The following is a 72,089-nucleotide window of genomic DNA, read 5'->3' on the forward strand; positions in this document are numbered from 1 at the left end:
AAAAAATTCTACACGTAATATAATACGATTAAATAGAAAGTAAAATAATATTGTACCCAACAAGATAGGATCGGGTGCTCTGGCACCGAATGTAGCACACCTTGCTCGGCTACACTGTAGACAGGTAAAAGGGGTTACATTTATTGGTATTAGAGCAAAGGTTTAGGAGTTCCTAAGCATAGATAGATAGAAAGATATAGTGTGCATAACATGCATGAGCCCTTATTCAGGACTCAACTTTATGGGTAAGAAGGAGGATGACCCAGTTGCTGTTGAGCATTGGCTACAGCGGACTGAGAGAGTGTTGAAGCAACTACACTACACACCAGTGCAACAGCTAAAGTGGGCTCTGTTGTTACTACAAAAAGAAGCCTACCAGTGGTGGGATACGATGTCTAGAGCAGTGCAGCCGACAGCGCTTACTTGGGAATTCTTTCTGATTGAGTTCAGAAAGAAGTATATTAGTCATGTGTACCTAGAGGCTAGAAGGAGAGAGTTTCTGACCTTGAGGCAAAGGCAGTTCACGGTCTCTGTGTATGAGAGAGAGCTTGCAAGGCTAGAAAGATATGCCCGGGAGATAATGCCTTCAGAGGCAGATCGGTGCCATAGATTCGAGGATGGACTAAACGATAATATCAGACTTATAGTGACGGCACATGGGTATACAGACTTCTCCAAAGTTAGTAGCCGCAGCTCTAAATGTAGAAAGAGTACGAACTGATGAGCAAATTTGGAGAGATAGACAATGAAAGAGGAGTTCTGGGCAAGGTCAGTCTAGTGCACTAGTTTCTGAGGGTAAGAGGCCTAAGGGTTCATCAGGCCAGGGCTAGAGACAGAGGTCTCAGTTTACACAGAGAGGAGGACAGTCTAGAGCATCAATGGGGAGTTCTCCAGGCACCGCAGTAGAGGGATTAACCTCCATACCATTATGCACCTACTGTGAGAGGAGGCACCGAGGAGAGTGCCGATTGTTGACTGGGGGATACTTCTGATGCGGAGCTACTGATCATTTCCTATGGGATTGTCCCCACAGGAGTGTTCCCACTACCATACCACCGATTGAGAGATCTGCCCCCGCAACTCAGAGGGGTAGACGGCCTGTGAGGCCAGAGGTGACGGGTACATCACAGAGACTATCTTTTGAGACCATTGAGCGACCCAAGGTTAGAATAGCACCTTGTGTATATGCTACGAGAGCATAGGAGGAGCCAGAGCCGACAGATGTTGTTAGAGGTATATTTCTCATTATAATACTTTAGTATATGTAATAATAGACCCTGTGTACGAGATAAAAATAGATAGGTGTGGGGCAAGGGGGGCGTGAGGCGAAATATCATCTATTAGAATTATATAAAATGCACTAGGTAATGCCCAGGAAAGATGATGGAGTCACAATGGTCTCACTTAAGTACCACCTCCTTAGACAGCATTTCCTAGACATGCACTTCATACAATCCTAATAGAATCAAACCACTGGTAAGTACTGTCTTCCCATAACACTACCACGGTACTAAGGATTTATGCCACGAAGGCATAGATAGACAGGAGTCGCCACCCGGGTAATAACCGGGACATATTCAGTGTTTTTTTCGAGGGTTATGGATGGCAACTTACTCCTTGCAGAGTTTCCACAACCATCATTACCATAGCCCAATATCTAGGTTCGGGATAGTGGGTACGTAAGGAAGGTGTTAGGCACCCCTTAGGCCTGGTCTAACCTCTTTAATTTGAGTGCCAGTCCTCTACTAATGTTTCTAGAAGTCTTGTTTATTATTCCTTTATTAAACTTTATCCTAAAAATGCAATTCTAATCCTACACACGCAAGTAATTCACAAAAGGATTGTTGTTTACACACAATTTTCATGCACAAGTAATTCCTATCTATGGGGTTGCTAATTATTTAAATAATATTTACCAGATGACTAAAATTAATTTATTATTGAGAATTTAATTTACAAATAAATTCAATTTCAAATAACCCTACGTTTCTATTTAACATAATTAATTAATTTTCACCAAGTTACCCTAAGGATAATTAAACTAAGTTAATTATGTACATGTGTAATTTATTCTAATATCACATAAGGCCCAAACAATCACAACCTAATAAAGATTTCTAACATGCAAATTTATTTTACAATTACCAAGTATTAAATTAAATTTATTTACATACCAATGTTAGTTTAATTTACAAACAAGATTAATTTTAATTTACAAAGTATTTATTTAAATTAATTACATGCAAAAGTTAGTTAAATTAAAAACAAAGTTAATTTTAATTTATCAAATAAAAGTTCTATTATTACTACAATTTCATGCTAATGGTTATTCGATAAGTTTAGAGTTACTTACTTGTTAGTAAATGCAGTTGCCATTGGGGCAAGCTACCCTTAAAAAAGGGTCTTCTCTTCTAGTATGGCAATGATATCCCTGGCTTACTCCCGTTTAGCTCCATATAAGCTCCGTGCAAATGCCCTCTTTGGTACTTACCTTAGGGCTACTTACCAATTTTTGTTTATAATAAAAAATAAAGAAAACAAAGAAAAATAATAAAAGTACGAGAGACAGAAACTAAACATGTGCAGAGTTGTGTATCCCCTCAAATTAAACATGATTACATGATCTACATGAACATATAAAATAAATTGAAAACAAAGAGCATAGAATTAAAATATTGTGTGGCATAGATCTTGAAAAGGAAACAATAAAAACTGACCTTCTAGAAATCTTGTATGAAAATCTTCTTGAAGAAAAGAAAAAATAAGGAAGAACTCAAAGAGTCTTGAATATCTCTAAATTTCTTATAGCTCTGAATTTTCTCTTCCTCTTTCCTCCCATCATCCCTTCTTTCCTTCTCTAGTAGGGTATTTATAGGGTTTTGGGAGAGAGGTGTGATAGAGTTTGGAGTCTTAGGATGATAAAGTTTAGATGACTTAAACAACTATAATTGCAGAATTCGAATAAGACTGGGATATGGGTGAGGTGTTTCAACCAATAGGAAGACAAGAAAAAATGGAAGGCAACAATAGGGAATGAGGAAGAGGTGTGGTAGGATTTGGAGTCTTAGGGTGATAAAGTTTAGATGACTTAAACAACTACGATTGCAGAATTCGAATAAGACTGGGATATGGGTGAGGTGTTTCAACCAATAGGAAGACAGGAAAAAATGGAAGGCACCAATAGGGAATGAGGAAGAGGTGTGGTAGGATTTGGAGTCTTAGAGTGATAAAGTTTAGATGACTTAAATAACTACGATTGCAGAATTCGAATAAGACTGGGATATGGGTGAGGTGTTTCAACCAATAGGAAGACAGGAAAAAATGGAAGGCACCAATAGGGAGTGAGGAAGAGAGTAGGGCCAAGGAGGAGAGAGATATTTTGTTATTTTAATTTTTAGAAAATAATTAAATGGGTCTCATTTAAAATTCCTAACTAGGCTTTCTTAGGCCCATGGAGCCCAATTAAACTTAGTTAGATTCATTTAAGAACTACCCATATTAAATTTAAATAAAATAAAATTTTATTTAAATTTAATTAAATTAATTTCTCCAAAACGTTATTATTATTTTTATTTTTTCAAGATCATGCCACGGAATTAATAATTCAGCTCCATGCCTCCAATTACATCTTACAGTCATATAATTTTTCATCATCGGGTTTCCCACGGCCTCAATGCACATACTCATCACAAAATAAGGGTCTACTGATTTGCCCCACTTTGGCGAAAGTTGAAATCAATGCGAAAGCATTGCTCAAGTTTCGTCAAAGTGAAACTCAAATTTCTAATAACTATGAAACATTGGCTATGAGGATCAAGTATATCTTGCTCGGTCGACATACTCTATGTTATGAGACTAGCTACGGTCTCATAACAGTAATAACTGTGTCATGTGAAAAATGAGTGTATCTTGCTCTGTCGATACACTCTGCGTCATGAGACTAGCTACGGTCTCATAACAGTGATAACTGTGTCATGTGAAAATTGAGTGCATCTTGCTCTGTCGATACACTCTGTGTCATGAGACTAGCTACGGTCTCATGACAATGGCAACTGTGTGATTTGAAATGTTGTGGATTCGTATTTAGGACCGCAGTCCTAAACTACCTACGTATCCCCCTCGCTATCCTGAGGAAGAATCAGACCCACTCGTAGTTCGACACTTGAAACTGTGGTGATGCATGTTCTTCTATGCCTTACACACCTACAGGTGACATGTTGATGCGTGTTCTTCTACGCCTTACATAACTATGCCATGTGCCCTAAACAACGTCTAAGGACTTACCAAAAAATATTTGTCATTAAATGTTGTGGGTTTGTATTTAGGACCGCGGTCCTAAACTACCTACGTATCCCCCTCACTATCCTGAGGAAGAATCAGACCCCCTCGTAGTTCGACACTTGAAATTGTGGTGATGCATGTTATTCTACGCCTTACACACCTACAGGTGACATGTTGATGCATGTTCTTCTATGCCTTACACAACTATGTCATGCGTCCTAAACAACGTCTAAGGACTTACCAAAAAATATCTAATTCATTATTTGAAAAAAGAAATTAGGATGATTGGGTCTCAAAATTTTCTCTGATTTTTATGCTTCATGTATGCTACTTTCTATCATGGGCATGCTGATTTTGTTAGAGATTCTAAAAAAACTTAGTCCTCTGGGGGGCCTCTTTTTGCAAAAACTTTCTTATAACCTCAAAATTTTTTAGAAGAACTATTCACCAAAAAAGACTTCCTCAATGTCACAATACAATTTCCCTCTGATTTTTTTTTTCTTCTCTCCCCCATGCTTCATTATTCTACAGCTATTTCAAAACTTTTCTGCCTTGACCCCTTTATCTTCCATGAACTCAATTTTTTGTGCTCTAACTTTTGCCTGAAATGCTCTTTCGAGTTTTCATTTCAGCGAGCTTGCTTTAACTTTTGCCTAAGCGGCCCTTTTGGGTTTTCCACTTAGCGAGCTCTCTTTTTTCTTTTCTTTTTCTTGTTCTTTTTCTCCTTCTTTTTTTTTTTTTGAAATTAGACAATCACCAGGATATTCATATCAAGCACCTATTCTATCATGCTCATAAGGCAATAGGTTAAATCAAAACAATGCATTCAATTACTTAATCTTTTGATGTATCCCTCAAGACACAAACATTCACAATCATAATTAAATAAAACCTATTCCTGGTTAATGTAATAAAAACTTCTTTATTTATTCAGGTACACCATTACTCCCTCTTACATTTAGTTTTACCAAATTTTTAACCTTCCAAAGTTAGAAATAAGCTTATAACCTACTGAATGGCCTTTTCAGGTTTTCCATCCAGATCTTCTCTCATCTCTCCTTTTGCCTAGACCACCTTTTGCAGATTTTCAATCTAGCATTTTTCTTTTCTTTTCTTTTTTTCTTTGACCCTTACTTTTGCCTAGACCGCCTTTTGCAGGTTTTCAGCCTAGCGGGCCTGTCTCACACAAAGTACCATTTAAGCCTATCTAAATTGACTGGTTCTTGAAATTCATTCCCATCCATGTCTGATACTCTTACAGTAGCAAGATCTTTTTGACTATGTATGGACCATTCTAGCTTTGGTTAAACTTTCCTCTTAAATCAAAAAGGACGAGCCGAGCTTGTTTCAAAACCATGTCTCCCTCTTTGATCTTTCTTGGCTTCACCTTTTCATTAAAGGCTCTAGTTATCTTCCTCTAATAAGCCTGCATATGATACAAGGCTCACATCCTCTTTTCATCAATCAAAGCTAGTTCCTCATATCTCTTCTAGGCCCACTCATTTTCTAGGATCTTAGCTTCTAGCATCACTCTTAAGGATTTGACCTCTTGCTTAATGGATAGCACTGCTTTAGTCCCATACACTAAAGAGAATAAGGTTGCCCCCATGGATGTCCTTGCAGTACTACGATAACCTTAAAAAACATAAGGGAGTTTTTCAGGCCTATCCTTATATGTTTTGAACATTTTTTTTCCCAACTAGAATCTTTCCATTCATATGGGGACCACACATTCCTGCATGTATTTCTTTCATTATTTGCTCAACCTATTTTTCTATCACACATAAGAGTTTGTAGAATTGCCCCCCAGCTAAAGTAAGTTGAGTGGCTAATCTATGAATTGTTGCTCTATCTCTTTTGTAGGCTTATTGCAAGTATTCTCTCACTTCCAGAGACCTCCTTATGTCTTCATATCATTTTCCTTCTCCCTCTAGGTCCACATGTGCTACTACTAATCCTTCATAGCATAAAATTTTACTCCTCATTAGGATAACTAGCTAAGTCAACTTTTGATCACTCTTTTTCCTATAGGGACACCAGCGTGGCTTGGGAATCGGCCATCTGATTTTAAGCTCAAGGCATGTGCTTCTTGGTACTTTGTTAACAAGGCTATAAATTTATCTCTTTCTTCTTGGGTTAAATCTTCAGCTAACTTAATGTCTTTAGGACTATTTGGTGTACCCAAATTAATAAAGATCGATTTTGATGCATTAATAGAAATTGATTCTAAATGATTATGAATGCCATGCATATGCCCATTAGAATAAACATCAAACAAGTAAGCAGAAGGACTGGTCATATTATTGATCTTCACCTTAAAATCAGCATCAAGTATATTAGAAATGGAAACATCAGTACCACTACTGTGAGCATTACAAAAGACAAACTCCTTAGGGGTGTAGCTTTAGGTGCTTGGCTTTCATGTACTCTTTAGATCAATAGTGCTGATTTTCTGCTCTAATTCTTTCACATGTTGTAACCCCTAATCATATGTCAAGGTAATTGCCCCCTCTTTCAAGAACTTAAAAGGCTTTGGCTCTTTTTCCTCTTCTGTTGGCTCATAGCCCAAACCATGACTTGTGATCTGCCCCTTCATGTCAAGAAAAGTCACCAGACCATCTATACTTCCTCCTAGGTCTATGCTAAGAAAAAACTTCATCCCTTTCTTCATAGTAGCCACTTTTAGATCCATCTAGTTTTCATAGATCCCAACAACTTAAAAATCAGACATTAGTGGAACTGAACCATCTAGTTATAATACAACTATCTCCTCATCAGAATTAGTCCAGACATCCAAAGGACCCTCATCATAGCTAGAATTATCACAAATATCAACAACCATTATAGACTGAGGTTCATTAGGCTTTTGGATGGGTTGGATAGGTTCATTGGGCTTTTGGATGGGTTGGATAAAGTCAATAATTCTGTTAGGGTTATTTGAGGTGATGGAGATCATATAGAGACCTGATGTAGGTGAAAATTTTGGTTAGGTATGGGGCTAGTGTAGTTTTTTTTTTGTTGATTTTCTGGGTCAATTATCCTTTTGGCATCAATTAGGTCTTAGATATCATACTTAAGTTGAAAGCATCAGTCGGTGTCATGACTGTGGGTTTGGTGGAACTGGCAGTATTGGTTGATATCATAGCTAGGTGGGAGTGGATTTGATAGTGGTCTGGGTGTTAAGAGCTATAGGAGGTCTTGAGCTTTGACACGCTCCAAAACTTTGGAAAAGGGTTGGCTGAATTGGAAAAATCTCCTTTGGGTGTGGGACATAATTTGAACCTCAATAACTTTAATGCCACTTAACTAGCCAACCTCGAGGCCTCTTTCTAAAGTTGACCACAATTTTCTCTTCTAGATAAAATATCTTAGCGTTTAATATTTCATCAAGCATGGCCATAGTTTCTTCCATCTTAAGTAGTGCAGGTGAAATCTTTACTAGTCTGTTCCCTTCCCTAACCCAAGTGACCTGATTGGAAGTCTCTTTGGTGTGTTTTGAGGCTATGTTTTCTCAAAAAAAAAAAAAAGGATTTAAGGATTAACCTAAGCATGCTATGTACATGAATGCAATGCATGAATGGACTTTTTTTTTTTTTTGGCTTTACAAAACCAAAACCGAACCATACCAATAAAACAAAAACTGAACTAAAATCAGACCAAAGACTGAATCAAAACCAAAAAAAAAATCTCCAGAATTGAATCTTCGCCCCCTTATACCTTCAACTCTCACGTGCAGGGTAAGAAAAAATTCTATCCTAGGCTATGGTACACTCGACACACCAACAAGGGGTGGTCCAGGACGATCCTTCCCTCACAAACAAAGGATTTATATCCTTAAAGTTTAACCATAAGTAAGCATCCTCTTGCTTAACATGGGTTTTGAAATGGACTTGGGCCTATACACACATTGGGCCTATGCATAGGCCTAGGTTCATCTCAACTACCACTAAAACTTATGGTTTGAACAGTAAGGTTATAAATCTAGCACAACAAAAATCTATGGGGTACCTAGGGTTAAAATCTATGGCTCATGGGCTTCATCGGGTAGGAAAAGGGTCACCCATGCGAGAGCTTATCCATTAAGCACAACGGCCGGAGCTGTGGCTCTTTTATATACTCGAAGGCACGGGCATGGGGTGCTAGCATTCACCAATTTGTCATAGCTCGAGTAGAACCATGGTCTCCTTGGCTAGTACTAACGAGGCTAAAAGGGTAAGGGTGATCCGTGTGATAGTGTAGTGCAATGCAAAAAGTTTAAAAAAGGAATAATATTAGACTAATAGAAACATGTTGGAGTAACTATCCATTTAGTCCCCAGTGGAGTCGCCAAACTGTGGGGCAAGGGGGGCGTGAGGCGAAATATCATCTATTAGAATTATATAAAATGCACTAGGTAATGCCCAGGAAAGATGATGGAGTCACAATGGTCTCACTTAAGTACCACCTCCTTAGACAGCATTTCCTAGACATGCACTTCATACAATCCTAATAGAATCAAACCACTGGTAAGTACTGTCTTCCCATAACACTACCACGGTACTAAGGATTTATGCCACGAAGGCATAGATAGACAGGAGTCGCCACCCGGGTAATAACCGGGACATATTCAGTATTTCTTCCGAGGGTCATGGATGGCAACTTACTCCTTGCAGAGTTTCCACAACCGTCATTACCATAGCCCAATGTCTAGGTTCGGGATAGTGGGTACGTAAGGGGAAGGTGTTAGGCACCCCTTACGCCTGGTCTAACCTCGTTAATTCGAGTGCCAGTCCTCTACTAATGTTTCTAGAAGTCTTGTTTATTATTCCTTTATTAAACTTTATCCTAAAAATGCAATTCTAATCCTACACACGCAAGTAATTCACAAAAGGATTGTTGTTTACACACAATTTTCATGCACAAGTAATTCCTATCTATGGGGTTGCTAATTATTTAAATAATATTTACCAGATGACTAAAATTAATTTATTATTGAGAATTTAATTTACAAATAAATTCAATTTCAAATAACCCTACGTTTCTATTTAACATAATTAATTAATTTTCACCAAGTTACCCTAAGGATAATTAAACTAAGTTAATTATGTACATGTGTAATTTATTCTAATATCACATAAGGCCCAAACAATCACAACCTAATAAAGATTTCTAACATGCAAATTTATTTTACAATTACCAAGTATTAAATTAAATTTATTTACATACCAATGTTAGTTTAATTTACAAACAAGATTAATTTTAATTTACAAAGTATTTATTTAAATTAATTACATGCAAAAGTTAGTTAAATTAAAAACAAAGTTAATTTTAATTTATCAAATAAAAGTTCTATTATTACTACAATTTCATGCCAATGGTTATTCGATAAGTTTAGAGTTACTTACTTGTTAGTAAATGCAATTGCCAGTGGGGCAAGCTACCCTTAAAAAAGGGTCTTCTCTTCTAGTATGGCAATGATATCCCTGGCTTACTCCCGTTTAGCTCCATATAAGCTCCGTGCAAATGCCCTCTTTGGTACTTACCTTAGGGCTACTTACCAATTTTTGTTTATAATAAAAAATAAAGAAAACAAAGAAAAATGATAAAAGTACGAGAGACAGAAACTAAACATGTGCAGAGTTGTGTATCCCCTCAAATTAAACATGATTACATGATCTACATGAACATATAAAATAAATTGAAAACAAAGAGCATAGAATTAAAATATTGTGTGGCATAGATCTTGAAAAGGAAACAATAAAAACTGACCTTCTAGAAATCTTGTATGAAAATCTTCTTGAAGAAAAGAAAAAATAAGGAAGAACTCAAAGAATCTTGAATATCTCTAAATTTCTTATAGCTCTGAATTTTCTCTTCCTCTTTCCTCCCATCATCCCTTCTTTCCTTCTCTAGTAGGGTATTTATAGGGTTTTGGGAGAGAGGTGTGATAGAGTTTGGAGTCTTAGGATGATAAAGTTTAGATGACTTAAACAACTATAATTGCAGAATTCGAATAAGACTGGGATATGGGTGAGGTGTTTCAACCAATAGGAAGACAAGAAAAAATGGAAGGCAACAATAGGGAATGAGGAAGAGGTGTGGTAGGATTTGGAGTCTTAGGGTGATAAAGTTTAGATGACTTAAACAACTACGATTGCAGAATTCGAATAAGACTGGGATATGGGTGAGGTGTTTCAACCAATAGGAAGACAGGAAAAAATGGAAGGCACCAATAGGGAATGAGGAAGAGGTGTGGTAGGATTTGGAGTCTTAGAGTGATAAAGTTTAGATGACTTAAATAACTACGATTGCAGAATTCGAATAAGACTGGGATATGGGTGAGGTGTTTCAACCAATAGGAAGACAGGAAAAAATGGAAGGCACCAATAGGGAGTGAGGAAGAGAGTGGGGCCAAGGAGGAGAGAGATATTTTGTTATTTTAATTTTTAGAAAATAATTAAATGGGTCTCATTTAAAATTCCTAACTAGGCTTTCTTAAGCCCATGGAGCCCAATTAAACTTAGTTAGATTCATTTAAGAACTACCCATATTAAATTTAAATAAAATAAAATTTTATTTAAATTTAATTAAATTAATTTCTCCAAAACTTTATTATTATTTTTATTTTTTCAAGATCATGCCACGGAATTAATAATTCAGCTCCATGCCTCCAATTACATCTTACAGTCATATAATTTTTCATCATCGGGTTTCCCACGGCCTCAATGCACATACTCATCACAAAATAAGGGTCTACAATAGGTACAGAACTAGTTGAGAATAAGATCGTAAAACCAGAACTAGTAAAACAGACTAAAAAGATAGCAATTCCTCAATTATTTACATTGGGTAAATTTTGAGGACGAAACTTTATTTAGAGAGGGAGAATTGTAACGCCTTCATTTTAGGTAGTCTGAACATTCTACTGTTTCGATGACTAATGTCTGTCCGGACAGTCATAATATCTGGAACTACACTTCAACTAGAGTGAGGAGGCATAAATTAACTGAATAAAGACCAAGAAAAATTAAGAAAAAATAAAAGAAATGAATTGCAAAGGAGTTAAATGAGCCGGGGTCACAGCGATGGGTGACCTTACCAGGAAGCAACTTCAGAGACTATTGCCAATCCCAGACTCGTGGGGAAACCGTGTGAGACAAATAATAGGATTAAATTGAAGGCTTTATGAAGTTTAAAAGGCAATAAAAATGCTAAGAAAAAATTAAGAAAATTTAATCAATTAGTACAGACAAATATAAATTGATAAACTCAATAAGGGGCATTTTGGTCATTTCAACCCTAGAGTTGAATTTTGACCTAAATGTTAGTTAAAATAAGAGAGATTAAAATATATAAAAACAAATTAAAATCATGAAATTATGTATGGGAAAATGAAGAAAAATAAAAGGAAAGAGAAAGAATTGAAAATATAAATACTAATTAAATTATGACATCATAAATAAAGTGTGACCAATGAGAAATTAACAACCAATTACAAAGAGATAAGAAAGAGTTATCTTCTTCCTTCTTGAGCTCCATTTTGGCCGAACCACTTGAAGTCTTCTTCCACCATTTTTTCTTTTGATTTCAAGCTTGATTCCTCCCTTTTTCTCACCCCAAAACCCAAAGTCACATTCACTAAAATTAATCCCCACACCAAGAGGAAGAATTTGGTTATCAAAAGGTGAAGAAATTCCAAAGTTTCAATAAGTCAAGAATTGAACTACAAGAGGTTAGTGCACTAAACAACTTTCTCTTCTTCTTTAACTAGTAAAAGCATGCCAAACTAAGAGTAAATCTTATGAAATTAAAAGAAAATCTTGAGTATATGGGAACTTTAATTTTCGACAGCCGTAGGATGAATGATGAAGTGATGTTTTTAAAAGTTTTGAATTGGTTGGTGATGTGGATTGATGACCTTATATGCATTAGAACTTGAATTGCATTAAGTATGCTTGATATGGGAAACTTTGAGTTAGCATTTGGCCTAACAATTAGGGCTTTTGTGAAATTGCTTGAAATTGACCAAATTGAGATTGATTGTTGATATTTAGAATTGCAATGTATGCCAATTGAAGTAAGGGAGCTAGAGAAAATTGAATTTGGAGTGCAAATTTTCTTGCAGAAAATTTGGACCAATGAGTCTAGTGTATTATTTGAGCTATAACTAAAATTGTGTAGCTCCAATTGGTATGAGGCCAATTGAAGGTAAAACTAGACCCAAATTATCCCATTTTTCATGCAGAAACCATGCTTAAATTCTGTTCAAATCTTGACCTAATTATTGTTCCAATTCGACTTACCAAATCCTGAACCCAGAAAAATGACCAAATGAACATTCATTTGGCCATAACTTCCTCTAGACAGGTCCAAATGACTTGATTTTTGTGGCATTGGAAAGCTTAGACAAAGGACTACAACTTTTATGAAGAACAATGAACCCAGAAATGTCTCTAATCAAATCAAATAGCTAGCACAAGCTAGGTCAACAAAACTGTCCAGAACAAGACTGTCCAGAAATTCTGGACTAAAGCTCACCCGACCAGTTTTGGAAAAATGGCTATAACTTGGCCTATAAAAATCCAAATCCAATGAAACCAATGGCAAAATTTTTATAAGACATAGGTCTACAATATTGGTCTTTTGACCAAAACCCAGAACCCAAAAGAACTAGGTTAAATGGTTAGAAGAAATTAACACATCAAAACCTGGAGTTGACCAAATTACATTTGACCCCAGAATAGTGTTTATAGTATATCTTCCACTAGGAAACTCTAATTGGGATGAGCCATACTGATTTGGAACCCTAATAAACAGGACTCCAACTTTGTTTTAGACATTGTCCTCAAATTATGAACATAAGGACCCTAAAAGTTGAGTCAAAGCTACTGACCTGAACTTAGACCCTGAAGACACAGGGTACATGAGTCTAGACCAGTTATTTGGGCATAATTAATTCTACAAAACTTGAAAATTTGTAATTTAAATTTTTGAGTGACCATAAGACATAGGGTAACAATTTCTATAAAGAACACTAGGCCTAATTTTGGCTATAACATATTCAATTAATTAGGTAAATTATAACTCTAAAATCTGCCTATTTATGGAACTAGAATTAGGAAATGAACCAGTTATAGTTATTTGACCATAACATGAGTTCTAAAACTTCAAATGACATGATTCAAAAGGAAAAACAAAAACAAGACATAGGGAACAACTTTCATGAAGGAAGTGTAGCCAAATAAGGGCCACATCTTGGCCAAATTACTAGGTGAATCGAAGATACTAAACCTGGACCTTGAGAAAGGTTCCTAATATGATTTGGCATATGAGATGAAATAAATTACAATAACTTGCTAAGCATGAAAATGATATGAATCAATGAAACTATGAGTATTAAATAACATTATTTTGCTCAGAGTACACCTAGACTCATTTATATAGCTTAGATCAATTGGTATACCAATTAGGGACTACAGATTGCAGTACTGCTCACATGAATAATCATTGACAGACAACATATGTCTAAGATGATTATTCTACTGGCTTTATGCCTGCTTGTTGGCCATAGTGTCTATTATTATTATTGGCTTATCCCTACCCGTTGGCTTTGTGCCTGACATGACCATTGTATACTGGAGAGACATACGGATGTCTAACTAGTATACTCCCATATATCCAATCTCTATAGTCTGTCATAGGTTACTTGGGCACAGACATGAATAATAAGTCTCAAACTTAAATAAATACATGAGACGACCAAATATAATATACATGCATAGAAAAGATCCTGATTAACTTAATTGCTTCCAAAATTTTATAAATATGTAAAAAACTGAAATTTCATAATATTTTATATTTTATTATACTGTTATCCATAGAATAATTATTTTAATTATTTAGTTATTTTTCCTTTATTTTATGCACTACTAAGCGTTATGCTTAGCATGTTGATTTTTCCATCGCGTAGGTACAAGAGACCCTCAGCAGCAGCAGTAAAGCTTAGTCTGCACTTGATCAGATCTGCTACTGGGTAGATTGTCACTTCAACAATCATTTTTGGTAGGGCTTATGTATATGTTAGATGTTGCATTTTGATCTTTGTATATATGTACATGGTTTATATTATTTTAAGATATGTAATTAAATTTTTGGATTCTATATAAATTGTAAATATTGTACTTAATTTTATATGAATGAAATGTAGTATTTTATTTACTTGAAATGAGTATAAGCATTATGATGACATGACATGATTTATGGAAAATGATATGGATGTGTATTTTTAACAGGTAAAATAAGTAAACCCGCCATGCACTAGTAAAACAAAAGAGACTCTGTCCGAGTCTTCATCAAAATGAAATGGGATAAAAAAAAAAAAATTCTACACGTAAGATAATAGATTAAATAGAAAGTAAAATAATATTGTACTCGACAATACAGGATAGGGTGCTTCGGCACCGAATGTAGCACATCTTGCTCAGCTACACTGTAGACGGGTGAGGGGTGTTACACATTATACTTTGGATCTTATGTATATTAGGGTTCAAATTGTGAACCATTATTATGTTGTAAATGATTATGTATGGATGAAAACACTAAGGTGTAATATATGTTTAAATAGTGAGATGTAGGAACGTATGTATGTTTTTCATATTTTAGGCTTGCTACGAGTTTAGTAGCCTTAAGCTGACCTGATCCCTAGCGCTATTAATGGCTCCTGGTTTGGGTCATTACATTAGTAATGAAAAATCAATTTCAAGGGAGGCGGAGGAGGGACAAGCAGCTTTATTGGGTTCGAAACATGAGTATTATAATACAAAGGCAAATCTACAATGACCTCATTATGATCATCAGCATCATCATTTACGTTTGTGTCATCACTGTCAATCCATAGTTCATCAAATTCCTCTTCATCCTCATCATTATTGAGACAATAATCATTTTTATTAGATTCAGCATCGTACACCAAAGGCTTGGACAAATATCTTCACTTTCACTGACAATCCCAATAACATTATCATCAAGCGTATTACTATCAATTTGAGACAATAGATAGCATAAAATGGTTTCATCACCAGCATTCGTACAAGTAGCTGGATCCATGGAAGCAGCATTAAATGGTCCTACTTCATTAACAACATTTATAGATGCATCCAGTCAAAAATTGTCAACATATGATTCAATCGATGACATACCCTAAATTTTATCAATAAAATTAAACATCATATTTACATTGTCATTGTTCCCCAAATTCATGCAGTTCCATTTCATTGAACCATCTCCTAATATCGGTTGCCTAAATAAGACATTCAATATAAATTTACGTCCAGCTTGAAGTCCAATTTCACGGACTACTTCAATACCTAAAATACCAAAATCCATACATTTACCAATAATAATGTCCGTTGATGAACACTTACAATACTTATAGTTTTCATCATGCATAATAATTTCCATCCTAGTATAAAGTACCATAAAGATAGAATTGACATTAAACAGAAAAACAATTGACATTGCATATATCACAATTAAACAATTATTCACTTATTCACAAATTTATTGTATTATTTGTATATTTATTTTTGTGTAATTTTAAGAGAAATTACCAAAAACTCCCTTATGGTTTCATTAATTTTAAATTAATGGGATTGTGGTTTTATTTTGTGATGAAATAGTACCCTGAAATAAAAAATGAGTCAAACATAGGATTTTTTTTTAAAGTTTCCATTATTTTTTATTCACGTCAGAGCTCTTCAACATTAGCACATTTTGACGAAAGAAAGATATAAAATCTTATTTTTTTAATAGTGTGAAATTACAGACACCACTTAGTCATAAAGTGAAGGTTGTTCTTTGAAGTGAAAAATCAGTGAAACTACATGATGCCTTTTTCATAATTTTGTGAAAATTTTTTTTCCTATGTTTCAAATCAAACAATATACCATAACATCATAATATAATATTATAATAAATTGAATCTAAATAATTTCTAAGAATATATTATTATCAAAATTTTCTATGAATTTTTTTTATTTAAAAATATTTATAATTTTTTCCATTTATCTCACTAAACTATTCAAAAATTCTTATTTTACTTATAATATAACATCACCTCAAACCCTAAACAATATATTATTATATAAGTAATATAGTGTTATAATAATTTTTCATTTTATTCCTAACTAATTTATTTCTCAATTCAAAACCCTAAACACTATACTATTATATAAGTAATATACCATTATAATAAAAAATTTATGGTTAACAAAATTTATTTTTTATATTATTATCAAAATTTCTTATGGTTTTCGGTTTACGTCAAATTTTTTTCATTCATGCCATTAAACTATTAAATTATTTTAAACAAAAATTACAATTAATTAATATAAAAATTTTAATTTCGTCCATAATTTAGTTTTTCAATTTTTTATATTTTCAAAATATTATCTTAATTATATAATATTATATTATAATTTATCTAAATTATTTAATATAATATATTATAACCTCAACATTTTTATGATTTTTTTTTATCTAAAACTTTAACTAATTTTTTCCCATTCATCTCATTAAAATATTCAAAAATTATAATTTTAATTAGAAACAATACAAATTTACGTAAAAATTAATTTCATTCCTAGCTAACTTACTTCCTACTTTAAAATTTAACAATATACAATTATATAAGTATTATAATATTATAATAATTTATAGAAAATATAATTTATTGTTTATTTTATTATAAATATTTCCTATGATTTTCAGTTTATCTAAAACTTTTATTTTTTTATTCAACTTACTAACCTATTAAAAAATTTTCAAACAAAATTTACAATATTAATTAATATGAAAATATTAATTTCCTTCATAACTATTTTTTCCCTATATTTCAAACTATTATCTAAATAATTAAATTTAATAATATGTTATGTCAACATAATTTACTATATTATATTATTTTCAATATTTTCCATTCAATTTTTTATTTATCTAAAAATATAACTTTTTTTTCCATTCATCTCGCTAAACTATTCAAAATTATAATATATTATTTCATAATATTGTCAAAATTTCCTATGATTTTCGGTTAAGCTAAAATTTTCATTTTTTTCCCTGCCCTTTTACTAAACTATAAAAGATTTAAAAATTTAAATACAATATTAATTCATTCAAAATTTTAATTTCCTTCATATGTATTTTATGTTTTGCAAATACAAAATTATAACAAAAATCTACTTGCATCTCTAACCCCATGCAAGCATGCATATTTCTAAATAATTCCACCATCTTTCTACTACTTTATGTTCAACAATATGAAAACTTCAACCACTCCATCAACACAACGAAACACATTACACACTCAACTTTTCAAAATATTTAACACATCACATTTCTAGTTATTTAAACACAGCAGTTTGCATACTTTAAGTTTGAGAGAGTGCACCAAAGTTTCAAAAATCTCCCTTTATTTGACTCTAACAATATGAACTATCTCAACTTGCTACTCCACCGACAGAGACAAACTACCTCTACCTGCTAGTCCACCAAGAGAGTGTGAGAGATGAGAGGGATGAGAGTAGTGAAAATGGTGAGGAAAAAAAATTCTTCTGCTTGCCATGTGAGGGTTGTATGCGTTATAAATGAGTGCGGGTGGGATCTTAGACAGAATAAATTCGAAATTTATTGAAGTGTCAATTCAGACACTAATATAACTATCATCCTATATCCTTGGATGCCAGTTTAAATAGCATCCCACAAATCTGCTCTGTCGAATCCTTCTGCCCTAAAAGTACATAATGTAGACTTGTTAATAAAAATCATAAAGTCCTTTACTTGTAAAAACATGAAATTACACCGTATCTTTTGTAATTTTTTTTATGATAATAATTAAAAAAAATTATTAAAATAAAATATTCAGACTTTGTTTATTTTGTGAAAAATAATATGTATATAAAAAATATGAAAATTATCATTTATAAAAATATTTTTCATAAAAATATTTTTTATTATTTAATTGTAATATTAAATTAATAATATACGTCTCATATCATATATATATATATATTAGCATTTTCACATTTTAATAAAATTATCAAAATTCATAAAATTACTTACACTTTTTTTCTTAAAAAGAAGTCATTTCATTAAAAATGATGAAATTTCCTTTTTGATCATGAAAATATTTTATATTAATTAATTTGCTAAGTATCCAAAACATTAGAGAGTAAAAAAAAAATATTTTTCAAAAAAATATTAAAAAAAAAAAATGGAGCCTTAATCACCAACCAGCAAATCCAGTAGTAAATTATTATTACGAGTAAACTTTTTAATTAGTCTTCTCTTTTTTATTTTCCCAAAACTTTTATATATATATATATATATATATATATATATATATATATATATATATATATATATATATATATCATAGTAGTTTGTGTCACATGAATATCATCATTTTCTACTATGTTCGGCTGATAATGTAAACTGTGATAAACCAAAAAATCCTCTTAAAATAAAAATGAAATAATGGCTCGCTAAAATTGACTCTCTTGTTAATCTCTCATTTATTTGACCAAAAAAATTAAAAAAAATTGGAAACATTTCCTCCTCTCCAAGCAACAAACAATTATTGATTTTTTTATTTAACTTTATAAGCAACAAACAATTATTTATTTATTATTTATCATACCAAACTTAGTTTTGAATATAATTTTTTGAGAAAATAATTTAAAATATAATTGATATAAATAACTCTCATAATTTTTCTTCTTATAATCTCATTACATGTTCATTTTAAAAACTTTTTTTATAAATTTAATTTTATTTATTAAAATTCTATTAAAATTATTAAATTTTATAAATCCTAAAAGGAAATTAATTAATAAATAATTTTATATTTATGTAAGAACATACAAAAGTTCATTTTCAAATGGAATGAATTTGATATCAAACTTACTACTAGAAAAGACAAAAAAAAATTTACAATTTATTCTTATGAAAAAAAGTTATAATTTAATCCTCTATTTTTTACTAGACATAAATTAATATTTGAGGTATTTTTTTAATTAAAAAATAGTCATTCTATATTAAAATTTATTATAAATGAATTGAGAATTGTAGCAAAATAAATCCATCACATTTGATATTTTATAACAATTTAATTATATAATTTGAATATTTAACCTTTATACCCTTCTGTTTATAAATAATAGATATATTTAAAATTTTGATAGTAATTGAAAAAATAATTAAATAATATCTTAAAATATTAATAATTTATTTAATTATCTTTTATTTAAATTGAACAATTACTTTAATATAATTTTCTTTCTCTACTAATATTGAAAAGGGTAAAATAAAAAAAATAATTAATTTTCTTGATCTTTTAAATATAAAAAATAATTTTAAATAAAATAAAAAATTAAATGTGACTATCATTTATGAAAAAGAGAGTATTTAAATTGATTGTTTTAATTATGATTGATTAATATAATTAATTAATATTAAATTTTAATAAAATAACTGTACCATTGATATAAATATGTCTTAAATATTAATTTATTTTTTAAAAAAATAAAAAAATTAAATTATCATTTTTATCATAAAAGATTAAATTATAAAATAAATAAAAAATACCCTTTAATTGTCTCCCAAGGATATCTTTACTTTTGTTTTAATTTTTCTGATCAATGTAAACCAAGACACTTGTCCATCTTAGCAGCCACCAAATACACAAGTTAGCCTCTTGATATTTTTTTCCCTCCCTTCACAAAACCTCAAGCTCATATAAGAGAGATAAACGCCTCTGCAGCTCCTTCATTAGGGTTATCTAATTCAATCTACCATGGAGGGAAAAGCTTTCCTTCGTTCTCTATCCTCTTCCTCTCTTGCTTGCAACAGATTCTTCTTCCCTTGCAGATTTCCTCGCTCTTTCTCTTCCTTCTCCTCTCCTTCATCCTTCTCCGTTCATCGCATTTCCCACCGTCCGATTACTGCTCTTACCAGACGCTCCCTCCTTCGCCGCCACTGGAAGGTGTACCCTATAGCAGCCACCGCTTCCTCTTTTCTTCGCTTTAATAAACACTTCTCCTCTCTCTCCACTTCAGCTGTTGCCACACAGCCAGCTCCGTCCTCTCCAGGTTCCAGTCTCTGTTTGTTGATTTTCTTCGTTTTTAGCTTCGGTTGAAGAATTGCTTTTTGAGAAACGAAACATGAATTTCTAACTATGGATTTGAAACTTGTAACATCATGTTATTAATTTCTTCATTCTTTTGGGGGCTTTGTGATCATATCAATTCTTATTTTAAATTGTTAATTGATATTTGAATTAATAAAAGATTATCGGAAAATGGAAGTATTCAGTTAGGAAGAAGGTAATGCAAATGGCTGCTAATTTGATTCTATGGTCGTTGCAGATGTTGTTAGTGTGCCGGATGAGGTTGCCGAGAAGTTTGGCTTTGAAAAGGTTTCCGAAGAGTTCATTGGGGAGTGTAAATCAAAGGCTGTGCTGTTCAGACATAAGAAGACTGGCGCTGAAGTCATGTCGGTTTCCAACGATGATGAGAATAAAGTTTTCGGCATTGTTTTCCGAACTCCTCCGTAAGTATAGTATCTGTACTTAACTGGGTGTCAGGCGAAGTCTATGGTGAAGTATTACTCTTTCCAGAGGTTGATATGTAGTTGAATTTTGAAGAAGATGGGTGATATAATATTTCATTTTTAACAATAAAAAGGTTATAATGAATTGTCAGATTTGTTTGGCTGTTTGGAGATTAGTAAAATGCTCAAATTGTTTGTTGTGATGAATAGATAAGTTATAATATGATAGGAACTGGACTACTTAGAATATTTGCTATATCAGAGGATTTTCAAGATGAATAAAAGAAATATATGAATGTAGTTTTGTTTTGTGGAACATGTAAAATAAGAACAGAGAATTAGAAAAAAGAAAAATACAGCACCATGGTCAAGGCAGTCCCAATAGAGTTTGCATCGATTCATGTACTCTGTACACTGCATATTTTCCTACTCTAGTCCTGAGAATCCATCTCTTTCCCTTGAAGCTAGCATGTTTCTGCATTCTTGATTCCTTCGATCTGCACCACAAAATGTCCACATTCCACATTTCTCTAGAGCTACTAACCTCCACCATTCCATAGGCCAAGGACTTTGTGAAGTCAGTTACTGGCTGATTTTCTTACCAAACTAATCATGTGGCAGAATTAAAAACTGCTTTTAGGACACTCACGTGTGGAAGGTTCTAATTCTTCTTTGCCAACTTCTTTTCAAGATTTGTGAACTTTAAGTGATTCTTTACAGTTTGACCTTCTATTATTTTCCTTTATAGACTGTTTTTGGTTTATTGTTGAGGAGCTCTCCCTTATAGTCATTTTTTTTGTAATCATGCTAAGTATCCTTGGCATTTATCAATATAAACAACTGTCAAAAACTAGATATGTGGCAAGAATAATTGCTATGTAAGGCTGAAGATTGGGATAAATAGCCATTTATTAGTTTCTGGCAGAAGACTAGGTTTATTCTTATTACTTCCATGAACTACAGTAGGTTGCTTCCTACCCCCATTTGAAGCAATTTTAGGCCCACAAGAAAATGCTTTGATGGATTAACCAACTCATTGGTCATCACTAAGTAATTTTGCTTGAAACTAATGTAATTTGTGAAGATGACCTAGTCATGTCATGCTTTCTCTGTTTAACTTTAGTAGGTGTTTGTTTTAAATTTTGGATATTGGTGGTGTGCCAATTCTTTTGTATAGCCATTTTCACATTGAAATTGCAGTCAACTGTAAAAAACTGTAGTAAGTTGCTTGCAATGCTAGCAAACCATCATTTGTTTAACAGTAAATACCACTTGTAAATTTGAAACTGTAAAATTGGGGAACATATTAGCCTCCTCCATTATTGTCGAATTTTTATGTTCATAACTATTTCTAGAAGTTGTGGAGATTCTGGTTCGTTCAATCTTGGCTTTTGTTCTAGTAGTAGTAGTAGTAGTAGTAGTAGTTGTTGTTGTTAGATGTATATGTGCATGCACATGTAAACATATTTGGAGTTGAAGGAATTAACTAGCTTAATCTCATTATCTTCTCTCTGATCCTAACTGCTAATGCTGTAATGCAGCAAGGATTCAACAGGCATTCCACACATATTGGAACACAGTGTATTATGTGGGTCAAGAAAATATCCTTTGAAGGAACCATTTGTTGAGCTGCTGAAAGGCAGCTTAAATACTTTTCTGAATGCATTCACATATCCAGACAGGACTTGCTATCCAGTTGCTTCCACAAATACAAAGGTAATAGCTGTGAAAAGTTTCATGGTTTTACTCCTTCAAATGTGGTACGCTTTTTTTGGATTCAATTTGGACCTTAATGCAAGGCTGTTGTTTTAAAAACAGGATTTCTACAATTTGGTTGATGTATACCTGGATGCAGTATTCTTCCCTAAATGTGTGGAGGACTACCAGACATTTCAACAGGAGGGTTGGCATTTTGAGCTCAACAATCCTTCAGAAGAAATATGTTATAAAGGTTACCATTTTAGCAAATTGTAGAAAGAGATGATTCTCCTTAATTTCAATTAATCTGTACATGGGTATATATATACAATTGATTCCTATAATTGTGTTCTACTAATTAGGAAGAAATCCTAAATAAGAAATCCTAAATAAGAATACAGAATACAGAATATACAGAGAAACAATATAGTGATTGACTTTCCATAACACTCCCCCTCAAGTTGGAGCATAGATGTTAATCATGCCCAACTTGTTACAAATGTAGTCAATCCTAGCTCCATTCAGAGTTTTTGTGAAAATATTTCCTAACTGCTCTCTAGTTTTGATGTGTCCTGTTGAGATGATCTGTTGTTGAATCTTTTTACGAATAAAGTGACAATCAATCTCAATATGTTTGGTCCGCTCATGAAACACCGGATTAGAAGCAATATGGAGAGCAGCTAGCTTGATTATCACACCACAATTTCGTAGGTAGGGAGGTCTTAAAACCTGTCTCACCTAGTAATTGAAGTATCCACGTTACCTCATATACTGATTGTGCCATGGCTCTGTATTCGGATTCAGCACTAGATCGAGAAACTACACTCTGTTTCTTGCTTCTCTAAGACACCGAATTTCCTCCAACAAAAACGCAATATCCAGTAGTTGACCTCCTGTCAACCTTAGATCTAGCCCAGTCGGCATCTAAAAAACATTCAACATTCAAATGCCTACGATTACCATATAGCAAACCTCTTCCTGGAGCGCCCTTCAGATAACACAAGATTTGTCCCAAGGCTTCCCAATGAGCGACAGTTGGGGAAGACATAAACTGACTTACCACACTAACGGCATAAGCAATGTCAGGACGAGTGACTGTAAGGTAGTTCAATTTTTCTACCAATCTCCTGTATCTCTCTGGATCTTCAAACAACTCACTATCCCCTACTAACAGTTGTAAAGTTGGAGTCATTGGTACACTACAAGGCTTAGCACCTAATTTTTCTGTCTCTGTCAATAGATCGAGGACATATTTTCTTTGAGACAAGAAAATACGCTTCTTACTTCTCATAACTTCGATACCCAAGAAATACTTTAACAATCCCAAGTCTTTGGTTTGAAACTGGGTTTGGAGGAAGGTTTTAAGAGTTGAAATACCTGCAGAGTCACTTCCAGTGATGCAATGTCATCCAAATAGACTACCAGGAGAATTAGACAAGCCTCAGATTGTCTATAAAATACTGAGTGATCACACTTACTCTTTTGCATACTAAATTCCTGTAGTGCTTCACTGAATCTCCCAAACTATGCCCTAGGACTTTGTTTCAAGCCATAAAGAGACTTCCGAATCCTACAAACTTTACCCAACTTCCCCTGAGCAACAAACCCAGGTGGTTGCTCTATATACACCTCCTGAAGATCATCATAAAGGAAAGCATTTTTGATATCCAATTGATGCAGGGCCCAATCATATGTAGCTGCTAAAGAGATAAACAAGTAAATAGAAGTAAGTTTAGCGAAAAAGTGTCAGAGTAATCAACCCCATATGTCTGAGCATATCCTTTTGCTATAAGGCGTGCTTTTAACCTAGCCACAGAACCATCAGGATTTACTTTTACTGTAAATACCCATTTGCAACTAATAGCTTTCTTACCAGTGGGCAAAGGCAACAGTTCCTATGTACCATTAGCATCTAAAGCCTCCATTTTCTCTTTCATAGCAAAGACACGGCCGGGATGAGACAAAGGCCTCACCATGATATTAGGGATAGGAACAGAGTCTAAAGAAGTAACAAAACACCGAGAACAAGAAGACAATTGATTATAAGAAACAAAAGAAGAGATAGGGTAAGTATATGAACGTTTACCTTTACGAAGAGCAATGGGTAAGTCTAGATCAGAATCATGATCAGTATGAAAGTACAGGATCTCCCAACGAAGTAGCTGGTGGAGGATCTGAGTCAGGAATCTCTATTCTCCTGGAATAAACATGAACAACGGGAGGTCGAGTAGGTCTAAAGACAGAAGGAACAGGCTGTGGGAGAGGACTAGGCATTGGTTGGACAGTCTATATTAAGAGATCATCCTTTTCCCCCTGACTCTCATACACAGATGATTGAGGAAAAAATGGAGTGGACTCAAAAAATGTGACATCTGCAGAAACAAGATAACGATTAAGAGTAGGAGAGAAACAACGGTACCCTTTTTGGAGCCGGGAGTACCCAAGGAAGACACATTTGAGAGATTTTGGATCCAATCTGGTAACTTGTGGACGAACATCACGCACAAAACAGGTACAACAAAAAATACGGGGTTCAATAGGGAATAAAGATTTTGTAGAAAACAAAACAGTATAAGGAATATTCTCATTAAGGATAGAAGACGGCATACGATTGATAAAAAAATATGCCGTAGAAACTGCATTCGGCCAAAAGGGTTTAGGAACTTTCATCTAAAAAAGAAGAGCACGAGTTACCCCAAGAAGATGTCGATTTTTTCTTTTGGCCACGCCATTTGGGGATGGGGTATCCACACAGGAAGACTGATGAAGAATGCCATTTTGCGTCATATAAGACTGAAATTGTGCTGAAAAGTATTCTTTGGCATTATCACTTTTTAATATGCGCACAGAAATATTAAATTGAGTTTTAATTTCATTACAAAAGGCACAAAAGATAGAAAACAACTCATAACGATTCTTTATTAAATATAACCAGGTAACACGAGAGTAATCATCAATAAAAGTAACAAAATAACGAAATCTAGTTTTAGAAGTAACAGAACAAGGACCCCAAACATCAGAATGAACTAACTCAAAAGGGGATGAAGCCCGTTTATTGACTCTAGACACAGAAGGCAAACGATGATGTTTTGCAAATTGACACGACTCACATTCTAGTACTGATAAAGACTGAAATTGAGGATACAGCTTCTTCATGGTAGACAAAGTGGGATGACCTAATCTACAATGAGCTTCAAGAGGTGTTAAGGTACTGGAGCAAACAAGCGATCGCGGTACATGATTTTGCAGAATGTAGAGACCACCCGACTCGCGTCCTCTACAAATAATCTGCTTCGTCGTAAGATCCTGAAACAAACACTGGTCAGGAAAAAAGGAATTAGAACAATTTAAGGTACGAGTAAGTTTACTAACAGAAAGTAGATTAAAAGAGAATTTTGGTAGACACAAAACAGAAGACAAAGAAATTGACGAAGTCGGGTTCGCAGTTCTAGAACCCATAACACAAGAAGTAGAACCATCAGCTAAAGTAACAGTAGAGGAAGTGAGATTAGACTGAAAAACAGATAGAAGACTAGAATTACCTATCATGTGATCTGTCGCACCAGAATCAATAACCCATTTGGATGAGGAAGACACAAGGCATGTAATGGATTTACCTGACTCAGCGATCGCAGTGACAGGGGAACTGGTAGGCTTTAGAGATGCCTGATATTAGGAAAATTATGCAAAATTCTCTGCAGATACCAAAATAGTTTCTCAGAGGAAGATACTGTAGAATTCTCTGCTGCCATATTTGTCATCTATGATCGCTGATTTTTCTTCTGAAGTTGCGGACAATTATATTTTGTATGGCTAGACTCATGGTAATAATAACAAATGACTCCTCTTGAGTCCTGATTAGAACTAGCCTCTCCATTACGCTGATTACTTCTGTTGCCTGTAATTCCTCCTCTACTTCCTCTTCTATTACCCTGTTGTCCATTTGGATTACGGCTAATAAGAGAACTACTGGCAGGCTGTGAAGATTGGGTACTCTCTGTACGAAGAATCCGTGTGAACATTCATGTAAAGAGGATATCTCAGAACTGGAGAGAATCTGAAATTTAGCAGTCTCATACTCTGAAGGAAGGCCTGCAAGAAAACTCATAACAGCCAGTTGTTCCCGTTGGGCTTGCTGAACTTTCACATCAGGACTAAAAGGCAACAATACATTAAGTTCTTCATATACCCGTTTAAAATTCATAAAATAAGCCGTGAGAGACTTATCCTCTTTCTCAGCACGGTAGAATGCCTTGCAAACATCATAAATACTGGAGATATTCCATTTACCAGAATACAAAAAATCTAAGTAATCCATCAATTCCTTAACAAATTCACAGTGATTAATTAAACTAATTACCTCACTGTGATTCGAGTTCCGAAGCTGCAAAAACAACCGAGCATCCTCCCTTAGCCAAGTTTGTCGTGTATCATCAGTGGGTGGATCTTTAGTAAGGTGATCATCCTTATCAATGCTACGCAAATAGACCCTAACAGTCTTACTCCACTCCAGGTAATTCGAACCATTAAGTTTGTGTTCCGTGATCTTAGTCATCACCGGAATCACATCAGAAATAACATTCTTATTGTCTGCCATTTGTTGAGACAAAGAAAACTAACCAAAACGCTAATCCAAAGTGCTTATAGCAGCAAAATAATCCAAAATCACAAATCAAGCAAATACCGAAATAGGATTTGAGAGCCAAACCTCAGAAGTCCTTTAATGGGGTATTGGATCAGGCAACAGTACACAGTGGTGGAATGAGGGGGTTGAGGCGACGCCAGCGATGTTGATTGGGGTCGAAACGGCCGATCGGCGGCCAAGGTCTCTCCTAAGCTGGGTGGTGAGAACAAATAGTCACCCTAGATAGATGACCTGGTCTGATATCATGTAGAAAGAGATGATTTTCCTTAATTTCAATTAATCTATACATGGGTATATATATACAATTGATTCCTATAATTGTGTTCTACTAATTAGGAAGAAATTCTAAATAGGAAATCCTAAATAGGAATACTGAATACAGAATATACAGAGAAATAATATAGTGATTGACTTTCCATAACACAAATATACTTGGTGACTAGTTGCTTGAAATGGTCAGGTTCCCCATTTCTGATAACTTGTATATATTTTCTTTCCTTCTTTGAGGAGTTTTTCCTCTTCGTAATTTCAGGTGTTGTTTTTAATGAGATGAAGGGCGTTTATTCTCAGCCTGATAATATATTGGGGCGGACTTCTCAACAGGCAATATTTCTTGTTTCTGATTGTTTACTTTATATATTTCCTGATAACATTAGTGAAATTGTTGAATTATGTTTTATAATATGGGTGCATATTGTCGTAATTTTTTGGTTAATTTCTATCATTTTCATTCGTGATAATTATGGATTGATTCTGATTGAATCAACCTAACTATTCTTCCTCTTGCACTCAAGGTTATTATATTGTTGATGCTAGTCTTTATTGTCTCAAGTGTTTGGACTCCTATAACAATCTGAAATAATTAATATTTTCCTGAACCTATAATGACTTGAAATGAAGGTGTGTTGGATGTAAAGATTCAAATGGCCCTAGTTCGATATTTATTCTGCCAATCATTAGTCATATAGGAAATGCTTTCGAGGTGAACTTGCGAAGTATTTATTCTTATCTACTACTGGTAACTATTACATGTATATATTTACAGGCACTCTTTCCAGACAATACCTATGGTGTTGATAGTGGAGGTGATCCAAAAGTCATCCCTACATTGACATTTGAGCAATTTCAGGTCTGTTGCATGCATCAAGTTGCTATTCTTTTTCTAGTTTTTGGGTTTAAAAGTATGAAAACATAAACTGTGCATACTGCTTTTTATGGTTTTGGATGATTGGAAAGTGAACATTTCTTCTCAATTGTTAAGTCCTAGTGATATTCTGCTTGCTAACTGTTTTTTCATAATTTTCTTTAGTTGATTTTTTTTTAGAATTGATTTTATGAACTGTTGCATTATTCCTTCATCAGGTTTTAGGGAACTTGTAATGTTTCTTTTGTCTTATAGAGGATTATAATGATACAATTTGTGATTTTATTAGATAGTTTAGGACAACATATAGCAATTCTTTTTTTTTTTCTTTAATTTTTTTTATTCTTAGTAACAAGACCCTTTTGGGACATTATATATGAATTCCAAAACTCTGGTGCCGAGCACTACTCTTGGAATTATGTCAGGCTCAAGATTCTCTTTACTTTATAAAGGAAAGAAGCGTTAGCTGAAGGAAGTAAAAAAAAAAGGTGTTAATTTGATAAAAAAAGGAAAAATAAGAGGAAATTGTGATTGGTATTTTTAATTTATTGAAAATTCTGAAATTATTCTTATAATTATAATTTGAAATTGAGTAAATACCTCTTCATTGAATATGGGAATCCAATCTTCTTGTCAATTCTGTCCTGGCATAAGGGGACTTGATCTATTATGTTAGTATGATTTGCAGCCATCGAAACCCAAAAAATGCATCAACCCAATTGGTGGGCAAAAGCTTATAGTTAACCAACAAACTTTGTTTGCTCAAAACAAGTGAAATATATGTAACTGCAATTTATGTGCGATGCCAATAGTTAGCCATCTTGCTAACTTGCCTTATGTTGTAATAATAATAATAATAATAATAATAATAATAATAATAATAATAAAACATCATCGGTTTTTCAGATCTTTATATTATATTAGTTATTAATTGATTAGAGCCCTTCCATGTAAATAGTAAAGACAAACATGTACTTTTTGGCCCGTTCAAATGTTCCCCCTCTCCATATGTACTTGTATATGTAACACAACCAGCCATCCTTTTAACTTTAATCCAAGAATTTGAACAAGAAAAAGACAATAGTTATTAAACTTTGGCATATATCTAATAGAGCTATTTGGAATCAGTTGAAGCAGTTCTAAATTTTATGCTTTTATGAATTTTTATATCCAAGTGCAATTTGATCAATGCGCTAAATGGAACTAATATTCCACAATGTTATATTAAAAATATTGGTCTGCCTTAAATGGAAACTTGATATCAAGAATTAAATTTGATTTAATTTTGAATCTCTATGGTAGAAATCTGCATCGTTCATTCTTTAGTACTATATAAAATTTCTAGGAGAAAGTGATTTACATTATGGCATAAACAAAGGTTGAAGAATGTGAGATTGAAGAATCCAATGATTCAAGTCTTGAGCATTCACATGTTGAAGAGCCTTTTTCAGAGCAAGAAATTGATATAACTACACAACCAAAGCTTGAGGAAGATATATTGCGGAATGAAGAAGATTCTATGGAGACATCAATGAAAATTGAAGATCCTATCGAGTTAACGGCCATTTTAACTGTTGTTCTAATTGATTTTATCTTCCCGGATGTTTCTAAGAATATAAAAGCGAGCGCAAACTTCTTAAAGTCATTCTTATTGCTACCGTTTAAGAAGATCCTACTTTGTGTTTTCTTTATGTGGTTCTTGATCCTTCAACACTTTAGAACTCGAGATCGAGTTTTCTCCAACCAAGAGAAAATAATGCAGAATAGGAAGTTTAAAATTTTATTTAGGAATTTTAATTATTATAGAACTAGGAAATCTGAAGAGTTTATATTGTTTAGGAATTTTATTATTATTAGGTCTATCATTTCTTAATTTATCTTATTTAGTATTCCTAATTAGAGTTAAATTATGATTTCTATTCTTAATTTGATTAGAGTTGTAAGCTCTATAAATAGAACTAATTTTCTATTATTCAATAGTTTTGGATTATGATTATTATTGATATTAATGAAATTATTGAGAATTAGTTTTCTCTTCAATGATTGGTTTTTATTTTGTTCTTTGTTCTTGTTTGTTCTACATCAAATAGATTCAAAATAAACATTTTTTAGGAGAAAAAGATCTATATTATAATATGCTTTCAACATACGAATATTATTTTGTTGATTGCTTGAGTTAAATAGGCTTTTGTGGGCTAATTTTACTTGTGATCACTAGACTTTTCACTAAGTTTCATTATGATCACTGAAGAATTTTTCGTTCCATTAAAGTACTTAATGAAAAAATATAACCTGTTTTCTGGTTTGGATTTGCTGGCATGGCATTTTTACACTATTTTTTACAGGACAAGCTGCTAATGAAAGGTCTACTTGATTGAGGGGCCCACATGACCGAAAGTACCCCCCTTTTCTTCTTTCAAAGCTGTGTTGCATATCAACCTCAGCTTGAAGAAACCCAAAATCTGAAATGAGAAATCCAAAATCTGAAATGAGAATTGAAATTCTCCTTCTAGGTTCGGAGTTCTTCCTTTCTCTCTGAATTCATTTTCCAAAATATCCCAACCTTTGCTTCTTCTCTTGTCCTCTTCAAAACCCTAAACCTATCCTAATCTCTGTAAACCATGTATATATCCACAAATTTTTCTCACCATCGTGCTCCAATTCCGGATTCATCTATCACATTTTCGTTTCTCAGTACGCTCCTTTCTCTCTTACCAAACCCTCAATTCTGTGTCTTCTATCCTCTATCACTAAACTTTCTGCAAAAGCCCAAAACGTCAACTTTTTTTCTGACCCCTAGTTGTTCTTTCCCTTCAATTCTAATTTGAAAGAAAGACCAATAGAGTTGGATGTAAATGATAGTGGTGTAAGAGATTGAATTTTGGGCAACCTATTGAGTAGAAGTGGATGAAATTGATGATGCAAAGGTGTATTTTGAAGTTGATTGAATAAAAAAATTGTTTGTAGAGATTTTGTGGGAAATAGAGCTTTTAAAGGAGGAGGAAACAGAGCTTTGAAAGGAGTTGTTTTAGTCAAGTGAGTCCCGAGTGAGCAGCTATTGCTGCAAAAAACAGTGTGAAACTGCCATGTCATTGTCTCAAAACCAGAAAACCGATTATATCAAGTCACAATGGTTCAATTGTGACTAATTTTTAATTAAGTGATTTAATGGCACGTAAAATTCTTTAGCGATTATAATGGAATTAGTGAAAAGTTAAATGATCATAGATAAAATTAACCAAAGTTTTTATTGTCAATTTGTCTACATTTTTTTGCCTGTTTGTGAATTCTAGTAAGGTAGTGAGCATCCTATATATATATATATATATATATCTTGTGCACAAGGTTCACTTCTTATTAATGGAAAAAAAATTTTGTTTTAAGTTATATCCTCTTGATTATAATTAACATAAAATTTTCACTTGTTCCTTAACCAAAATTACAGGAATTCCACCGTAAATATTACCATCCCAGCAATGCCAGGATATGGTTTTATGGAGATGATGATCCAGTTGAGCGTTTACGCATCTTGAGTGGTACTAAAAAGCATATTCATAGTGATGTATTAATTAAGCAATGTCTGTTTCTCAGTTTCATTTATTTATAAATGTTTTTATACTTTGTCTTGGAGAAATACTTAGATAACATCCTAAATGAAAAAGATTCAAAGCTAAAGTTTCAAAATTGTTTTACCATAGAGGTCATGAGAGTCAAAATGTTAGTTGTCCCTAAGGTTTCGCTAAAATAAATGCCTTATTATTTTCGCTGAAATAAATGCCTTATTATTCTTATTCTTATTTTTATTTATTTATTTATTTTATCACAGCTAGTTCAGCTAAAAAAAAAAAAAAAAGAAACACTCGAACGTTTACCAGGATTTTAAATTGTGCTTTCAGCTGTGGTATCATGGTGTAGTGGCCCAACTGAGTTGAATGCAATTGCTGCTATAAATTTATCAATAAATTAGCAGAATCACTCAAGTAAATAGTTTAATGAGATTTAAACTAAATATGTAGCGTATCAATGCTTCCAACACATGACTAACCTATTACCTGAATATCTATGTGGGTGTAAACCTACAAGAGAGAACTAAATATGAAGCATCGATTTTGCATGTTATACTAATTCTAATAATTTATACCTAAAATTGTAAAAGAAAAAAAATTCAAATGCATCATAATTTTGTAGATCAAGTAAATATTTAGTTAATCTAGCAAATAATGACAATAGGAATAGAATGAGTGATAGACGGTATGAACTATAAAAAAGTTCAAAAATTTAGTTTATAGAATATAGAACCTTTGATATATGGTGGGATGGGAAGATTCTATTGGAAATCTGGTACCAAATGGGATTTTGATGTGAATAACCAACTTGTGGAAGGCTTGAGTGTGTACATGAAGCAAAAAAGTCAGGTGGAATGCGGTTTTTGGAGGTTACTGTTGACACATCCAAAAGACGAGTTTGACAATACTAGAATGGCCATAATGGGTGGTTATATGTACCTGAAAAGCCCTGTATTCATGCATCTTGCCTATACTGCACTGCTTTAATTTCACCAGGGTGTAATTCATTATTGGCTGGGAAAATCCATTACACAAGGTTTGATACATTATATGTTGGCTCTTGTACAAATCCTGTATTTTAATATTTACATTTTAGGTGTCTAACTAAATATGTTGTTATATTGTCTTATTATCTGCTTCGTTTCATCTTTTATTTATTTTAGGCCTAAAAAAAATAAAGAAAGAAAAAAGATGATTGGTGCTTTCTACATTGTGTCTGGTTCTTTTATCTTCATTGATTTGGGTTACATACTTCTGTTAGAGATACAAGTATATCCTGTCTGAATTTTATCCAAAATTTTTATTAGCTTCTCATTGAAAATGCACAATTATAGAACCCATACTTTACTGGAAAGGAGTTAATGTCGCGTGTATTTCACTCCTAGAGCATATATGATTGGCATTGAGAATCCCTTGTGGCAGTAGTCTTTTGATTTAGCAGTCATGTGGTTTAGATTTTAGACAGTAGAGTTCATGCCATATCAGTTCCTTTTCAATACACTATGGACCCTGCAACTCCTACTTGGTGTCCAAGAAGTTACAGTGGAATTTGGATGAAGGCCTAATAAATACAACCATATTACTAACTAAATTATTTGGCCTAAATTGATAAAATTTAATCAACTGGTTTTAATTATGACTAAAGTGTCAAATAGCAAGTTTACGTTTTTGCATATTAGTCTTATTCTTATGTTGCAGCATCTTATATAAACTCTCTGTCTCTCTCTCAGAGTATCTGGATGTGTTTGATGCTAGTTCAGCTCCAAATGAGTCAAAGATTGAACTGCAAAAGCTTTTCCCTGAGCCAGTCAGGATTGTTGAGAAATATCCTGCTGGTGAAGGGGGTGATTTAAAAAAGAAGCATATGGTATGCCTTAATTGGTTGCTTTCTGAAAAACCCTTAGACTTGGAAACTGAGCTTACACTTGGGTTTTTGGATCATCTTATGTTGGGAACTCCTGCTTCTCCCTTGAGGAAAATCTTGCTGGAAAGTGGCCTGGGAGATGCCATTGTTGGTGGTGGGATTGAAGATGAGCTGCTACAGCCCCAATTTAGTATTGGATTGAAGGGTGTTTCTGAAGAAGACATTCACAAGGTAGAAGAATTAATCATGAGTACGCTTAAGAAATTATCTGAGGAAGGATTTGAGACAGATGCTGTTGAGGCATCCATGAATACAATTGAGTTCTCTCTCAGGGAAAACAACACTGGCTCATTTCCTCGAGGCTTATCATTGATGCTTCGATCCATTGTAAGTTATGCGCTTCCCCCCTTCTTTCAAAAATATGCATAACTTTATTTATTTTCTTATAGGCTTAATGCCTTTTTGTTTGGGCAGGGTAAGTGGATATATGATAGGGATCCCTTTGAACCTTTAAAATATGAGAAACCTTTGAAGGCCCTCAAAGCTAGAATAGCAGAGGAAGGTTCTAAAGCTGTTTTTTCTCCTCTAATTGAGAAATTCATCTTGAACAATCCTCATCGAGTAACTGTAGAAATGCGGGTAAGCAGTTTAGACTGAGAGTTTACAACCTATATATGTTTGCTACCTGCATATTAAATTTATCAGATGACAATGGGCATTGTCCTAGTTCAGCCTGATCCAGAAAAAGCTACTCGTGATGAGGCTGCTGAGAGAGAAATCTTGGAGAAATTGAAAGCTAGCATGACAGAAGAAGATCTTGCTGAGCTTGCACGTGCAACACAGGAACTAAGATTGAAGCAGGAAACTCCTGATCCACCAGAAGCTTTGAAAACTGTGCCAAGTCTATCTCTTAAGGATATTCCTAAAGAACCTATACATGTTCCTACAGAGGTTGATATGCTCAATATTCTGTGCTTGACTGTCTCACAAATAACAATTTTGAGTGAAAACTGTACTAAGCATTTGTATGCCATTTCTAGGTTGGGGATATCCATGGAGTGAAAGTCTTGCGGCATGACCTCTTCACTAATGATGTCCTTTATGCTGAAGTTGTATTTAATATGAGATCACTGAAGCAAGAACTTCTTCCTTTAATGCCACTTTTCTGGTGAGTTGTTTTCTTAAAGATTATTAAAGATTTTGATCGACATTTTTGTTATATCTATAACTCTTATTCTTAAATCCTCATTTGTAAGCTTAAGTTTTTTTGGTTGAGTGTTTTTCTTGGCATAGTATTGGAACTTCTTTGACCATTTAATAAGTAGTCCAACGTTCAAATTTGGGTTCATGTTTTGCTTGTACCTGTCCATACTTCAATCCCAGATCCCAGTGGGCTTTTTTTTGGTCCTTCTGCTGTCTCAAATTTGAATATAAGATGTTCAAGTAAAACTGCACTTAGAACAAAGATCTGGAACTAACATATTGATGTAGTAGTAATAAAGGAAAACTAAATTTGGCAACTATTTTGATTTAATTTTTTATTGTAAAATTAAGAAGTTTAGAATTTCTATTATTTAGGAAATTTAATTTGTAATTAGTATTTTTATCATTTAGGAATATTAAAGAGTTTTCTTCTTACTTAGTATTGGCTTAATTTTTACCTATTTTGGGATTCCTAATCCTAGTAGTAGTAGGATTAATATTAGTCTATAAATACCTTTATTAACTTGGGTATTTTTCTAGAGCTTATTTTGATTATTATTGACAATTGAGAAATAATAAGAATTTTGAGAATTATATACCTTTTCCCTAGGAGTTTTCTTGGTTCTAAATCACATATGGTCATTCTTTATCTGGTATGATAAATTTTTGGAATCTACATGAATCTGATTCTACTCTAGATTTTTCAGCATAAGATACTGGACTTGTGAATGCCATCAGTATATTAAAAAAAAAAAAAAGCATATAACCCATTAAGTAACAGGATCTTAAGGAGCCAATTTGTTGATTTCCATTTAATATATGCGAATGTGGATTCACAATGAAACACTGGTGTGTTGTCCTTTAATGCCTCTAACTTACTGGAAATTATACTATAAAGCAATTTTATTCCATTTAGGCATCTGATATGGAATAACAAACCAATAACAAGTTGGCATGTAGATAATTATAGTTACTGATTTTTTTTCGGAAAAACTGTTTGGTAGTTATAATTTTCTAAAACCTACCCATACATGCATGTTCATTTTCTATTAATTTGCCATTTCATATAGGATATCCTTCATGGAATCATAGATGTAATGTATAATATCTCCTAACTCACAACCTTACCAACTGTTTCAATTAGTGATGGCTACTACTCCTGCCCAGCCCGCCCTGCCTCCATCCAACACAAGACAATGCCTCCGTGCGCCCCGCCCCCCTTCTTTCCTTTTCCTCCTCCTCCTCCTGGGGGCCCCTCCTTCCTCCCCCTCCTCTCTTAATTGTATTATTTTGTTTCCCTTTTCTCAGCCAGCCACCAAAACCTTAACAATAGATTTTGCTCTCACTTCACTTTCTTCACAAAGCTTTTTCTAACTCCAAATTCTTAGTAGTTAATGTGATTTTTTTTATCATAAGGCTAAAGGCTTTTGGCCAAATAAGTAAATGTGTGGTGGTGACCAATTATGTCACATTTTATACTCGATAAAATGTTCCTCTTAAGTGCTCTTTCAGATTCAGTGAAGTTATAGGCATTTTGATATTGTCTGTCTTCTAAAGCGTGTGTTGTAACTCTTGCTCTTGTCTTGTATTAATTTCTAAAATCCTCTCTATATTGAAAAATTCTTATGATCTTCTGGAAATAAAGGCTGGGATTTCATATACAATGTGATGTAGAACACATAGAAAGAAAATGATACTCTCAAGTTTTATTTAGTTCTCAATCTTCAAATATGCCAAGCTAATGTTTAAAGCAACCTTCTAAGACTTAAATAGCCATAAAATAAACCTAAAAAAGAAAGTCAAATACCAAAAATATTCTGAATAATTAAAATATCCAAGTAAATTATTTAATCAATTTGTTTCTAAAATATGTAGACCTAAAATCTCTAGTATTGCATGGCCTATATCATAATGTTGGAAGTCTTGCTTACACTGTGGTGTTATTTAAATGAATTCATGATTCAAATGGTGCGAATCATTGAATTATAGGTTGTTAAATACTTGAGCTATGGACTTGTACTGTCACTAAGTTCATCCTCAGCCAATGCGAGATGATATGGTGGATATAAGCTTCGTCATCAAGAATTATAGTCTCTCCCATCTTAATGCTCACAACTTTGGTTCTGTTGCACGTCAAATTGTCTCCTTGAAACTCCATTCTTACTGCCATTCATCATTTTTTTCTTCCTTTACTAGCCATGTTGCATAAATGTCAAAAAGTCCTTGATATTCTTGCAATCCTTTTTTGTGCTACAGATTTTTGGCTGTAATTAAATGTTTTAGTGTGATGGTTAAACAGGGTTTAAAGTATTGGCCTGCAGTCCCATACTAGTTAATAAGCGTTGGGTGTTTTAGCTTGCTAATACAGGATTTACCATATTGGGTTTACCATATCAGGATGGTGAATTTGGATATACAAATTCAGTACAGCCAATCCAGACCAATGTAATCTGATAGATAAACATACGTAGCAGCTGAAACAGCCTTTACCTTTATTCTGGACAAAGGAAAAGAAGAAAGAAAGAAAGATGGAAGAGAGAGGAGTGGGGTGCATAGGACTGGAGTGGAGTTTGGTGGTTGGGAACTCTTTCTTTCATCTTTATCTTTCTCCTCTTTTGGGTTTTTGATTTCTAGTGTCTAGCGTATGCTTCTTTTGTAGCATTAGTGTCTTTTGGGTGGTTTTGCTTTTTCTTTTTTATTTTGTCATTTGAAGCCTATTGATATGATATAAAAACAAATTGCAAAGCATATTTCTTCTAATTTTGCATTTAGACCTTAAGCCATTATTTATAACTTATATAATCTTGAGTTTTTACCAAGCAATCTATTTAAACTATTCTACTCATAATTTCTTCTTGATAATTAGTTCGTTTGAATGTTGCAAATATTGGTATGTTGTATATTTAGTTAATAAATTTGAGTCATTTTGCTCTCTCTCTCTCTCTCTCTCTCTCTCTCTCTCTCTCTCTTTTTAAGGTCTGTTACCATGAACAATATTGTTATTATTTGATCACAAATACACCTCAATATTCTTGACAGTCAGTCACTGCTTGAGATGGGTACAAAAGATTATACCTTTGTACAACTTAATCAGTTGATTGGGAGAAAAACTGGAGGAATATCAGTTTATCCATTCACATCATCTATTCGGGGCCAGGAGGAACCGTGTAGCCATATAATAGTTCGTGGAAAAGCAATGGCAGGGCGAGCTGAAGACTTATTTAACCTGGTACTTTAACAGTTGTATTGGTTATCTGTCATTGTGCATTCCACTTTTGTATGCTTAGGGCATGAATGACTCTAAAATATTGGGGATACTTGAGTTACCATTGATATTGCATTTATAAATTTGTTAATGCAAGGGTGCAATGGTTCAATCATTTTCACTATAGGGCTTTTCAGTGATTTTCTTGTGGACATAAAATAGTTTGTGTCAAGAATATATTCTGAACTGCTCTCTGTTTTTGATGTATGTTATTGGAAATCTGCTTTGACATCTAAAGAATCCAGGGACTGTAGGAAGTTTGCAAAGTAGAAAATATTATAGTGTCTTTAAATTATTGATTTCATTCAAGCTTGTCTGCTCTACACTTTCAGCTTCTTTTCATTAAAAAGTCCTATGATTAAGAGTGTAATGTTAACTTTGGGTGAAGCCACATTTTCTCTTATTATAAATGATATAATAGTAATACAGCTATTCTATGCATTTTACCATGCTCATGCTGTGAATGTGATCTTCCCTGTGCTATTTTCTTATGTTGATGTGAAATTTCTTGTTTCTTATTGATGGACTGTGATACTGAGGGTCGATGTATACTGTGTTGCAGGTTAATTGTGTACTTCAAGAAGTACAGTTTACAGACCAACAGCGTTTTAAGCAGTTTGTATCCCAAAGTAAAGCAAGAATGGAGGTATCTCTAAATTTTGTTGCATCTTTTCTTTCAAGAACCTAATTGATTGTATCTTTTCTTTTAAGAACTTAATCTCAAAGTTCCTGTTTTATCTTCAGAACCGATTGAGAGGCAGTGGTCATGGAATTGCAGCTGCAAGGATGGATGCAAAATTAAATGTTGCAGGGTGGATTTCTGACCAAATGGGTGGCATAAGGTTGGACATTTGGCTTCATCCTTTTATTCTTAATTTCATCTGTCCGCATTTACTATACTCTTCCCGCTTAAAAACTTTTTCTAGGATTTTATTATATAAGTGGTAACTGAGCAACAGATCACACTTCTGTCGCAATGGAGTTCATGCCCATGCATCTTGTCCTGATTGCATCTAGCCCCCTCTCTGCCAAAACAAAAAAAATAAAATATAAAATAAAAAATAAAGGATAAGCTTATTATGTTTTTGCTGTACCAAAGATTTAATAATATACCACACTGATATAGCTTTGACTGTCTGGTATATGTATAGCTACCTGGAGTTTTTACAAGGCCTAGAGGAGAGAGTTGATCAAGATTGGTCTGGAGTTTCTTCATCTCTTGAGGAAATTCGTGCATCCTTGTTATCAAGGAATGGCTGCTTGATAAACTTGACGGCTGATGGGAAAAATCTTACAAACTCAGAAAAATATGTTGGCAAGTTTCTTGACTTACTTCCTAGCAACTCTTTTGCTGAAACTGCCACTTGGAATTCTCGAATTTCACCTGGAAATGAAGCTATTGTGATACCTACGCAGGTATTATTATTATTTTATTTTTGGTCTACATTATCTGTTTTTCTGAAACTAACCTCAAATTTTTACCTTTTACAGGTTAACTATGTTGGCAAAGCTGCTAATATTTATGACACTGGATATCAGCTTAGTGGGAGTGCGTATGTTATTTCAAAGTACATTAGTAATACATGGTTGTGGGATCGAGTGCGTGTAAGTGGTGGAGCATATGGAGGGTTTTGCGACTTTGATACTCACTCAGGTGCTATAATGTGCTATAATGCTTGGCATAGATTTTCGACTTGCTATTTTTATCTAATTAATAAAATTGTTTGTTTTGTAGGTGTATTCTCCTTCTTATCCTATCGGGACCCCAACTTGCTGAAGACACTTGATGTATATGATGGAACTGGTGATTTTCTACGTGAGTTAGAAATAGATGATGACACTCTTACTAAATCAATTATTGGGACCATTGGAGATGTGGATGCGTATCAGCTGCCAGATGCTAAGGGTTACAGTAGGTATGTTGACACGATGTTCTGTTTCATTGTCATTGCTACGCTGGTTTGATATCATCAGTTTTTCTCATAGTAGTATGAAATATAACATTTTATTTTTCATTATTGAAGTTGTTGGAAGAACAGATGCATTTCGAACTTATGGCAATACATAACATTTGTGGCGCTTCTTTTTTCTTTTTGTCCAATGACTTGGCTTGCAAAGAGTGTTTTGTGTGTCAAAACTAGATAGGAAACCAAACTAGTTTCCATTCTTTCTCATCTTTCATTTTCTTCTTGGGTTCATAGTCCACTATGTGCACAGATTTAAGTTGCAGTTGTGTGATGGAAACAAGGTTTTGTGGCCCTCTGCTCTTCAAATGTCTTTTCTAAAATGCATTAGACTCATTGAAATGCCTATAACTAATTAACATAAATAAATCAAATAAAAACATTGAATCCATAATTTATCTTACCCATGAATTAAATTTATAATTATCTGGAAGATTAGTTAAGCTGAACCTCTAATGTATTGTTATGTTTCAATTGTATATATAATTTATTAAAATTAATTATGAAATAGCTTTAAAAAATTTTTAAAAATTGTAGTTAGAAAACTACAGTATAATGTTACTAGATCTATCACAAGCCAAATGTTAGTACAACAAATTTTTGCAAGCATCAATAACTAAACCAAATTTTACTTCCAAATAAAGAGTGAAAAGGCCCCTCAATGTACCATCATTGACTTTATTATTTATATTATTATTATTATTTTTGTTTGCTTTGGTACTGTCATTATAAAACTGTCAAAGGTCTTACGAAGGGGTGTAAATGAGTACAGCTTTGTGCAAGCTCAGCACACTCGCTTAATGAGTCAAGCTCAGGCTTGACTTTTAGGCTCATTCAATAAACGGATTGAGCTTAAACTTACTACTTGGCTCATGAGCCGACTCGTTTATAGGCTCATGAATGAGCTCATAAATATATTATTATTATTATTTTGACTAATCATAAGATAATTAAATTATAATATACTTATAAAATAAAAAAAATAATTAAAATATATAACTATATAATATATGCCGTTGTAATTTAATTAATAGTGTCATTATAATTATTAATGTAATTATTATGATTTATTGGGCCTATCATTAAATGTGTTTGGATAATAATTAATAATTAAACTTGACGAGTCAAACTCAAGTTGTGAGCCTAGCTCATGAGCTTGATAAACGGGCTAAATGTGAGTCAAGCTTAAACCGAGCTCGAGTCAAATAAAATCTAAATGAGTCAAAGCTCAATGAAAGTTGAATAAGTTGAGTCTGAGCTCTTTAAAGCTCGGCTCGTTTACACCCGCTACCCTTGCATACCATTTTGGGCGGGTATAATTAGGTACTAAGTAACATTAAGCTTAAATTTCGTGTAGTAAAAGTGTTGAAGAATTTAGGCTGAAATTGTGAAAATTGTGGCTGCCTTGCTGGAGAAGTGGGGGAATGCAACCTTGTCAGGTAACCAAAGAAACTGGTCTTTTTATATGTGTAACAGCCATTATGGCCATTGCAGCCATTACCAAAAAACACGCACACTTCTAGTAGGAACTAGGTAGTAATTATTTAATGGGTGTTAAAATCATGTAATGGCTGCTATTGGAAAGAATGTGTATAAACAGTGTTGTTAGAACTGGACTAGAAAATGGCAAACCGGTTGACTTTCAGTCTGGGTGACCATTCATTCACTATTTTGGTCATACTGGGAGTTCATTGGTATTTACTGTGGTCAAATAGGTCAAGAAGTTAACAAACTGTGGTTCAACCATTACCAGCTCAAGGGAAAATTCAGAAATGCAGGAGCAAAAATCCCAGCGTTTGGATTTGCTTAAAAGGTTCTGGAAACACCAGCTAGCTGCGTGCTAACTAATGTTGCAATTCTTTTAACTTTTATTATTTATTCAGTGATAAATCGTACAGACTGCATGGCATTGGGTAGGAGGAAGTCAAAGGGAGTAATATGAGTGGGGGTTAACATCCTTAGTTCCTTGTACTGTTTGGAAGTAAGACAAGGGAATTTTTAGTGAAGGTTTACCCACTTACACTCATTAAGCTCTCAAGTCTCAACATCCATATTTCTTGAATTCCAATTGGAGTTTCATGCGAGTGATGAAAATGAGTATAAAAAATTAAAATAAATATGAGACAAACTTATGGACATTAATTTTTATGCTTCCAATAATGCCAGTTGATAATTGTTGTTTTTTTTTGTTAACGTTCCTTGACCTTGTATATCCTTACAAAATTTCCAAACAAGTTTAATGTATGAATGGCCTTTTTTTAAAAAAAATTTTTTTTTATCTCCTAACCCATCTAGAACCCCTGAAAAAAAGTTGAGGTTAATTGTTTCATTGCTTTCCTTTCCTTGCAATTCCTTTAAAAGATTTCCTCCCTTTCCCTCAACTCTTAAAACTACATGCAAAGCATTACAAGCTTTTATTAACTTTTAGTAGATTGTTGTATATTCAACAAATAAGTATTCAATTCAATCACAATTAATCATGTCCTTATTTTGGTTGAACCTGAGACCTTTATTGTTTCTCCTTTTCTGGTTTGGTGAATGGACTTGTTTTGAAAATAAAACATACTGGTACAAGCTGGGAAATGCCGTGTGCCTAGAAGTTTTAGGGAACTGCATTCTCTGTCTGCTCTTGTTCCCCTTGTTTATACAATCATAAGTGCTGATTGTCGTATTTATTGCTTTTTCAGTTTGTTGCGGTATTTGTTGGGTATCACAGAAGAAGAAAGACAAAAGAGAAGGGAAGAGATACTATCAACCAGGTAAAGGATTTTTATTAGCTATTTTGCCCTGGTACAGATGTCTGGCGCAATTCTACAATGGAGGACAGAAAAATTCCATTACATAAAAAGATCAAAAGGCTTTTTTTATTATTATTTTGTTATGGGGGCAATGGTGCAGTTGGGGCAGGGGTTGGCACATAATTAATTTGGATGGTAGTTGTTACAAGAAGCAAATTGAAGTATGCTTATTTTTGGATATTGCTTATACTTTCAACATTGTCATTGCTTATCTAAAAACACACACACACACACAAAACACATTGTCATTGCAAGACTCCACAAGGATAATTTTTATAGCTAACAGATAAATTGGGAATTTAAAGGTTGTCAGAAATTATCTTAAGCTTTTTTTTTCCCCCCCCTCTTTCTAAATGGGAAAGTTCAATTTAGTTTATTTTTAACTTTTTTTCCAAATTAAATGTTTCAATTTAAGTTCAATTTCTTGATTTCTTATTGAAATAAAAAATCAAGAAGCTCAATTTATTGATTTATAAGCTAAACTTTTTGATTTAAGCTTGAAAATCATGAAGCTCAATTTGTTTATTTTCTTTATTTTTTTGGTTAAATTGAGTTTAAATTGAAACTTTTGGACTTAGTTGGACAAAAAAGTTGAAAATGAGTTAGATTAAACTTCTCTAATAAGTACAAGGGTGAAATTGAGCTTTAAGTCTTTATCAAATATTCAGCCTAATGCTTATGAAAAAAATGAGGATTTAGATGGATGACATAAAAAATGTTGTTCACTGCTGCAACAGACAACTTGAGTGATATTTTATATTTGAACGAATCTAAGTGCCTTTGTGGCATATAGATTCACCAGTTACAAGTTTGTAGAAGAAATTATGAAAACCTGGTTTACCCTTCTGATCTATGACATGTGAAATCCTGTTTCAAGCATGGGTGCTTTAAATTGTTTCAAGGTTTTTTACCTTCTCCTTTTCTCTGCAGCTTGAAGGACTTCAAGGAATTTGCTGATGCAATTGATGCAGTTAAGAATAAAGGGGTTGTGGTTGCTGTAGTTTCGCTGGAGGATGTTGAGGCTGCCAACAAGGAGTGCTCCAACTATTTCCAAGTGAAGAAAGCCCTTTAAAGCCCCGAAGGTTACATTTTCCTTGGGCAATTATTTTACTGTACTACCATATACAAATTGAGATGTTCAAATTAATTTACCAATTTTTTCATAGTGCTCAACAAATTAACAGATAATATAGTTAAGCGTACCATAGGGATGCTTAGAGGTTAATCGTATCTCCATTGTAATTTATGAACTCCTTGAATATGAGCTTAGAGCAAGAACCGTTGCATATACTCTTTTCATCTTCACTCTTTAATAAAAGAAACCATTCTGAGAGCATTCTGCTCAAATCACAGCGGTCGCTATTTCCTTGGATATAATGACGTGATGATGTGGTTAATTAACATTTTGGAATCCTATTATGCCTTTCATTTTTTGTTAAGGGTGTAGTTACAGAAAGCTCAAGTTCATATGAGATTTAACTACCATTAGATTAAATATTTGCATCTAGATTTGTGCGTTTATTATTTATGTTTTAATTAATTTTACATAAATATCAACACAAATATTTGATCTAATGGTTATTAAGTTTGTTTTTATATGAGATCGAATTTATATTAGATATATGCTTTTGTTAGTGCATGTATTTATTAAAGCTCTTTAAAGCTTGTTTTGCAATATTCGCTTGATTAGGTGGCGACAGCATGAACTTTAACCGCAAATTGATTCTTATTTTCTCATAAATAAATCACAAGTTAAAACATTCAAAATTGGACATTGTTGGAATGCTGCTGTAAATACATGCTACTGAAAATGGTCAATAGTTTACAATTTTTTGTTGAATATTGAAGTAGCAAACTATGCTTGCTCGCGGGATCCATTAACGGTGTTTGTCGTCATCTTTTATATCAAACTGGGCTTCTTTTTGAGTTGTGAGCAGCCAAATCCACGCACAGTGGCAGCTAGGATATGTTTGTTCTTGATTTTTTACTGAAGAATCAGGAAAGCAAAATGATGTTCGTGAAATGAAGGCAAAACTAGAAAATTGCAAAAAATATAATTTTGAAATTTTGACTTATATTATTAAATGCAAATAGGAATAGCAAACTCTTTATGTTGTTAAGAATATATTTGTGTCTAGAGTATAATTCAATTCGATCTAAATCAAATTAATAAATCAAGTTGAATTGATTTTAAAATTTAATTCATTTTTTTTTTTTTTTATAAAATTTAGTTCAATTCAATTTAAATTTAAAAGCTTAAAATTTAATTTAATTAATTCATTCCAAATTTTAAAGAGAACTTTGAAAAAAAAAAAAGAATATTGCAGAATGATTGTGTTATGCCAATCAGAGACTGGTTTTAATCTACTGCCTGAGCCTTGCTGCCTGGGCTTATCCTTCGCTTTCTTTGGTTTCTTTCTCATGCTAAAGACAAGCCAAAGGGATCGAAAGCAAAGCATAGAGCACCTTAATCACTGCCTCTCCTTCATCTCTCCTAGTTGTCTTGTTGAAATTGTTGTATCAATGCAACAAATTAGAGAGAAAAAAAATCTCCCAAATCCTTTTTTTTCTACTTTTCTCTTCAGCCAAACACTCATAAAAGGAAAAATATCTAAAATTGCTTTCGCTTTGTGGTCAACGATAACATTGCAGAGGCTCATACAGGAGAAGCAGTATGTCGATTCTAGGATGTGAGTGCATGTTGAGTTAAGGATATGGTTGATGGAGGCGCAGTTGAAGCCCATATGGTGAGGTAGAGCTGGATTGTTAAATTTTGGCATTTATTTGATTGCTAATACATATATGTACAATTATGCTCTAAAGGTTGGGGGAGACAACTAGAAGAATAATCAATATCGAATCAATTTAGTTTAAGATTAATTTTGTGATTGTAACGCCCTCACTGTAAGTAGTCCATACGTTCTACTGTTCCAACGACTAACGTTTGTTCGGACAGTTAGAAAACGTTTGTTCGGACAGCTAGAATGTTTGGAACTACACTTAAATTAGAGTGAGGAGATATAAATTGATGAAATAAAGACCAAGAAAAATTAAGAGAAAATAAAAGAAATAAAATGTAATTAGGTTAAAGGAGCCAGAACAACGGCGATGGATGACAGTACCGCGAAGTCATTGCGTAAACCGTTGATGACCCCAGACCCGCGAAGAACCCTAGGAAATAATTTTCGGGACCTAATTAAAGGTTTACTGAGGTTCAAATAACATTAAAAATGTCAAAGAAAATTTAGTTAATTGGTACAGATGAAAATAAAAATTAAAGGAACTATCGGATCAAGGATTTAGTCGGTATTACCGAAAAAGTTTGACTATAACCCGAAGAGGGGCATTTTGGTCATTTGACATCTAGAGTTGACTTTTGATCTAAATGTCCATTAGAATGAGTGATATTAAAATTTTGAAAATCCCATGAAAACATGAAACTATATGTAATGTAATTAAAGGAAATATAAGGGAAATTATTAGAAATATTAAAACTTTAATTATTATAATCAATAAACAAATCTTAGTGGGATATAAATAGGCATAAGGTGACAAAGTTGAAGGAAATGAAATTTGGAAGTGTATATTTTCCATGTAGGTTTGAGACTTTGTAATTCAGTGAATATTTTGAGCCATGACTGAATTTGTGTTACTCCAATTGGTATGACGCCAATTTGAGGTGAAACTAGACCCAAAATGCTGCATTTTTCATGAAGAAATCATGTCCAAATTCTATCCACAAAATGACCTAAATTTTGTCCCAATCCGGATGACCATATAGTGAACCCAGAAAAATGACCAAATGAATAGTACACATTCATTTAGCCATAACTCCCTCTAGACAAGTCCAAATGACCTGAATTTTATACCATTGGAAAGCTTAGACATAGGACTACAACTTTCATGAAGGCCACAGAGCCCAGAAATGTCTCTAACCAAACCAAATTGTTGGCCCGTCCAAAACCATATTACCCAGAAATTGCTAGACATACGCTTACTTGACCAATTTTGGCAAAAATGTCATAACTTGGTCTAAAAAAATCCAAATGCAATGAAATCAGTGGCAAAATTTCCACAATACATCAATCTACAACATTGGTATCTTGACCAAGACCCAGAAATCAAGGAAATTAGGTCAATTGGCTAGATAAAGTTAGTATGCAAATTCTGAAAATTGCCTAAGTGACCATTTGACCCCAGAATAGTCTTCAAGTCATATCTTCCACTAGAAAACCCCAACTTGGAAGAGCCATATTGTTCTGGAAACCTAAGAAATAGGACTCCAACCTTGTTTTAGATACATTCCTCAAATTATGAATGCAAGAACCCTAAAAGTTGAGTCAAAGCCACTGACCTGAACTGGAATCCTGTTGGCATAGGGTACTTGAGTCCAGGCCAGTGATTTGGCTATAAGTAATTCTAAAAAACTTCAAAAATTGCAATCCAAAATTCTGAGTGGCCATATGACATAGGACAACAAACTCTATGAAGAACACTAAGCCTAAAAGTGACTACAATATGTTCAATTAAATTGGTAAATTGTAACTCCAAAATCTGCCTAGCTAAGGATCCAGAATTTGGAAATGAACTAGTTATGGTTATCTGACCATAACTTAAGTTCTAGAAAATCAAATGACATGATTCAAAAAGGGAAAACAAAGACATGACATAGAGGAACAACTTCCATGAAAGAAGTGTGGCCAAACAGTGGCCACAAAGTGATCAAATTGATAGGTAAATTTAAGACATTAAAATTGAACCTAAAGAAATGTTCATAGGACAAATTATTTTATGGTAGAGTTTTAACCCTAATATGTTACGAAACACTAAATTACATGACAACAGGTATGTAAGACCCACTTTTCCACTACAAGTTGACATGAAATTTCTAATAAGTAATTGATAATGCTTAATTACCCAAAGTAAACCTAGGCTTATGTATATAGTTTGGATAGATTGGTATACCAATTAGGGACTACAGATAGTAGTACTGCCTACATGAATGATCATTGATCGAAAAAATATGTCTGATATGATTGTTCTACAGGCTATATGCCTGCCTGTTGGCCATTGTGCCTAATTTCATTTTTGGCTTTAAAAGCCTGCCTGCTGGCCTTGTGCCTGACATGACAGTTGTATGCAGGGTAAACATATAGTTGTCTAACCAGTATACTCCCGTGTATCCAGCCTTTATAGTCTGTTATAGGTTACTTGGGCACTGTTATAAATTAATTAAGACTGAAAATATGAAAAATGAACAGAAAAAATACTGTTAAATCTAATTGTTCCCAAAGTGCAGGAAATTTATAAATGACTTAGATTTTATGAAACAAAGCATAAAGATATTGTTTTTAATTATTTAGTTACTTTTCTTTAAAATTATGCACCACTAAATAATTCGCTTAGCGTGTTAGTTTTTTCATCACGTAGGTACTGGAGACCATATACAGTCGTAGCAGCAACAGTAGCAGTAGTGTTCTAACAGAGTTTTGACAGATCTGCCATAGTCCAGAGTCACCTCAGTATTTTATATTTTGTTGGTAGGGCTAATGTATTAGATTTTGTATTTTGGTATATTGGACATAAACATCGTGTAATTACATTTTGAGATTGTAAATGAAATTGTAAATTATTGTGTATAAACCTTTATATGAATGATTATGAGTAAATTATATGAATGTATAATGACATGGAAAAAATGAATGGAAATATGAGATAGATATGAAATTGTTTTTAATAGGTAAATATTGAAAATCGCCAAATGCTAATAAAATAGAGGAGGCTCTGTTCGGGTCTCCACAGAAATAAATTGTGATAAAAAAAAAATTACCACATGTTTTCTATGAAGTTTAAAATTAACAATGGACAGGATAAGATAAGATAGGGTGCTCCAGCACCGAATGTGGCATGCTTTACTCGGCTATACTGTAGACGGGTAAAGGGCATCACAGTGATTTTATTCAATTTTTTAATTTTTATTTTTTTTGTTTGAAATTGAGCTGACCACTTTCTCATCCCTAGAAATCTCCAACTACTATAAACCCAATCCTAATTTGAAATAAACAAAAATAAAGCATACTAAATGTATGCTGAACTTGTGCTCTCTGAACCCTTACACCCTTGTCTCTTTCTAGGTTCTGGAACACATTTCTCATTCTTAGGACTTTCTAAGCTAGTTGTAAGCATTTCCTAGGCCATTATTTGTGCCTTTAGAAATTTTGGTGGTGTAGAATTGCCACCCTAGCCCTTCCTTTATTGCTTTCGCTTACTTTGTCCACACTAACTTTGTAAGGATCCCAACTTTTACTATCTTGCTATCCTAAAGATCCCTTGACCATCGCCTCTGTTGTGGTTTTACCTATAAGTTTCGTGCTTTTATCCATCCCTTTGTCTCCCTCATCACACTCTTTTGGAGTCATTTGACTGACTTTTCTTCAACCTGTTAGTCTTGCTTTACTATCTCACTTAATAGTTTAGGGTGCCAGGGGATGCATCCTTACTATTATTCCTTTAGTTATACTTTATGTCTGGTATTCTTTCCTTATTAGTGGACTAATGGAACCTAGTCCAACTATCACCTTTGGGAACTGGGAATAGACTATAATTGACCAAAATATCATACCGTTAAGTCTTGACCTCCACCATTGTCTCTTCCCAGTACTACATTACACTCTTAGGTTCCGTTCATAAGGTTATCTCTCCTACTTTTTAGGAGCTAACATCTTTACAACATTAACTAAATGCCTCATGGTGTGTTTACTGACATTTCTATCAATGCCCCTTTAGTTTGGCCTATTTTGGGTTCTCTGGGTCTTTTCTCTTAGTTCACTTTGTTTACCTTGCCTAAAGTAGTGCTCTAGCTACTTCTCCCATTATCTCTACGTTTTTTCCTTAACCTAGTAGTCACACTAGGTGACTTCACCCTTTCCTAGTATTTGTCAAGTCATGCACATCACTCACGTACTCATCATTGGTCCTCTAACCACTTTAGCATGCATTACCTTTGTGCACATACTCTTCACTTTGGTAGACCTAAGTCTACTATCCTGACCCTCATTTCTATGTCCTTCCTACTATCTTTTGGTGCTTATAAACCAGTAATCATTGTCTTTTCATTATTTTCCCTTTCCTCAGTTGAGTGACTACTCCTACCCTGTACAACAAGAGGCTTAAAAGGAACTCAAAGAACAACATTTTTGCATTCTTCACTTTTTGCCCCTTCATGTTTGCATAAGTTATGGGTTATCTACCATCTAATGGAGAGGTTCTATAATGGTTCTCTTTCCTATCCTTACTCTCTCATTCAGGATTTAGGGTGTTACGTACCCTAAAATCTCTGTATTGAGCCTTAAAACTCTGTGTTTATCTGGACATCTATCTCTTTATAGTATTTACCATAGGGTACTAAAGCCTCTTTATAAGTGCTAGGACTATACATTTGTTAGGACATCACCCATTTTGGAACCTCTATCCCAGGGTAGTAAAGCTCTTTATTAGGCTTAACAACTCTATTTTTGTTACACCTCTTACTATTTCTACCCTTACTTTTGAAATTCTCACCCCTATTGAGGTAGGTGAGGCATTCACTTTGTAAACATATTGCTACTCTGTCTCGGGGGTGGGGGGGTGGAGGGTGTGGTGTGGAGGGGGAAAGGAAGGGCATACCATTTCTTAGATTAAAGGCACTGCTGTCGACACCATATTTTGGCCGACCCCCAGAATCAATAAACTTCGAAACCGATCCCCCAGCATTAAGTCTCCCTTTGCCAGCCAATTATATTTCCGACCTCTCCTTGCCATTTAACCACATTTCCGATCCCTCTTCACAGAGAATTGAATCAATGCTAAGTCCTCGTATCAGTTAAAGCCTTACCGGTCTCTCAAGTCACTCACCGACCTCTCAAGCCAATTGTCAAATTTCCTGACCAGTCAAGTACATTCCCGATCTCTCTTGTCAAACAAAATTGAACCGACACTATATCTTTATGTCACCGGTTTTATTGCCGATCTCTCATTTTAAGTTTAGGAATAATCAAGTTAAGATTCCAATCCAGTGTAATGATGATCTCAATCTTAAGTGGGTCGTCAAATTTCCAATTTTAATTGAGTCCCGTTTAGCGTTGGTTCCCTACCGATCTCACGCTAATTGTTTTCCGATCTCTCACGCTTAGGTTAATAATCACTTCCAGTTGCTTCGATATACTCAGACAATCAAGTGTTTAAATAATTTAGAAATTTTTCGATCACAACCATTCACCGAACAAAATAGGCATTTCATTTCATTTCATTTCAGAATTTGTACAAGTCATTCGGCTGGGGGATCACCCCCAGCCTGATCTACATTTTGTCCATCTCCTCTCTCACCCTCAGGCTCCTCCTCGCTATCCTCACCTTCATCCTCGGGAGCCAGGTTGGCCATCCAAGAGAAGTCCTCCTCAGGATAACGCTTTTTGAGCTCGGCCAGGAGATCTCTGTGAGCATTCACATAAGCGCTGGCCACTCCGGTCACCATCTCTTCTTCTTTCGCTTTGAGCTCTTCAGCAAGGTGAGCAAGTTGAGCAGCTTCATCGGCCCGGAGCGCTTGCACTTCTTCAAGAGCATGATCTCGCTCAGCCAGGACATGAGCTTGCTCGGCCAGCTTGTCCTCATAGAACTTCATTTGCCCCTCAATTTGAGATATGTAGCCCTGAGCGGATGAAAGTTGAGATCGGAGGGAAGCTGCTTCATGACCCATCCTCTCGACCTCTTTACCCAGGCGATGCGCCTTCTCCCGTATGATGTGCTGGTTCACCAGGCACTCCACGTTCAGGCTCATGGATCGGGTTAAGATATCATCAAGGTTATCCGGAGATAGCCTATCCCGATCTTCTCGAAGACAGATAGAGGACGCCAAGACCTTGGCGAAACCAGGGTTCTCTCGAACCGTACAATTCTTCTCCAGTGAGTGGACTAAGACTTGGGCACCGCGGGAGAGGGTTCTCACGTTAGGTTGAGAAGGACCCTCTTCTGCGCTCGGAGAAACTGGAGGAGGTGGAGGCGGCTCTTCCCGGCGAGGAGGGGATCGGACCACTTCTACGACCACCGGTCTCGAAGGTTGAGACAAGCCTTCTTGTATTTCCCCGGGCTCATGCCTGGGCGTCTGCATTTCCTCAGCTCGCTTCATCTCTCGTACCTTCCGGGAGATCTCCCTCTTTCTTTTTCGGCTCTCCTTGGAGGCTTCGCCGCTTGCCATACCTGCACAAAGAAGTGGTCAGTGAGATCGCTAAGGTCCTGAGATTTGAGATGTAGAAAATATCGATGCCGAGGTCAGAGAGCCGAAGTTCGCGATCTTTGCCGGTGATCAACTCAATTGTCCAGTGGTGTAGTTCGGCAGTCACTGCATCCAGAAAAGAAAACTTCTCTCTGCCCGCCTGATCCTTTAGCTCCATCACCATCAGGCCTTCTTCTCTATTTAAGGTGATGCGCTTCGGAAGTATGGGGCCTTGGTGCAGCCAGCTACGAGGAAAACCCTCAAAGCCATTCGGAATTTTGCTCCTTAAAATGAAGAATCAGTTCTTCCAATTCTTCAAGGAGAAGGGCAGATCGGTGAAAAGCCAACAGTGTGGTTTCGCTTGGAAGAACCAATACTCGTCGTCCTTTCGACGAGTTAGCCGGTGCAGTTCAGCGAACACTTTAGCTGTAGGTCGGAGCCCCTTAGCTCGACATAGGCCTCGGAAGGCTACGAAGATACGCCACGAGTTCGGGTGAACTTGGGCGATGCACACTTGGTGATATTTCAAAACTTCCTTAAAAAAGTTGTCTAGAGGAAACCGTAGACCGGCCTTTAACTGTTCCTCGTATACCATGATCATGTCATTCTCTTCGAAGAAGTGATCGGCACGAAGATCACCGTGACACCGGATGAGCTCGTACGAATCAGGCTCGATGTTGTACTCCTGGCTGAACGACTGCAGGTCGGTTTCTTGCAAGACCGATGGCAGCTCGTCCATGGGAAGATTCTCTCTCCCTGAAGAATGTGTTCGCCTTGAAGATCCTGCTTGGCCACGGGCGGGAACAGACAATGGAGGAGGTTCAGGTCGCCCGATCGGTCCTACCACCTCTACTTCATCAGACGACCACGAGAACTGAATAGAAGGGGGGCTCGTCGCTCTCTGACCTTCGGCACTGCTCATTTTCAAAGGAAATAAAGAATTTAAACTAAAAGAGAGATCAAAGCCCTTACCGGAGTCTGATCGGTGTCAGAAGAATTTGAGAAAATGAGAGAATTTTGAAGTTGTTCGCAAGAGACTGAAAATGACATAAGAGAGTAACTGGCTAACCCCACCCCTATTTATACTCGTCCGAGCATTTAATGCTCGCGAGGTTCCAGGTAATGCATCGGATAGCGGGACTCGCCAGCTATTCTGACACGTCTCGCGAATATTCCCAAGATTCCATAAAGAGAATCGGCTAACTAGAGATCGGCAGATTAAGATAAATCTTTTGAATTGCGGATCGGTTTAGGGTCATTTAAATTAAAGGTCAGATCGGGTAAATACTTCAGAGATCGGAAAATAATTAATGCAATAATAATAAGATGATAATTGACAAAATAAAATCTTTATTTCCAAAAGATCGGATTATATTATTTGGGCGATCTCTAGAGATCGGATTGCATTAAAATTGGACTACATCATTTCGGTGATCTCTAGAGATCAGATTACATTGAAAATAAAATACATCATTTGGGCGATCTCTAGAGACCGGTGGAACATCCCATCTAAAGGCCTATGTCAAAGCTTAGTCTCGTGGCTGAGTTAAAAGATGTGGAGACCAGCTGTTGACATCGGATAGATGTACAGCTCAGATGGGGTGACTATGACTCCCATGAAGATAAGAGACGTCGTCATCAATGTTACCGCTCGAAACCGAGCCGCTGTCGGAACACCCAAGGGGCAGTCGCTGGTGTTAAGGGAAGGAGCCAGATGAACGCCAAGGCGATCGGCGTGTTAAGGAATATTAGCGATCTTCTCGCCAAATCGGTTGCCATTTGAATTGGTCGAATGATTCGAGATCGGCACGATCGAGGTCCGCGATCCAGATCGGTTAATTAGTCCAGTTCTCTCACCATCATCAGATGAGGTCATTACGATTCTTCGATCACCGGGACCATAAATTTTCAGTCGGGGAATAAAAAGGTCCATCGAGAAAAGATCAAAAACCACAATCATGGCCGGAACAACTGCCGGAACAACTAGAGCAAGAAAGTAAGGAGGAAAAAAAGGAAAATCGAATGGAGAAAGTTTTTTGGTCAGGGGTATATATAGGGAGAGATCAAGCATTTATTTCTAAGCAGAAAACGAAGCGGACGTTTTGGGAATCGAGGGAAATTAATGCTTTGACCAGACCGGACCTGATTAAGGGGAGGACCGAAACGATACAGATCGGAAGAAGGGAGGTCGGTATAAAAGATCGGAGAAGGATTATGTTAAGAAGATCGGAAAGGAAGAGAGAGCAGAAAACAAAGAGAATAAGGCGCCTACCGCTGTCGTCATAATCAGAGCCGAGGTAGTTAAAGCGTTGCAGGAGAAATCTCAACCGCACGCCCAAGAATCGCCCGTATTTCTGACATGCGTACGTCAGGACAGCGCTGTACATCCTAATCTCCACCGTTGATCTTACTTGTAAGGACGAGCTCGGACCCTCGGATCGAAGAAGAAAACGACAAGATCAGCGCCTTTCACTCCCAGCCCTCGGATCGCCCCGGACAGGAGAATTTAGAACTGTCAGATTAGAAGAAGAAAATGACAAATATTCTGAAGGGGATCTCAGTCGTCCGTTCTGATCCTCTTTAATTCCTGAGCCTCAAATCATGTCCTTCGAAATCCTGACCCTCCATCTCCCTCAAAATAGATCCTGACCCTTCATGGGGAGCACCCGGTTCCTATAAATACCTGCATGAAAACTGTTCAAGAGAAGGGGGCAAAAAAAAAAAAAAAAAGGGAGAAATAGTTACTATAGTGGAAGAACTCTGAAATTTAATTCATTTCGTTACTCTGCTGTTTTTAAGTTTTTGATAAGGAAAAACTTTTGAAACCAGTTTTTCGAAGTGTTTTCTTGCAAAAGGGATTCTTGAAATACTGGAACTCTCCATTTTCAGTTCTTTCATTATCCTGTGACGCCCTTATTTTCAGTTCGTTGTCATTTTTTTTTCCATTCTTATTCCCCAAGCTCAACTTGCTTGTATAAACTTGACTGCCGTTTAGCGAAGCATTTTTCATTTCTAGGTGAGCTTCAGCCTTCAAGCTAAACAGCTTGTGCCCTTATTACGTTCTGCGATTAGTTTAGTAGATTCAGCTCCTCACAGGTGAGTGTTTATATCTCTGTTTCACTAAAAGCTCTTTTTATTTTACGCATTTCCTTTACTTTTATGTTCGTAATCTTCGCCAAGTTTCTATGGTGTAATGAAGGTTATTCCCGAAGTTTACTTTCTTTGTCAATTGGTCCATTCTTTTGTTAAGCTTTGCTACTTCTAAATACGAAAGTCCTCATCTCAAGTAGCGTATAAGTAGTTCGGTAAAATGTAGGTAGTCGTGTCTTAAGTGCTTCTTTAAAATAGAAAGCCCGAGTAATACGTCAAGAAAATAATAGAGTTGTATCACTAGGCTAACCGAGAAGGTGATCCAGTATGACGTCATAAAGCAGAATGAAACTAAATTTTAAGTAAATAAACAGGACGGATTATGTACAAAAAGGTATTGGTAAGGTAATTACATAGGAGATCGGTAAAATTTAGTCTGGCATCCTTTGTCTGGTCACAAGATACCAACCAGTTAGAAGAAACCTCATTCCGACCCTTAGCATCTTTGAATGCCGAAACTCTTAGTTTCAGGTTCTTATGATGCGTAGCTGTAATTAAACCTTGAGAGATCAGAAAAGTCCTTATCCGGTCCCCATTTAAATGTTCAATAGAGGTCGGAGGAGAGTTCTTATCCGATCCTCGCCCAGAATTTTAATAAATATTTAATAGAGGTCGGAAGAGAGTTCTTATCCGATCCTCAAACTTAAAATTTTAATATTTAATAGAGATCGGAAGAGAGTTCTTATCCGATCCTCAAACTTAAAATTTTAATATTTAAGGAGATCGGAGGAGAGTTCTTATCCGATCCTCAAGCCAAAATTTTAATATTTACAAGAGATCGGAGGAGAGTTCTTATCCGATTCTCACTTAAAAACTTTAACACATATTTAAAAGAGGTCGGAGGAGAGTTCTTATCCAATTCTCAACCTAAAATTTTTAATAAATATTTATAGGAGATCGAAGGAGAGTTCTTATCCGACTTCCAAGTCAAATTTTAATAAATACGTTAGATGATCCCCCTGAAATAAAATTAATACGCAACAGCAACTCACTAAGGTTGTCTCATTTACTTATGTATCTGGGTAATCCGGATTAGTGAAAAATCAAACATTCCTTTCGGTCAAAAGGATTAACATTCCCCTTCAAGCCCTCCTAACTATGAAGAACGTGAAGTTAAATCTGCTTACCCTCGTTGAGGGACGAGGTGGGGTGCCTAACACCTTCCCCACCCGTTCATGGACCCCGAACCTAGAATCTCTGTTTTTGAAGTGGTTTCATTTTAACTTGCTTTCACAAATGGTTTTCTTTAATTTCCCTCAAAATTAAAGCGGCGACTCCTCACTTTTCCACTTCGGTGAGTGTTCGTCCAGGCGACCTCAAAACACCATGCGACAGCTTGGCGACTCCACTGGGGATTATTAAAACTTAACCCCGGTCTAGAGGTCCAAAAGTATATTTAATTTTGCGATCAAATCATAGTTAGGTGGGCTCACTCCTCAAGATTCTGTATGTTAATTATTGTTATTTCTGCTAACCATTTTATTTGTCTTGCTTGGCTTATTTTCTACAGTGCTCTACATTTAAAAAAAAGAAGGAAAAATAAAATTCCCCCTGAATTGGGAAGAGGTAAAGGTGTCCCTTCACACACTGAACACTCACACGATATCCTCACACACTTCAGCCCTATACCCGGGCTTTCTTACACTTTTAGGAAAGTAGGAGGGAGTCATGTAGCGGTACCCGTGGGTTTTACCCCGTTAGTATCCGTGAAGGCTTCTGCTCAAATTGAAACTCGTTCTATTCACTGTGATACCCGTGGAATTTTCCTGACAGTATCGTGGGGGATAGAATGGGGCTCCACTGTTTACAGTGGGGGCAATTTGGGAACCTGTGGCTTTTAGAAAATTAGACCCTGAGCTAAACTATCACGATAGTTGGAAGCCGTAGCGAGCTACCTTGTAAGATAGAACTGTCCAACTAGATAGCACCCAGCCGGTATTAGGACTTTCCTTTACTTTAAGATAAAAGGGGTATACTTACTCTTACCCTATTCTGTTTATGTTATTTTGTTCTTATTTTTAAGGGTAATCTTGAATCATACTGTCAAGAAAATCCACACATTTTCCTACTTCGATAAATGTGTAGGTATCACTTTGCCAATAGTATAATTCAAGATCACCTGAATTTATCCAGCTAATAAGTTTTCCCTGCAGGCATCACCAAAATAAGATCTATAAAAGGATAAGCATCATTTTTAACATGGCATCCTCGAGTCAGTCGGCAGAAGAAGTTCAGAATGCTAAACTGTGGTCCAGATCAGCTCATAGTCCAGTACCCCCGCAAAACGATGTTTCCAAGGCACATGCTAGCTTACCTCCTTCATTCAATCTGAACAAAATTGAGGTCAGAATGAACTGCCTCGAGGGTCTATCTAATGGTTGGAGGTCGCTTCCCGATCAGGTCAAGGTACGATTTGAGGAAAAGTACGGGAGGATTGCAACCTTAATGCGAGTCAAGGTCCAAATCCCGGCATTAAAGGCCATGCTCTCGGTTTGGAGTCCTAAGTACGGGGTATTCTCCTTCAATGATATTGATACAGTTCCCACTATGGAAGAATATCAGGCATTACTAGAAATTCCTTACTCAACGCAGAATCAGATCTACCTACACCTCGAGCATAGGCAGACCTGGAAACGATTAGCACATATGTTGGGTACTTCCCCAGAAGAAGCAAAGGCAAAAGAAACCGTCAAAGGGAACACGCATGGATGGTATTGGACCTACCTCGAGAAATGGTTAGAACAATACATTCAAGATAAACAGTGGGACCAGGCTTCATTGATGCTCGCTTTGGCAATCTATGGCTTGATTTTGTTCCTTGGGCCTTCCGAAATCATAACATGCGGTGTTGTAGAAATATTCTGGGCAGTAGAGAAACAGAAGGTCAATCCGATACCTGCGATTCTCGCCGAGACTTTCTTAACCCTTACTTACTGTAGACGGCAAGGCAAGGGGTCCATTAAGTGTTGTTCTCAGCTGTTGCACCTCTGGATTATTAGTCATATGTGTCCGGTGGAGACGAAGGGACTAACTTGGTATCTTGATCAGCCTCTCATCGAGAAAATGACCCGATTAGTAATCAGTCCGAAGAATGAACAGCAGTGGCGGGAACGGATTTTGAGCTTCAATAGCCACAACTATTGTTGGAGGAAATTGTGGACACCAGCTCAACCCATTTTGGTCAGCACAGGGGATAATCAATCAGTATCTTTGATCGGAGTGACTGGATACACAAGCTACACTCCGGCATTAGTAATGAGGCAGTTCGGCTCAACACAGTCCAGAATCAACATTGAAGAATACCACCAAGGTCATTTCTACCATGAGCTCAAGGAAGAAGAAGGGTTGAAAATGGCTCGCAAATCTTGGGAAAACATCACTCTGACAGAGAGGTTGCCTAAAGGTCCAAGTGCCACATGCAATTATCTTGAATGGAGGGCTGATAGAGACCGAGAACACTCAACTGCAGAATTCGAAGACAGCGACCCTCGCCGAAACATCCTATTAGAAGAAGCTAATAATCGTCTAGCTGACTCACTACAAAAGGCAAATACCGAGAACTCACAACTGTAAGAACAAATAAAACGATTGGAGGACCAATAGCAGAACCTTAAAAGAAAGGTGAGAAGACTCAGGGAAGAGGCAAGGGTCGAAAAAATGGGCTTCTAAAAGCAAGAGGCACGGTGGGATAATGAAAAAGACTCTCTCCAAGCTGTGGTAAAAGAAGTAGAAGTACTGAATAGTAAGCTTCAGGAAAAAATAAAATACCAAGAGATACTCGTAGAAGAATACAAACAAGAAAATAAAAAGAAGAAGCTCGAATTAAAGGAACAAGCACTACTCATCAACGATATTCTGAAAGAATGTGCTAAGGAAAGGAAAGAGAAAGAAAGACAAGCTGCTCTCTATCAAGAACTGAAAGAGAATGTCGACCAGCTGGAGAGAACGATAGCACAGGGAAAGCAAGAACTATTACCTGAATCCGAGTATGCTCTGAAAGCATTCGACCCTGCTAAACAAGAAGAAAGGTTATATGAGTATCTCAGAAAATGTCATCTCATTATGAAGAACCTTCCAGAGCCTAGGCCGATGTAAAGAATACGGTGTACAAATTATTCAGTTAATGAAATGATTTTTGGATCACCGTTTAGCAAAATTGTGAATGAATAATATGACTCCCGTAGGAACTCCCTCGCTAGGGTTATGTGAAAAATTGGATGTGCTATATGGACAGGTATCATAAATGCACATTTAATTCAGTCATTCACAGTCAGACTATCGAACGATGCCATGATAAAATTGATGCTATCATCCTTTCGCAGATTACATTCTGGCTCTCAAATGCCACTGTATCCTTCGTCCGGACCAGGACTTTTAGTTTTTTTTACGAAATTCGAAATTCATTAAATTTTTTTTTTTACTTCCTCACAGAAAATCAAACATTGCTTCAAACAAGGCAAGTCTGACCAAGCACACGGTTCAGCCCAAGCGAGTGTACTTAACAAGATCCCGAACAAAGAAGATAATGGAAGATCAGAAACAAGTACAGAACCTACAAGGACAGGTTTCAGAATTGAAGGATCAGGTCTCAGAACTTATGAGATTAATGAGGGAAATGTCCCAAAATAAACCCACTACAGAGCCTAGCCTACCACTACCTCCTCCGCCACCTACAACAAATGATCCACACCAAGCTTCAACTTCTTTTACCTTCCAGTCACCTATCCCGGACCCGATAATCACTGTTAATCCGACCACCATAAATAATGACCCATCTTTTCCCTATTATCCAGTTGTTTCTAATCCCGAACCATACCCTTCAGCCCTAGTCCCTCCAGTCCACTCCACCCCTCATCTCCCAACCGGAGGAGCATTTCACGCAGTAGGAGCAGAACATAAGACCAAGGAAAATGAAAAATTGTCTGCTCTAGAGGAAAGAATGAGAGCAATAGAGGGACTGAACATGTACGGCTCGATTGATGTGGCGTCACTTAGGTTGGTCCCGGACGTGGTGGTGCCACCCAAATTCAAGGTCTCGGATTTCGACAAGTACACTGGGAACTCAGATCCCCGCATTCACCTGGCAACCTACATTGCCAAAATGTCTGCCCTAACAGAAGATGACAGGCTTCTCATTCACTTCTTTCAAGAGAGCCTCTCCGAAGCAGCTCTGAGATGGTGCATACAATTGGACAGGAGCAAGCTGCGCTCCTGGAAAGATTTGGCTGATACCTTCTTGAAGCAATACAAATTCAATTGTGATGTGGCACCCACAAGGAGGAACCTCTAGAACCTGGTACAGAGAGACAGGGAAGGCTTCAAGCAGTGTGCCCAGAGATGGAGAGAAAAGGCGGCGGAAGTATACCCTCCGGTGACCGACAATGAACTATGTTCCCTGTTCATTGAAACATTGAAGGCCCCCTATTTCAATTTGATGATTGGGAACACTTCCAACAGCTTCTTGGATATCATCCAAGCCGGTGAGAGAATATAGGCCAACCTAAGGATGGGGTGACTGCAGGAGGTGAATGAGAATCCTGCAAAGAAGACTGCCAGTTTTGGCAAAAAGAAAGAAGGTGAGGTGCATTCCATCACCCGGCAAAACCATTACTCCCCACTTCCCCAGAATAACTATCGGCCATACCCCTCCCCTCTTGGCCAAACAATTGCAAACGTCCCACCTCCGTTCCCAAATTATCCACACCCGCGCCCACAATACCCACCACCTGCAAATTATCAACCCAAACCGCTTCCTCCACCTAACCAACCCAGACCACCCCCAAATAACCCGAGACCACCAAGAAATTTTGATCCACCCCTTCCCCTCCCACTAAGTGAAATATATCGATACCTAGTCGGTATAAACCAGATAGTACCAGTTCCCCTAGACCCAATTCAGCCTCCATATCCCAGGTGGTATGATGCCACTGCCCGTTGTGAGTATCATGGACGGGCACAAGGGCATTCAACTGACAACTGTGGAGCACTTAGGGGGAGAGTGCACACTTTAATCCGGAATGGATGGCTGAAAATTGAGGGAAATGGTTCCCTCCCTAATGTTACCTCAAACCCATTGCCCAACCATAATGCGGGCAATGGTGTAAATATGATAGAATCTGACGGAGAAAGGTCGACACCGGAGGTAGACGAGCTGATTCCTCACTTTGAGGAAATTTTTGCCGTGGCAATGAGGGAAGGCTACCTTTGCCCTCAGGTATCAGGGTCAGTAAAGAATACGGGATGTCCTTACCATGGAGGGGCAGCTGATCATGAGCTGCGGGACTGTGAGGGATTCAAGCAAGAGGTTCAGAACTTGTTATCCCTCAAAATTCTGAGATGCCAGACAAGGTCGAAGACGGAAGGGGGAGTGAACACAACTAGATACAGCCAGAATACTTCTACCTCTAAACCCAGAATCACCTTCTCACCCCCAGTAGCCTCACCGCCAGTAACGGTTATCCAAACTCCGCCTCAGCTCCCTGTCACCAATACTCACGCTGTCCCTTGGAACTATAATTTCCAAGTTTTCACTCAAGGAGCGTCAAGCAGTACATCAGCTCCTAATCTTGCCTCACCTCCGGCACCACCAAAACCATGTTTCACTCCTCATGAGCATTTTAAAATGACTTATGCCGGACCTACCACCAGTACTACTCCCCAATTTAATCTTCAGCCCATCGCTGCCACAAAATCCTCCTCGCTTGAGCAAGAAGTCGAGTTCATAACTCGAAGTGGGAGGTGTTATGGGAACGAAGAGAAAGAAAAGAGGAAAGGGAAAGTAAAAATGGGAGAGTCACTAAAGAATACAGAAGAGGAGGTTAAGAAGACGGAGGAAGTAGAACCTGCTGAACCTAAAGAAGAGGAGGAACTGTTGCTCCAAATAATGAAACAGAGTGAGTATGATGTGGTGGAGCAGTTGAGAAAGACACCTGCCCGAATTTCACTATTATCACTGATCCTGAGCTCAGAAGTGCACCGAAAAGCCTTGCAGAGAATCTTGGATCAAGCCTTTGTAAACCCCGACATCACACCGGGGCAGTTTGAGAAAATAGTGGGACAAATCCAGGCATCTAGTTTTGTTACTTTCTCGGAAGACGAGATAGACCCTGCGGGTTTAAGGCATATTAAAGCTCTGCACGTGACAGTGAAATGTAAGGGATGTATAGTAGCCAAGGTCTTTATTGATAACGGATCAGCCCTCAATGTACTGCCTAGTACTACCTTGGCAAGGTTACCAGTCGATCAATCAAATATACGTCAAAGTGCTATGGTGGTAAGAGCCTTTGATGGTACCAGAAGAGAAGTATTGGGAGATATTGACTTGCCACTTCAAATTGGCGCATGTACCTTCAACGTCACGTTCCAAGTGATGAATATTGAACCGGCCTACACTATGTTGCTGGGGAGGCTGTGGATCCATTCCACAAATGCTGTTCCTTCAACTTTGCATCAAAAAATAAAGTACATCATGGACGGCAAAATCATCACGGTGAGAGGGGAAGAAGCCATATTAGTCACCAAGCCACAATCACTTCCCTATGTGGAAGCTGCTAAGGAGTCGTTGGAAAGCTCTTTCCAGGCCCTCGAATTACAAGAAAGCAGAAATGAAGGGGCTATGGCTATGGTGGCCAAAGTGATGTCAAGAAATGGGTACGAAGAGGGCAAGGGTTTAGGCACCGCATTACAAGGAATCGTTGAACCCATACCGGCTGTCCAGAAGATAGGCCATTGTGGATTGGGTTATGAGGAAGATGCCCTTATGGATGGGCGATTCTGGATGAGGAAAATGCTTCGAGATCAAAGGTTTGACCAGAAAATCGGGAAAATGAAACTAGTCCCGAGAATCATAGAGGTCTTCACCAAACCGATCATCGAAAATCTGACAGAGGTTGAAGAATCACCTGATGAACCACCCATTGACGTCATCCACTTAGATTCCTTGTATGAGGCTCTGGTCTCGCCAATAGCTGAGGGGCAAAAGTTGGACAACTGGACAGCAGAGGACATCCTTGTACTTAATTTCGAGTAAAGTACCTTTGGTTATCTACACTTGATCATTTTGTCCATGATGACAAGTGTAACATTGTAAATGGACCCTTTTCTTATGTCATAAATTTTTAATGAATTAATAGCGCATTTATTTCCAATTCTTTTCTCCATTTGAATTCCATCCTTATAATATATTCTATTTTCGTTCATTCAGGACCATTCATCAATTAACACCTAATAATTCAATAGACTCGGAAATTCCTCTGGTTAATTTTGAAACCCCCATAACTGCCATTACTTCAAGTGATTCTGAGGTGGAGCTCACAGAAGAAAGCGATGAAAGGGATGAACCTTCCCTAGTGCCTTGTGGCGATGAAACACGCACCATAAACCTAGGCACGGAAGAAGTGAAGAGGGAACTTAAGGTTGTGGAGAGTGAGGAATTGGGAGACATGATCAGTTTGCTCAGAGAATTCTTGGACGTATTTTCCTGGAGCTATGACAATATGGTTGGTCTGGACCCCCAGATAGTGATGCATAAAATTCCCCTAATTCCAGGGACAACCCCGGTGAAGCAGAAGCTAAGAAGAATGAATCCTGACACACTGCTCAAAGTTAGGGATGAGGTCAAGAAACAGTATGACGCTGGGTTCCTGGAAGTAGTCAAGTATCCCCAATGGATAGCTAACGTTGTCCCGGTAATGAAGAAGGACGGGAGAGTTAGGGTGTGCGTCGATTACAGGGATCTCAATAAAGCAAGCTTAAAAGATGATTTCCCTCTCTCCCACATTGATGTGTTAGTAGACAATGACGCGGGATTAGGTAGGTGTTCGTGTATTGATGGGGCATCGGGGTACAATCAAATCCCAATGGATGGGGAGGACAAGGAGAAGACAACTTTTATCACTCAATGGGGGGTATTTTGTTATCGGGTCATGCCTTTCGGGTTGAAGAATGCCGGCGCCACTTACCAACGCGCTATGGTTACATTATTCCATGATATGATGCATAAAGAAGTGGAGGTGTACGTGGATGATATGATCATCAAATCCCAGGGAGAAGAAAGCCATGTGCGGGTGCTGAGGAGAGTATTTGAAAGACTTAGGAAATACCAGCTAAAACTGAACCCTGCCAAGTGCATATTCGGAGCCAGATCTGGAAAGTTATTGGGATTCATAGTGAGTGAAAAGGGAATTGAAGTTGATCCAGACAAAGTTCGAGTTATTCAAGAGATGCCTTCCCCAAAAACAGAAAGGGAGGTGCGCAGTTTTCTGGGAAAGTTGAACTACATATCGAGATTTATTTCTAATCTCACTGCCAAGGCCGATCCTATTTTCAGACTACTCCGGAAGAACAATTCCACTCAATGGGATTCAGTTTGCCAAGAGGCTTTTGAGAAAATCAAGCAGTACTTGTCCAACCCACCAGTATTGGTTCCACCAGTGGCGGGAAGGCCTCTGATCCTGTATATGGCAGTCTAGCAAAACTCAATGGGATGTGTTTTAGGGCAACACGATGATACCAGCCGGAAGGAGAGAGCGATTTATTACCTGAGCAAAAAGTTCAATGATTGTGAGTCAAGGTATTCTTTCCTAGAAAAAACTTGCTGTGCACTAGCTTGGACATCGAATCACCTCAAGCACTACATGTTGAATCACAAGACATGGCTCATTTCCAGAATGGATCCCATCAAGTATGTATTCGAAAGCCCATTCGTGCCAGGAAGGATAGCCAAGTGGCAAGTCATACTCTCCCAGTATGACATCGTTTATATGACCCGGAAAGCAGTGAAGGGTAGCGTGATCGCTGATCTCCTAGCAAAAAACCCTATCCAGGATTATGAAGCTCTGGATTTTGAGTTCCCTGATAAGCATATTAATGAAGTAGACTGCGAAGAAGAGGGGCCAACCGATGTTTGGGAAATGTATTTCGACGGAGCTGTCAATTTGTCTGGTAATGGAATCAGAGCTGTATTGGTATCCCCGGATGGAAAACACTTTCCGATAGCTATCAAGTTGAGATTTGACTGCACCAACAACATCGCAGAATATGAGGCTTGCGTAATGGGTCTACAGGCTGCCATCGAAATGAAAATCAGGAAGTTGGAGGTATATGGAGACTCAGCTCTAATCATTTATCAGGTCAAGGGAGAATGGCAAACTAAGGATCCTAAGCTAATCCCGTATCAGAAGTACTTACTGAAGCTGATTAAGAAATTCGAGAAAATCTCTTTCACTCATCTTAGTAGAGACAAGAATGCTGATGCCTTAGCTACTTTAGCTGTTATTGCTCAAATGGAAGAAGAGTAGATGACTCAGATATTGAAGATTAAAGCAAGAAGTGAGCCGGCTTACTGCTTCATGATTGAAGAAGAACCAGGTGGTAAACCTTGGTATCATGACATCCTGTTTTTCTCAGTAACTGCAGAATTCTCCGTGGGCGAGCAAGAACGAAAGGAGGATGATTCGGAGATTAGCATTGGGATACTTCCCCAGTGGAGAAATCCTATACAAAAGGAGCTCCAACGGCGAATTGTTGAGATGTGTGGATGCAAAGGAGGCGAAGAAAATCCTTTTCGAGACTCATGAAGGAAACTGTGCCACCCATACTAATGGACATATGATGGCTAAGCAAATCATGCGATGGGGATATTTCTGGACCACCATGGAAAAGGACTGCATCGAATATTTCCGAAAATGCCATAAGTGTCAGATCTACGCAGATCCGATAAATGTTTCGCCTCACAAATTGTTCAACCTCGTCTCACCATGGCCTTTCGCAATGTGGGGCATCGATGTGATTGGTCCCATCAACCCCAAGGCATCCAATGGGCACAGATTTATCCTAGTAGCCATCGACTATTTCTCCAAATGGGTCGAAGCAACATCCTACGCACACATTACGCAGAACACATTTCTCAAATTCCTCAGAACTAACATCATCCGCCGCACGCCTCCCAATGAAATGGTCACTGATAATGCCAAAAATTTGAATGGTCCGAAGATTCAGAAATTGTGTGATCAATACAAGATCCGACATCTCAATTCCCCGCATCGCCCTGCATGAATGGAGCGGTGGAAGCTGCAAACAAAAACCTCAAGAGGATAATCCGGAAAATGACGGTCACATATAGGGATTGGCATGATATGCTTCCCTACGCTCTTCATGCATATCGGACTTTTGTAAGGACCTCAACTGGTGCAACTCCTTACTCACTAGTTTACGGGATGGAAGCAGTGCTACCTATTGAAGTTGAAATTCCTTCCTTAAGGATTCTGAAGGAATCAGGGATTGATGAGTCAGAATGGATCCAGTCGAGGTTGGATCAATTAAACTTGCTGGACGAGAAAAGGCTAGCAGCAGCATGTCATGGGCAGTTATACCAGAGAAGAATGGCCAGGAGATTTGACAAAAGCGTTCGCCCCCGCGAATTCCAACCTGGGGACTTAGTTCTGAAGAAAGTGTTACCAAATCAAAACGATCCCCGGGGCAAATGGTCACCAACCTACGAGGGACCCTATGTGGTTAAAAAGGCATTTTCCGGAGGAGCCTTGATCTTGACCCACATGGACGGTGAAGAACTTCCAAGACCTGTGAATGCTGACACCGTCAAGAGATATTATGCCTAAAAAAAAAAAAAAAAAAAGAGTAGGGGTGAAAACCCAAAAGGGCGCTCCTAGCAAAATATGTGAAAGAAGGTGAAAACCCTCGAAGGGCGCTTTCTGTAAAATGAGTGAAGGATGAAAACCCGAAAGGGCATCCTGAAAAAGCGAGCCAAAAAAAAAAAAACATAAAACAAAAATCTAGGGGTGAAAACCCGAAAGGGCATCCCAAGAACCAAAAGGGAGAAATAAGGAAAGGAGTACGAAACCAAGAAGGGAAATAAACCGTCATGGCATGAGACTTCAGAGTACTAGAAATAATGACAGTTAAGGGACTTCAAAGCTAATTACAAGGAATATGTGAGATCTATCCCTATACCCTTTTCCTTTGAAACTCTATCTTTGTTTTTATTAAAGCCGTAATAAAATCATACTTCATTCCCTATGCTTTTATCTTTCCCTTATACTCATTCTTTAACATTATCCTTCTGTAATCTCGTTATTCAATGCGCTATTAATCAGTTAAAATTTTTTGCCATAAGATTAGGATTTGACAATTGATAACCTCACGTACTTTACTATGAGATTTGCAGGAAATGACTTGGAAAAAGGGGGGTAGGGGTGAAAATCCGAAAAGGTGCCCCTAGCAAAATGTGTGAAAGAAGGTGAAAACCCCGAAGGGGCGCTTTCTGTAAAATGAGTGAGGAATGAAAACCCGAAAGGGCATCTTGAAAGAGCGAGCCTAAAAAAAAAAAAAAAAAAAAAAAAAAAACTAGAGGTGAAAACCAGGAAGGGCGCTTCTAGTCAAATAGAGCATTTGAAGAAATGGGGTCATAGGTCAAGTCTTGCAACTCATCCTCCATTAATCATTGGCCTTTGGGTTCCTGTTAAGTACACTTCATCAGGGAAGAATTCCTCGTGTCGGGATTAGACTTGCTTTGTAAGTTGATTTTAATTTCATGCATTTAAATTTCCTGTTATCAACCTCTGGTTCCTTGATCTAAGTTGATTTTAATTTTCATGCATTTAAATTTCCTGTTATCAACCTCTGGTTCCTTGATCTAAGTTGATTTTAATTTCCCGCAATTTAAATTTCCTGTTATCAACCTCTGGTTCCTTGATCTAAGTTGATTTTAATTTTCCAGCATTTAAATTTCCTGTTATCAATCTCTGGTTCCTTGATCTAAGTTGATTTTAATTTTCATGCATTTAAATTTCCTGTTATCAACCTCTGGTTCCTTGATCTAAGTTGATTTTAATTTTCATACATTTAAATTTCCTGTTATCAACCTCTAGTTTCTTGATCTAAGTTGATTTTAATTTCCCACAATTTAAATTTTCTGTTATCAACCTCTGGTTCCTTGATCTAAGTTGATTTTAATTTCCCGCAATTTAAATTTCCTGTTATCAACCTCTGATTCCTTGATCTAAGTTGATTTTAATTTTCCAGCATTTAAATTTCCTGTTATCAACCTCTGGTTCCTTGATCTAAGTTGATTTTAATTTTACTGCATTTAAATTTCCTGTTATCAACCTCTGGTTCCTTGATCTAAGTTGATTTTAATTTCATGCATTTAAATTTCCTGTTATCAACCTCAGGTTCCTTGATCTAAGTTGATTTTAATTTTCATGCATTTAATTTCCTGTTATCAACCTCTGGTTCCTTGATCTAAGTTGATTTTAATTTCCCGCAATTTAAATTTCCTGTTATCAACCTCAGGTTCCTTGATCTAAGTTGATTTTAATTTCATGCATTTAAATTTCCTGTTATCAACCTCTGGTTCCTTGATCTAAGTTGATTTTAATTTCCCGCAATTTAAATTTCCTGTTATCAATCTCTGGTTCCTTGATCTAAGTTGATTTTAATTTTCCAGCATTTAAATTTCCTGTTATCAACCTCTGGTTCCTTGATCTAAGTTGATTTTAATTTTCCTGCATTTAAATTTCCTGTTATCAACCTCTGGTTCCTTGATCTAAGTTGATTTTAATTTTCCTGCATTTAAATTTCCTGTTATCAACCTCTGGTTCCTTGATCTAAGTTGATTTTAATTTCTTGCAATTTAAATTTTCTGTTATCAACCTCTGGTTCCTTGATCTAAGTTGATTTTAATTTCCCGCAATTTAAATTTTCTGTTATCAACCTCTGGTTCCTTGATCTAAGTTGATTTTAATTTTCTAGCATCTCTAGGTCACTTACTTAAGTAAGCTCTAAACGCCCAAAATATGGGTCTGAATCTTTACATAATTCCTACACGGGAAATTTTTCCCTTTAATAGAAATTATGTAAAGAGGGGCAGCTGTCGACACCATATTTTGGCCGACCCCCAGAATCAATAAACTTCGAAACCGATCCCCCAGCATTAAGTCTCCCTTTGCCAGCCAATTACATTTCTGACCTCTCCTTGCCATTTAACCACATTTCCGATCCCTCTTCACAGAGAATTGAATCAATGCTAAGTCCTCGTATCAGTTAAAGCCTTACCGGTCTCTCAAGTCACTTACCGACCTCTCAAGCCAATTGTCAAATTTCCTGACCAGTCAAGTACATTCCCGATCTCTCTTGTCGAACAAAATTGAACCGACACTATATCTTTATGTCACCAGTCTTATTGCCGATCTCTCATTTTAAGTTTAGGAATAATCAAGTTAAGATTCCAATCCAGTGTAATGATGATCTCGATCTTAAGTGGGTTCGTCAAATTTCCAATTTTAATCGAGTCCCGTTTAGCGTTGGTTCCCTACCGATCTCATGCTCATTGTGTTTTCCGATCTCTCACACTTAGGTTAGTAATCACTTCCAGTTGCTTCGATATACTCAGACAATCAAGTGTTTAAATAATTTAGAAATTTTCCGATCACAACCATTCACCGAACAAAAGAGGCATTTCATTGCATTTCATTTTAGAATTTGTACAACTCATTCAGCTGGGGAATCACCCCCAGCCTGATCTACATTTTGTCCATCTCCTCTCTCACCCTCAGCCTCCTCCTCGCTATCCTCACCTTCATCCTTGGGAGCCAGGTTGGCCATCCAAGAGAAGTCCTCCTCAGGATAACGCTTTTTTTTCACATAAGCGCTGGCCACTCCGGTCACCATCTCTTCTTCTTTCGCTTTGAGCTCCTCAGCAAGGTGAGCAAGTTGAGCAGCTTCATCGGCCCAGAGCGCTTGCACTTCTTCAAGAGCATGATCTCGCTCAACTAGGACATGAGCTTGCTCGCCCAGCTTGTCCTCATAGAACTTCATTCGCCCCTCAATTTGAGATATGTAGCCCTGAGCGGATGAAAGTGAGATCGGAGGGAAGCTGCTTCATGACCCATCCTCTCGACCTCTTTGCCCAGGCGATGCGCCTTCTCCTGTATGATGTGCTGGTTCACCAGGCACTCCACGTTCATGCTCATGGATCGGGTTAAGATATTATCAAGGTTATCCGGAGACAGCCTATCCCGATCTTCTCGAAGACAGATAGAGGACGCTAAGACCTTAGTGAAACTAGGGTTCTCTCGAACCGTACGATTCTTCTCCAGTGAGTGGACTAAGACTTGGGCACCGCGGGAGAGGGTTCTCACGTTAGGTTGAGAAGGACCCTCTTCTGCGCTTGGAGCAACTGGAGGAGGTGGAGGCGGCTCTTCCCGGCGAGGAGGGGATCGGACCATTTCTACGACCACCGGTCCCGAAGGTTGAGACGAGCCTTCTTGTATTTCCCTGAGCTCATGCCTGGGTGTCTGCATTTCCTCAGCTCGCTTCATCTCCCGTACCTTCTGGGAGATCTCCCTCTTTCGCTTCCGGCTCTCCTTGGAGGCTTCGCCGCTTGCCATACCTGCACAAAGAAGAGGTCAGTGAGATCGCTAAGGTCTTGAGATCTGAGATGTAGAAAATGCCGATGCCGAGCTCAGAGAGCCGAAGTTTGCAATCTTTGCCGGTGATCAACTCCATTGTCCAGTGCTGCAGTTCGGCAGTCACTGCATCCATACAAGAAAACTTCTCTCTGCCCGCCTGATCCTTTAGCTCCATCACCATCAGGCCTTCTTCTCTATTTAAGGTGATGCGCTTCGGAAGTATGGGGCCTTGGTGCAGCCAGCTACGAGGAAAACCCTCGAAGCCGTTCGGAATTTTGCTCCTTAAAATGAAGAATCGGTTCTCCCAATTCTTCAAGGAGGAGGGCAGATCGGTGAAAAGCCCACAGTGTGGTTTCGCTTGGAAGAACCAATACTCGTCGTCCTTTCGACGAGTTAGCCGTCTGATTCAAATGAACACTTTAGCTGTAGGTCGGAGCCCCTTAGCTCGACATAGGCCTCAGAAGGCTACTAAGATACACTACGAGTTCGGGTGAACTTGGGCGATGCACACTTGGTGATATTTCAAAACTTCCTTAAAAAAGTCATCCAGAGGAAATCGTAGACCAGCCTTTAACTGTTCCTCGTATACCATGATCATGTCATTCTCTTCGAAGAAGTGATCGGCACGAAAATCACCGTGACACCGGATGAGCTCGTACTAATCAGGCTCGATGTTGTACTCCTGGCTGAATGACTGCAAGTCGATTTCTTGCAAGACCGATGGTAGCTCGTCCATGGGAAGATTCTCTCTCCCTGAAGAATGTGTTCGCCTTGAAGATCCTGCTTGGCCACGAGCGGGAACAGATGATGGAGGAGGTTCAGGTCGCCCGATCGGTCCTACCACCTCTACTTCATCAGACGACCACGAGAACTGAATAGAAGGGGGGCTCGTCACTCTCTGACCTTTGGCACCGCTCATTTTCAAAGGAAATAAAGAATTTAAACTAAAAAAAAGATCAAAGCCCTTACCGGAGTCTGATCGGTGTCGGAAGAATTTGAGAAAACGAGAGAATTTTTAAGTTGTTCGCAAGAGACTGAAAATGATATAAGAGAGTAACTGGCTAACCCCACCCCTATTTATACTCGTCCGAGCATTTAATGCTCGCGAGGTTTTAGGTAATGCATCGGATAGCGGGCTCGCCAGCTGTTCTGACACGTCTCGCGAATATTCCCAAGATTCCATAAAGAGAATCAGCTAACTAGAGATCGGCAGATTAAGATAAATCTTTTGAATTGCGGATCGATTTAG

General features: G+C 36.6%; 1 protein-coding gene across 1 annotated transcript; it reads left to right on the forward strand.

Moving 5' to 3' along the window:
- The first annotated feature begins 19,996 nt into the window (after positions 1 to 19,996).
- LOC110635291 (presequence protease 1, chloroplastic/mitochondrial) lies at positions 19,997 to 44,362 on the forward strand. Its single transcript, XM_021784574.2, has 19 exons — positions 19,997 to 20,405; positions 20,682 to 20,865; positions 22,407 to 22,581; positions 22,684 to 22,816; positions 27,741 to 27,811; positions 28,254 to 28,337; positions 31,798 to 31,888; positions 33,649 to 34,169; positions 34,257 to 34,421; positions 34,515 to 34,733; positions 34,823 to 34,950; positions 38,025 to 38,214; positions 38,813 to 38,896; positions 38,995 to 39,092; positions 39,402 to 39,666; positions 39,742 to 39,904; positions 39,986 to 40,166; positions 42,902 to 42,973; positions 43,943 to 44,362. Exons 1-19 carry the CDS (start codon positions 20,111 to 20,113, stop codon positions 44,082 to 44,084), a joined length of 3,261 nt encoding a protein of 1,086 aa, XP_021640266.2. The 5' UTR covers positions 19,997 to 20,110; the 3' UTR covers positions 44,085 to 44,362.
- Positions 44,363 to 72,089: the final 27,727 nt, after the last annotated feature.

The sequence above is a fragment of the Hevea brasiliensis genome, chromosome 14 (genome assembly GCF_030052815.1).
Source record: "Hevea brasiliensis isolate MT/VB/25A 57/8 chromosome 14, ASM3005281v1, whole genome shotgun sequence".
In the NCBI taxonomy this organism is placed as follows: Eukaryota; Viridiplantae; Streptophyta; class Magnoliopsida; order Malpighiales; family Euphorbiaceae; genus Hevea; species Hevea brasiliensis.

Coding starts and splice junctions, on each gene's coding strand:
- LOC110635291 (XM_021784574.2), top strand. CDS start 20,111: ATGGAGGGAAAAGCTTTCCTTCGTTCTCTATCCTCTTCCTCTCTTGCT. Junction 31,889..33,648: donor GCGTTTACGCATCTTGAGTG/GTACTAAAAAGC, acceptor TCTCTCTCTCAG/AGTATCTGGATGTGTTTGAT. Junction 39,667..39,741: donor CTATTGTGATACCTACGCAG/GTATTATTATTA, acceptor TACCTTTTACAG/GTTAACTATGTTGGCAAAGC.